We start from the raw sequence: 62,704 nt of genomic DNA, 5'->3' as shown, positions 1-62,704 counted from the left end.
AACCCCTCAGGCCCCAATTTCCATTTTAGAGATACGTTCTAGGATTTGTTTGTTTGTTTGTTTGTTTGTTTGTTTTTCAAGACAGAATTTGTCTGTTTAGCCCTGGCTGTCCTGGAACTCACCCAGTAGACCAGGCTGGCCTACTCAGTGATCTGCCTGCCTCTGCCTCCTGAATGGTGAATTAAAGGTGTGTGCTATCACAGCCTGGCTGTATTGTAGGATTTCAAGAGAAATATAAGGAGTGAATACATGCAGTTGGGATAAAACCAAGACATCTGACTCCTCATAAAAGAATATCCCAGAGGTAAGGTGAAGAGAAGCCCTGGCCCCTGGGAAACTTAAAAAAAAACAACAAAATCATCAACAACAACAACCAGACTCAAGAGCTTAGATTCATTGTATCCAGAAGGAAAAGAAACAACTCCTTCCTATTACTCATAAGCCACTTCTGTGGGCCAACCACGTATCAGGCATTCACAGGGGAATAGCATGAAGAAGAGACTGTCATACCAGCACCAGTCCTACAACCAACGTATCTACCTAACAAAGTCAGCTGACTCCGCCTCCTACCTGAGATGACATCACAGGAATCCTCTCAGGCAAGAGTGGGCATGGATGAGTGTTTGCTTTCACTGTACCCACATTTTGGGGGAAATGGGCCTACTGAGCTTAAGAATTTCCAGTTTCCCATATACATATGATGGGCTCCAGCTCACCAGGAAACGTCTACCGAGGAGAGTGGCTCTCCTCCCTTGTTGCTCTTTGGCTGAGAGTCTTGACCATCAGGCATGCTGAAAGAAACAGGCTTTTAGTCACCTATGGTCAGTGTAGGACCAGTGATTCTGAAATTACTTGAGCTGTGGCTTCCTTTGATGGTTTGTGTTTTGTTTCATTTTGTTTTACTGAAAATCAAGGATCATTCTATCAGAAAAATGCACATTTTCCTTGCAGGTCTAATCTTGTATAAAATTTCTAGAACGTTTCAGGACTAGAATGTTCTTGGCCATAGTAAACCCAATTCCCCTCACTCCAGAGCCGCTTCTGGGGCTGGTGATTAGCTGCTACCTTAGATGTCCAACAGGCAAATTAATATTCAGTGTTGACCTCTAGTCAGCCCACACCTTGGCAGATGGCAGAGCTACTGCCTGAATCCAGAATGAAGCCAAGTCCCTAGACCAAGGCCACACTCTGCTCATGCACTTTCCTCTACTCCAGCCAGGAACACGGACACAAAGTGGAAAGCTCCAAAGAAATGGGATCCAGTATCGAGCTGTATCTATGTCAGGGTCAGAGACAGGGTCCTCTTTGCACAGTAGAAAGAGTAGAGAGGACCGAAGCTGCAAGGGGGAGGGCTCAGGGTGGGTTTCCCTCCAGCTGGATGGAGGCTGGCTGTTACCTGTAGACATGCTTGCCATTCTTCTACGTCATTCTGCCTGAAACATGGCTGCTGCTAAAGACTTTAACCCATTGACTGCCCTACTTTATTGTCACCCCTCCCAAGAAGGAGTTATTTGTATTTGGCATGTGTGCTTGTATATGCCATATATGTAGTGTCCACAGAGACCAGACGAGGACACTAGATTCTTGGAATTAGAAGCACAGGTGGCTGGTGTGAGCCACTAGACGTGGGTGCTGAGAACCGACCTCAGGTCCATTAGAGGAGCAGTAATCACACTTAACTGCCGAGCTCTCCAGCCCCTGGCTTCTCTTATTTTTTTTTTTTTCATGTGAATTGGTATTTTGCCAGGATGTATGCCTGTGTGAGGGTGTTGGTGAGGGTGTTGGATCCCCCTGAAACTTGAGTTACAGACAGCTGTGAGACATGTGGGTGCTGGGAATTGAACTTGGAACCTCTGGAAGAGCAGCCAGTGCTTTTAACCACTGAGCCATCTCCTGCCCCATGACTTTGCTTTTTGAGTCTAACTAAAGACCCTACATTTATTTTAAATGTAGCCGAGCCTCATTTTTGTTTGTTTGTTTGTTTGTTTGTTTGTTTTCCGAGACAGGGTTTCTCTGTATAGCCCTGGCTGTCCTGGAACTCACTCTGTAGACCAGGCTGGCCTCGGACTCAGAAATCCACCTGCTTCTGCCTCCCAAGTGCTAGGATTAAAGGCGTGCGCCACCACAGCCCAGTGTACTTCAAATATCTGATCCTCCTTCCTCTACCTAGGTGTTGGGATTGCAGGCACGTACCACACAACCTGCTAAAGGAAGAGAAGTCTTTCCTACTTTATTCCTGGACAGTTGTTGGCAGGTTGGTTGGTGTCATTTCCACTTTAAATACTCGGGAAAGGAGAGGAGCTAGCACTTGGAAATAGGGCAAACTGTACCTTCAATAGCTGATCTCTTTTCCTCTTAGCTCAGTTAGTAGATCTCATGGAAAGTGGGCACCCAACTCCCAAAGAAAAAGGCCAGGAAATATATGTGCCATGGAACTGGAGAGATGGCTCAGAGGTTAAGAGCACTGACTGCTCTTCCAGAGGTCCTGAGTTCAATTCTCAGCAACCACATGGTGGCTCACAATCATCTGTAATAGGATCTGATGCTCTCGTCTGGTGTGTCTGAAAACAACAACTATGTATTCATATATATATATATATATATATATATATATATATATATCTTTTAAAAAAAAGAAAGAAATATGTGCCAGCCATGACTGGGCACTAGATATATCACAGGAACCATACCCTCACCATTACACCATCAATATAAAGATAAAAATGTTTAAGCACGGAAATTTGAACAGTGGTAAGCACTAGGCAGCGCCTTGAGGAGAATGACAGAAATTTTTCAGTTTGGGTTGTCACAAGAGACCTCTGAGGAGCCAGCACAGGAGCTGAGGCCTGACTGTGAAAGGGGGACAATCAAGTGAGGGTGTGGGGGAGGTGCATTCCAGGAAGAGCAAAGCAAGGGCCCTGTGGTAGTTTGAATATGCTTGGCCCAGGGAGTGGCACTATTAGGAGGTGTGGCCTTATTGGGGCAAGTGTGTCACTTCGGGGGGTGGGCTTTGAGACCCTCCTACTAGCCATGTGGGAGCCAGTCTCCTCCTGTTTGACTTTGGAACAAGATAGAATTCTCAGTTCCTCCCGTATGTTGACTTCCTACATACTGTCAGGCTTCCTGCCTTGGTGATATGGTCTGAACCTCTGAACCTGTAAGCCAGTCCCAATTGGACATTGTCCTTTATAAGAGTTGCCTTGGTCATTGCGTCTCTTAACAGCAATGGAAACTCTGACAAAGACAAGCCCTTAGCTGGCCCTGGGCTCCAAGTGCTTGAGGAACTGAAGGCAACCAGTACAGCTAAAGAGAAATTAATAAGGGGCTTTAAAAGGAAAGAGAAAAAGCCAGAGTTAGCTAGAGCCAGGTCATAGTGGCCATGTAACTACAGTAGAATTAGACTTTATCCCAAGTGGATGGGAAGCAGAGATGGAGGTGAGGAGACTTACCTACACACTGAGTTCCAGGACAGCCAAGGCTACATAGTGAGACTGTCTCAAAAACCAAACAGCCTCCTTAGACTGTAATGCCTGAGAATGGACTTCAGGAGGCAAGAATAGCCCCGGGAGCCCAACAGGGATGATATGGGGGCAGCAGGAGCCCAGTAGAGATAACTAAGTTAGGAAAACAGATAAACAGTTTGTCACCCAAACTAGGTACATGTCCATGTGAACAGGAGTGCTACAAATAGTGAAGTGTGAATGACAGGCATACCAGACAGTCTCAGGCCAAATAGGACGCAGTTAGTAACAGGCCAGAGCAGAGTTTCTTAACAAGTTTTCCTAGACCATTAGCAGGAGAATTACCTGAGAACTTGCTAGAAATGAAAATTCTCAGGGTCCACCTCAGACTTGCTGAATTAGAAACCCAGGATAGGCCCAGCAGAACCTGTGTGCTTGTGTGTGTGTGTCTGTGATATACAGGTGTGGCATGTGTACATAGGGATATGTCTGTGGTGCTAGGGATCAAAGCCCAGACCTCATGTGTGATAAGCAAGCACTTTCCTTCTGAGCTACAGTCATTATAGCACGTGCTTTAACAAGTCCTTCAGGAGACTGAGACAGTGTGGAGCTTGAGGGTCACTGGGCTATAGTGACAGTGGCATGGTTCAGCAGATGTGGCCAGTGGAGAGGGAGAGTAGAGTCTAGAACAAGTTTTGGTTTTGATTTTTAAAATGTGTATATAGTAAAGCTATTTATTCCAACAGAGAGAACTAAGATGGGAAAAGATATAGGCTTGTGGGGGAATTGAAGCTTCTACTTCAGATATGTGAAGTCGGCAAGTTCAAAAATAAGCCTTTCTGTTGGGCCTGATGGTACATACTTTAGTCCTAGCACTTGGGAGGCAGAGGCAGGTAGATCTCTGAGTTTCAGGCCAGCTGGGTCTACACTTTGAGTTCTAGGGCAGCCAAGGCTACATAGTGATACCCTGTTTAGTGACTGATATTGATGTGGTGGTGGTGGTGGTGGTGACGATAAATACATATAAAGCCTGGGTCATGTCTTAGCACCAGCCACAGGGAGAGACTTATAGGATAACTAACCTGAAAGCGGTACATCCACCCCTTTCAATCAGCCTCCTTAGGAGGCCCCAGTTATAAAGTTAAGAACTTCCCCCAGTGAGGCTGCTCTGAGTACCAGCATGAGTCAGGGCCCGAGGACTTTACAGAAACAGGGGCTGGATTAAGAGTGCTTACTTACTGTTCTTCCAAAGGACCCAGGTTTGAATCCCAGCACCTATATAGTGGTTCACAACCAGATGTAAATCCGGTTCTAGGGGATCTCATGTCCACATCAGGCACACATGTGATACACAGACATACATGCAGGCAAAACATTCATATACATAAAACAAAAATAGGGAAGAAAGCAAAGGAAAGAAGGAAGGAAGGAAGGAAGCAGAGTGTGCCTGCCAGTTAGGTCACTGAGCACTTGGGGAAAAGCAGCGTGGAGGAATCAAACCAGGGACCCTTGTCTTGGGAGCGCTAGTTCCAAACCTTGCCCCTTGCCCCAGCCAGCCTGCTGCAGTGAGTTACGCAGATCTACTCCAGCACTGAGTTCCCAGCTCCAGAAGTAATTAGTCACTTTATCTGGTCCCAGACGCCTGGACTGTTGGTCCATTTTTGTTTTGTTTTCGTCTTTGTTTCTTCCTTTTCTTTCATTTTTTTTTTTTAAAGACAGCACCTACATAGCTCTCTGTGTAGCACAGGTTGCCCCAAAGTTATGAGGAGTCCTGCCTCACTCAGCTAGCTCCCATGCTAGGATTATAGGAACGTGCCACTATACCCAACTTTTCTGTGTAAGGATGCCTCTGTGCGTGTCTGTACATCATGAATGTGCCTGGTCTCCATGGAGGTAAATGAAGCGTGTTGTATCCCTTGGAAGCTCAGTGAACCACCATGTAGATAAAGGAATCAAACCTGGGGCCTCTGGAAGAGCAGTCAGTGCTCTTAACTGCTGAGCAATCTCTTCAGCCTCATTTTTTGGTTGTTGTAGTTTACTATCAATGGATTATAATTATTGCACATAGACAGATCAGCAAGCCTGACCCCCTGTGCTGTCTGGGGGGGGGGGTGAGATACCCTTGGTGATACCTGACTGGATGAGCAAACAAGGAGTGTGTGGTCACCCCATTTCATGGTGGTACTGACAGCAGAGGTGGGGTGGGTAAGCTCAAAGTCACAGAGCAGGATGGAGATATATTTATCATTTCATGTGCATTGGTGTTTTGCCTGCACGTATGTCTGTGTGAGGGTGTTAGAGCCCCTGAAGTTGGAGTTACAGAGAGTTGTGAGCAGCCATGTGGGTACTGGGAAATTGAACCTGGGTCTTCTGCAAGAGCTGCAAGCATTCTTTTTTTTTTTTTGGTTTTTCGAGACAGGGTTTCTCTGTGTAGCCCTGGCTGTCCTGGCACTCACTTTGTAGACCAGGCTGGCCTCGAACTCAGAAATCCGCCTGCCTCTGCCTCCCGAGTGCTGGGATTAAAGGCGTGCGCCACCACACCCGGCCCAGCTGCAAGCATTCTTAACTACTGAGCCATCTCTCCAGACCTGAGTAGGGTTTCTTAACTTGGATCTGGGAGTAGGTTCTATGAAGCAGCTGAGAAAGCCTCCTTTTTCATTGGATTCTATCTCTCTTTTTTTTTTTTTTTCGAGACAGGGTTTCTCTGTATATCCCTGGCTGTCCTGGAACTCACTTTGTAGACCAGGCTGGCCTCAAACTCAGAAATCTGCCTGCCTCTGCCTCCCAAGTGCTGGGATGAAAGGTGTGCGCCACCATGCCCAGCTTCATCAGATTCTTAAACTTAAGGCTTCAAAACAAAACTCACACCTACACGTCTTAGTGTGCTTCACATCACCTGAAGGATTCTGGTGCCAGAGACTCTCATTTGGTAGGTTTCAGGTGGGGCTCAAGAATTTGTATTGCCAACAGCTTCTGAGGGGACACTAATGCTCTTGATTTAGGTTCACAATTTAAGAATCACTTGTTCACATGATACAAAACCCATATCTGTCTTGTTTAAATTATGATCTTCCTTCTTAGACAAGATTCTAACAGACACCACAGCCCTCTGAACTACCCCTAAGTCCCAAAGTAACTTGAGATTTTATTTTTGGAAGAAGCCCCTGGAGACAGACAGACAGACAGACAGACAGACACACCACTGGACCTTCTCTTGGAGGTCAGGAAACATCTAGGAAATAGCATTTTAGAGGGTATAGGAAAATGTCTTCTGGAATTTAAAAACTCAAGCAAAACTCTTGAGTGGGAGATGATGGGGCTGAGTGGCTGATCCAATTACTGGACCAACTGCTGGTGAACAAGGGGTTCTGGGGCTCTGGGCAGACCAGAGCCTCTTTGGAGACTTACTGATACTATTGTTGGGTTTCTATATGAATCCACATGGGCCCAGACAGGAGGTTTGCTCTACAGAAAAATGGGTGCTTGCTGGGGGCTGAGGGTGGTTAGAATCTGGGGAAATGGAGAGCGAACACATTCAACATGACAGAGTTCAAGAGCTTAATTCACAGACTCTGTGGTTGAGGTCATTGTGGTGAGAGTGCTAAGTAGAGGAATAGTGCTCAGTTCAGGTTGTCCTCACTTTAAGCATTAGCAGTAGAAAGAGGCCTGGACTAGCCAGCGTGGTGGCACACGCCTTTAATCCTAGCACTCGGGAGGCAGAGGCAGGTGGATTTCTGAATTCGAGGCCAGCCTGGTCTACAGAGTGAGTTCCAGGACAGCCAGGGCTACACAGAGAAACCCTGTCTCAACACCTCCCCCCAAAAAAAAGAAAGAAAGAAAGAAAGAAAGAAAGAAAGAAAGAGAGAGAGAGAGAGAGAGAGAGAGAGAGAGAGAGAGAGAGAGAAAGAAAGAAAGAAAGGAAGGAAGGAAGGGAGAGAAAGAAAGAAAGAAAGGAAGGAAGGAAGGAAGGAAGGAAGGAAGGGAGAGAAAGAAAGAAAGAAAGAAAGAAAGAAAGAAAGAAAGAAAGAAAGAAAGAAAGAAAGAAAGAAAGAAAGAAAGAAAGAAAGGAAGGAAGGACGGATCCTGGAAAGCCCATGTGCTAGCTCCTTTTAGACCTGCTTCAAGTTAAATCTCTCCCCCAGGAAAGGGAGGGAGAAGTGAAACTGCATTCATTCATGAATTAAGCTGAGTCTAGAACAGGAAGTGTGGATCTGAAGTAGACAGAGGAAACTCTTTTGTAAGGAGCACGCTGGCTTTCCCACCTAGCTAAATAGGTGAGGTGAGGTAATGTCAAAGTCAGAGTGGTGCAGACAGAATGGCGATGGGAAGGCACTACAGTGGAGTCCTGAGACCACAGATGTTCTCTGAATTCAAACTACCTGTGCTTGGGATTCTGCCGGTGGAACCCTGGTGAGGTTAATCATCCCATGCCATAGGAAACCTCATCTGTAAATTGGAGGTAGTAAGAGAGTTTGCACCTTAACGGCACTGTAATTAGAATGAAATAAAATAACCTAGGTAAAACAGTTTAGTACCTAATTTTAAACATTCAATACTTAAAATGTAATAGGTAGTGGGTGGGACTTGGGAAAATACAGGAACGTGATTACATTCCCTATTACCAGAGACAAAAAGGACAGCTAGGTTGGTATTGCTGCCAATCTCCTGTGGAGACTGGCAGATTTGAGGTATGTGTTGAACAGGACGGAGGAGTCAGGCAGCCTAAGACAAAAGCTTTAACAGGACAACTCTGCCAGCTCTAACATGGGGATATCCTGCTTGTACACGCTGAAACATTCAGAGCCTCTTTTGTGACATTCCCACTGACAACCTAAGTACAAACAGTCTGATGTGAACACATCAAAGCAAGTAAAATCAGCATTGGTAGAAAGGCTGTAATAATGCTAGCAAAAACACTCTGGAGATTTGCAATATTAAAGTGGAATCCTATTTTCAGGGGAAATGTACAGCTCCCGAGGTTCTCAGAGTGTGGAGGAGGTCTGACACACTAGCACTGGAGGTGTGTGGACCCAGGCAGAACTGGAGTTCGTTGCTACAGGTGGATTTCCAAGTGAGCAGGACTCCTCTAAAACATAGGACGCCAGATCAGCAAGTACTGTCAGATCTCAGGTACTCAAAGATGAGTGTGGCTGTCTGTATGTTCCTCTGTGCTTGTGTATGTGTGTGTACATCATGTGTGTCTGTGTGCACATGTGCAGGTGTGTATTTGTGTGTTCTATCTGCTTAGACAGCAACTGTTACTGAAACAAAATAATTTCTAAAAACCAAACCAAAGAGACAAAGTAAGCTATATGCTGCACAGTTAAATAACAATTCACAGCCTCTGAAAGGTGGAGCATGGGAAAAGACTGTCAATTTTATTGTGTTATTCTGTATTCCTTTTTTAAGAGGTCTCCAGGCCACTCAGGCCTTGACTTGCAGTTCATACCTATCCCAAGTCTGGGAGACTAACCCTGCAGGGCCTTATTAGGTTACTGCTCTTCAAACTGATCACTGGACATATTTATCACGGTTCCATGAGAGTCTTTAGAAGATCACAGGGCAGTAAGGAAGGGGCATGACTTCTGGTTTTCGCTCCCTGCGCTTACAGGGTGCAGGTTCTGCCTACAGTCTTCACTAGAACTTTCTGATCCAGGGATTTTTACCTGATCCATGCTTATTGAGGAGGGAGGAACACCTATTCTTCAAAAAATACCCACCTGTTTTCCTTGTGTCTCCTAAAACCATTGCCAACTACAGAAACTAGGTTTTTAGCCAGGTCCGGTGACTCAGAACTAGACTAAGTACTCCACACTGAAGGTCTATCTGGGCTACAGTGTGAGCGCAAGATTAGTCTGGATAATTTAGTGGGACCTTCCTTACCTCAAAACAATTTTTTGTTTTGTTTTTAAGAGCTGGGATATAGCTTAGTGGTGGAATGTTTGCCTAGCATATGAAAGGTCTAGGTTTAGTTCCTAATACTACACACACACACACACACACACACACACACACACACACACACACAAACTTATTAGGGCCCCAACCTATCCTTCCCAAATAGTGGCACCCTCAGCTTTAGATTTTGATAAAGTTTCATTATTTTTATCAGAGTTGTGGTTGTCACTTGTGTAACTTACTCCAACTCTTATTCTCTACAAAGGAGGTGAAGTAAACAGAAAATAGCAAAATTTTTACTTTTGGGGGACTCACCCAGAACAGCATGGAGCTGTGAACTGGAACATTCTATGGTCATGCATAAGTTTTTGAGACGTGGTCCTCACTGAGAGGATCTCACCAAGGGTGGTTTCTACCTGGAACAACCTAGAGAACTGCTGTTCCAGCTCATCCTCTGATCTTGTTTGAAGGTATGTGAAAATATTAATGGTAAAAAGCAGAATGGCACAAATAAAACTTTAAATTCCACTTCCTAAAGCCAAGGAAATAAATCCGTAGGCTCCTGAGGCCTTTGTTTAATTTTACTCAGAGGTCAAATCTGAAGTGATTCTCCTGGGTTAGATTATCTAATCTAGAATATCCCAATGAAGTGCCTGAAGATTCATCCATTCCTGTACTGTGTGGGTTTTGTTTTTTCTCTCTCTTTGCCATTCTATAAACAGCAGTCTGAAAAGGCCCTTACTCCAAGGCACAACTCTTCATCTTATATCATGGACTCTGGTAACTCATCCATCACCCCAAACCAACTTCGGACGCAAGGTCTGAAATAAGAAGGGTTCCCACAGGAAACGAGCATTTCTCCCCGCTTTCCAGTGCATCAGCTTGGTTAACTATCACACCACCAGATAATTTATTCAAAGTTGACCCAAGAAGCCACAAAGGGATTTTATTCACACAAAAAATATTATAAGGAAATAAATTTGTTTTAAGATAAAATAGAAAATGGGGTTTTCCTGTAAGAACACATTTAATGCCTGCAGCCAACTGATGATGAGTAGCAGGCAAACAGTCTACCTGCTATGAGGTCCTGGAGATGTCCCCACTGACCAAAAATCAAACCAAACCAAACCAAATGGGCCAACCAGATCCCTCCCCCACAAAAACACTGAAACAAAGACTGATGATCTGTTTATGTAGTCACATGAAAAATAAACATCTTTATTTTTTGCCTACTTTATTTCATTTTTTCAAATAAAATTTAAATCTGTACAAAGTATACTGTTACAGTATATATTTTGTAAGAACCAATGCCTAAAAGAATCACAATACTTCAATAAGCAGTACAGCAGACCTCGCTAGCTTCAGCTTTGATATTGAACAAACTCAAGCCGGCTGATGCACAACACGGTTGCTTGGTTTCCACATGGTGAGTTCCCAGCACTGAGATGGGAGAACATGACAGCAAATATGGTTATATTACAGCCCAACACACTGCGCTTCTTCATATGATAATAACTGCACATATTTAACACAGAATGCTCAAATTTACTTTTTAAATTGCATTTGCTTACTTTTTAGTTGGCAAAAATTCAGCATTCTTAAATGGGGTCCCCAAACAGTGCAAATTAATGATATTCTATTGTATATTGGCACAACTCCAATAAGGATTAACTTGTAAACTCAAAGAATATCAAGAACTTAGCCCTAGACTTTAACTAATATACACCTGGTCCATTTAACCAACATCATTTGGAAAGACAATAAAGAGCAGCTCTATTTCTGAAAGGACATTGTTTTGACCATTCTTTAGAGAAGATAATTTTTAAATTGTCATTAAAATGTTTTACTATAAAAATTTTACAAACTTGATTAGAAATTTCAAGGTGATTCACAGCAGACAAATACAAACTGTTTATATTCCAACAATACCAAGGCTTAGACTTTCAAGTGGAGCACAACCGTGTCAGCTGTGTTAACTGAAACTGGAGAGTATACTAAGTTTATAAGTGGTGCTGGGTCTAGCAAGTGTAAATACACAGTATATTTCAATAAAAAGAATTGTCTTCTTTATACTTTATTTGTTTTCCCATAAGGAAACATTAATGTTTACATTCTTTAATAAAGTTAATCTTACATCAGAATATAACTTAATACTGTCAGCAACAGGGACCACACACAGTAAATAAGAAGCACATTTAAAATAAGTCTGATTTCACATAGATTAACATTTGTTGGTTAATAAAATATTGACAGTATTACAATCTTACAATATTTACAGTAAGAAAAATCTAGAGTAATATATACCTTTCACAGCAGGATTCCTTTTTAAGTTTTCCAGTTTGGGATTGTGTGTACACAAAAAGCTCAAAATAAAGCAACTCTGCATGTAATCTTACAGTAATGGCTACAGGGGACTCCATCACGGCCACTAAAAATAATGCTGACTTCTCACGGAGTCTGTGGCATCTGAGAACCCAGTTAATTTACCAAAGTCTTGCTCAAACCAGCCTTAGTTACCCAGATTAAACCAGCCTTAGTTACCCAGATTAAAGCTGCAGAACTCCGGCCTTCCCCAACTGCCGAAAACCCAAAAGACTTTCTCATCATGCTATAAGAAAAGAGGGGAAATTGGTTTCATCTCACACCTTATGGTTGGAAGCTCCCAACCAGTGCACGCTCCCTAACATATGTGGAAAGAGGGCAAGTTCCATCCCCAAGCCTCACAAGAGTCTACCCTCCGAGTATAAGGCATCCTGATGCCAAGCTCCCATTCTCCAACTCTTGTGTATCAAGATAAGGCATGAACCTGGCCCGTGTGATACCAGTATCTTGGAGACTTGGGATTGGGGCAAAGGAACAGACTTGGTGTAGTTTGCACTGAGAGCAACAGGAAAAATGGAAAGTGATGCACATTTCCAACTAGAATGACAAGAAGACCCACATCCCTAAACTGGAATTTGGCCAGGGCATCAGAGTTAGCACCCCCTCTCTGAGTACCACAAGCAATTCGGATGTGTGCTCTGGGCCTCCTCTTGGAGAGCATCTACAGTAAGTAACGCAGTGTGGGACATTAGTTCAGTGACTCCCAAGAAAGCAGATACAAATCTTGAATCTGGGGCTCTGCTCTGAGGTCAATACTCAAAGCGGTGGCCTGTCCCAACTCTGCTTACTTCATGTTATCTGATGGGCACAGAGCACTCAGGGATACGGCTGCTGGCTACTTTGAACTCTAGATCTTACAGGTAATCAACAGGTATCTGGGATTGAATTAGCAAACTGTACCATGGCTCCTTAAACAGACACTGTCAGGTTTGAAATCATGTCAAACATGAATCTTCGCTGTCAGGTCAGAAATCAAAGTGGGAATGTTCCCACATCAGCCAAGGTTATTTTGTCAAAACCTTAGAGGAGTTGGACAGTTTTTCAGTTTGCAAGTGATTGGTTACTTATTTCAATCAGGCTGGATTGGCAAACCAGACTGAGTTTTGTGTTTTGATTCTTACATTGTGCTAGCCCAAAGCTGTTGCATTTGGGCTAAATACACTGACAGAGAAAATTCAAACAAAAGTTTCAGCAAACTTCTGTGGCATTTTCATTTTGGAAGTCAATGCAAGATCGAAAGGTATTTCTACCCAACATAGTCTGTTTAAGTGTTTTATGTTACTTCCTTTTGGTCCTATACAGAATTTTTATGACTTCTATATAGGTCTGAATGCTGCCCCGTGTAGATTCCTTCTGTATATCTAAAAATATATACTTTTCAGTAGTTCAATACATGGTTAATCTTCCCACAGAGGAAGATTTTTGTAATCACATGTTGCAAAGTAGAAAAACATCTCCTTTCTATGAAAGGAAATACACTTTTCTATTGTACACTTTTGAATAAGCCCAAAGGCATGCACCAAAAATCATTATTAAACTAAAACATGCACTAAAATGGCGTGGAATTAGACTTAAAGTGCTGCTTCTTGATTTTTAAATTTGAAGACATTTGTCAGTTGTTGAGTCAAAGTCCTCCCCACCCCCACCCCATGGTATCAAGAGAGAAAAGTAAAAAGTATGCATAAATCTTTTAGACAATTCTTTACATGGGGAAAAGATGGATATATCAACTATCCTATATGTAAACTGGACTCCCAGTTTTAAATAAAATCAGTATTTACTGGTAAAAATCGTCAAAGCTAACACACCCAAACAAATGTTACTTGTAAATAATGTTCTACATAGAGAATAATTTACTTTGGTTTTATGCACCTTCTCAAAAATAATACTAGTGTCCCACACTTCACCAAACTGATGTGTTCCAGCAAAGTTGTAAGGCAACTTATTTTTCCCTAGTGCCATCTTTTTTTCCCAACAGACAAAACTAAAATCTTTTGGTGAGGAAGGGGTTAAGATAATGGCTAACCCCTTGGCATCCTGAGCATGGTTTATCAAACTTTACCCTGCTAAACTTGTCAGGCACCTTGACCCCTATCTTGAACCAGGACTGGCTCCCACACCTGGAGATGACCTGACTCCCTATAAACAGCTCTCAGAACTTTACTTCTCTTTCCCTTCTATCTGGATGTTATAGAGTCTAACAAAGCTAGCTGCAATGTCACATTTCACTAGTAGGGGCCACCATGTGATAATAATCCCAATCTGAAATGTTTTAAGCCAATAGCTCTTAATTTTATCAATTATTTGTACTACAGGTTTCTATAGTTTGCTCAGAGCAAAAATGTTTCTAACTTGGGTTTCAGAAGGTAAGTGATGACCCTGAGGTTGTAGCAAAATTATCTGTATTATGTGCATTTTTCCCCTGGGGAGAGGGTCCATCACTTTCATCAGATTTTTCAAAGGTATTTGTGAGCTTCCCCCTCCCCCCAAAGCGCTACAGGGACTTAAGAGGGATACCCGTAATTCATTGTATAATAGGATTGGGAAATGGAGGCAGACAACAAAAATCGCCTGGGGGTAGGGGGTGCTGATCTTTCCCTTTATTTATACATGGGAAATAAGTGATTCAAAGTAGGAAAAGGAATTAATTAAGCTGGTTAAACTCCATTAAAAAAATAAAGCCACTTGCTACAATTTTCTTACTTCCATATGTGGTAAATTTAGCCTCCAAGAAAAGGTATAAAGGCTGAACCTTTCTTTTCCTAAGGAAATTCACAGATATAATGCTGAATGCCATCCACATTTAAAGAGCTAAGGCCATCAAATGTAGGTAACTCTAATGATGTGAGCCTTTAACTTGTAGTTTTGAGTATAGAATTATCTAGAGTCAAATCCACATTCATTAACTTTCATTTCCAAAAATGGTCCACATTTAGACAAGTACCTGGCACAATTCCTGTACATAAACCTAAAATCTGGACTATGGTTAAACTTTCTATTTAAATTAAATCAAAGCTATGGCTCCACAACTATGTCACATCATGGAATCTAGCCACACACATCCATACCATGTTGTAAAAGATATTCTCATTTCAAATACACCACTGAATTTTCAACAGAATTTGTAAATTCTATGAGCCATAGTGACCAGCAGAACACGATGGGAAGAACACGTCACGATCAACAACACCCCATCCAGAACACATTCAGACCTTCCAAAATAATCTGGAAAAAGACCTCTTGCTGGTTTTAAGTATGAAGTGTGTAAAAAAAAAAAAAACTACAAGAAAAGAATAGAGAATAAGATCATTAACTTATAAAAAACAATTCTAGCCAAAAATACATCTCTCTGTTCCATTGAGAAAACTCAGTTTGTTTCCTTTCCTTTTTTTTTTTTTTTTTTCCTTTTTGCAATTCTGAGTACAGCATCACACATTCACAAGAATACTCTCTGTTCTCTGAGTAGAGTGTATCAAGGAAGCTATAACACTGCCAATGGTTAAGTCACAGTCCTGGATCCTTAGCTATAACCATCCCTCAGAAAGCATCCATCTTAAATTTTCAAAAAGAACACTCACTTCACAAAACACCAATATGTGACATAAACCAAGGAGAAGTGATATGACCCTTATAGAAAGCTACACAGAAGAGGGAACTGCCACCTACTTACTTCCAGTTTCTTAAGCACTTGCCCAGTAAGACTCAGATATCATTGCTAAATGGAAACTTACTAACCCCCAAAGCCAGGCCATAGTAGGCTGGAAGTTGGATCTCAAAGACATAATTTTATACACACAAGACATATTTCCTATCCTAAGCTTTTACTTTACTTAAACAGTTTAATAAAGCTCATATTTATAAAGAATTTTATGGGCAAATAAAGATCTATATTAAAAATTTATCAAAACAAAATTTATTGTTATATAGATAACAATAAATATTTTCTTGGCCTTATAAAGCACATGTAGTTGCATATGAGTTTAACTTTGGGTGGGATATTGAAAACAATTTTGCAAGAAATTAGAAAAGACTAGAAACAAAAGTGAAAGTGACTAGTCTTTAATTTCCAAAAACCCAAGTGCAAAGATAAATAGTGCAATAATGAAAACTATAAATTTATAGGCCACTTACACAGTCTTTTCTGCTTTTGCACTTTCCTACATTATTATTAAACCCTAACAACTGTATGCAGCATAAAAATGGGCTATCATTTATCTCCATTGCCTAGACTCAAGGAAACTGTTCAGACTCATCTCAGTCATTTAAAGCACTGTTCTTCATTTCTTTTAAATAATTTCTAAGGGAAGAGCTCTTTAAGAAGGCTCTGAACAGAATTAAACTATAGTATGCTAACTATAATTTAAAATCAGTCACATGATAAAATGTGAAAATTATACTAAGTGTCAACTCTGTAAAATAAGATATGTAAAAAATAACCCCACTAATGTTAATGAACTTGGCACATGACAAAAGAAAAAAACACCTCCCAAGTACAGGCCAAGAATTCCTTTTGGCTATTTTAAAACAACAGGAATATGTAAGTATCTGATTAAAATGAAACTTGAAAGCAATATGTCAAAATTATTGGAAATAAACCTGTTGTTGTAAATTTAAAGTCAATGTGATTTTGAGTTATGTAACTTTGAAAACAAAGATTTACCTTAAATAATTTAAAACACCCTTGGGATTCTAGAACAGATTACTAATAAACTCATCTTGCAAACAACACACGAACCCGGGAGATGCATTAAATCATAATCCACTTCTGTCTACACTCACTACAGGGAAGTCTACAATTTTGCAGTAGGAAAACAAACAAAAACATGAGTTCAGGGGATATGTTGTCTAATTCTGGAAATATATTATCTTAAGATCTACAATGTTAGATGGCTACAAATGTAAAGGAAATAGAAAAGATACTTCAAACAGCAAGTCAGTGATTATATCTGGTTTACTGTCTTCTAAAAAAACTCATGTCGACCAAAGGTATCTATAAAGGAAGGATCTTTGGGTGTAGATCTTTGTGGATTATATAGATAATTTTGAAATGCAAACATAACCTACACTGTGACAAGAGCCCAAGAAAACTATATGATAAATGTCACTAACAGTTTTAAAAGGGTAAATAAAAAGGGTAAACTGTTATCTTTTTTCCCCCAAAATAGTAAGTTCCCAACACCAATGTGCCTTGACCAGAAAAGCTGCCATTTCACAACTGTGCTACTTAAATTTGTTCAGAGGAGCAGACACACAAACCCTCAAACCATCATATATACACATCAGAACTGATCTGTATAATCAATCCATCATCACCTTTACTAGCTACAGACCAAGTTATCTCTTAGCCAACAAGGGACCCCTTGACACTTCTTTAGTGAAGCTCAACCTCCTTGCTCTTAGTCAACACCTCTCATGCAGAGTTCATCTTAATGCTTTTTTCTACTGCCAATAAAAATTCCTACTTTACTTCCAATCATTCTCTTCTGCATCTCTCACACCCCAATTCACAAACAGCTTTATTCTTTCTGCTCTCCAATTTCCAAACCAGTAAGTCTCAGTTCTCAGTAACTTAAACACATGCTTCTTACACTCTTCATTTCCCAGATTTCCTAACAAGTACTCATTTAGATGCTCTTCAAATTGCCAAGTTAAGACTATGGGGGAAAATAGCCATAAGACTATGGGGGAAGGGAGGCCAAATTACATCGAAATACAGAAATCTTCCTGGATCATCAAAGCTATGTTCAAAGGAAAGGGTCATTATTTCACTTCTTTCTGAAGGAGGAACACTCAGATGCCATGAACAGGATCATAAAGGAGAATGAAGGAGCCAAGTTGTCAGACATACTTGCCATGGAGGTCAAGAGCTACCAACAACTAACTGCACTGCATATTGTCAGTCCATTTCAGAAGAGTTTGACTTAATGTCAACCAGTGTAAATTATTACCTGATTATTATTACTGTTTGAGCTACTCAAGTGAGTGTCACCTGTCCTGGAACTTTTAACTACCACTTAAATCCTCCTAGAAGTCTTTTGTATTAATACATCTCCGACCAAAATATATACCAGCAAGAATATTTCCACAATTCCAAAACACAAGTGTGATTTTTCACCTTATAGGCCTTCGGAATTACTAAAGTGAATCCAAAACCAAAAAAATTAAAACTCATTAGTTTAACTCCACCCCCCCATGAAATGCTAAAAAATTAATTAATATGCAAATTAATAATAAAAACAAAGTATGTACTCATGGAAGCACAAAATATGATTCCAAGAACAATAAAATATTTCTGGTCTGTAAAAAGTCGCCTTGTTTTACACAAAAGATCACTACATTTCTACATCAACAAGACAGTTTACCACAAAAGCTAGACAACAGAAGAAAGGGAAGAAAAAGGAGGAGGGGGAAGAGAGCAAATGTGATAGATGGAAGGAAGGAGACATGACATGAAGGCAAAATGGAAGAATATAAATTCCTTACAAGAAAAACATCAATAAGAGGCTATTTTTCATATCCAACTTTTCTGAAGACACAAGTTGCCTAGACCCTTTAACATCAAAATTGGTAGTCAGTTTGTAGATGGAGGAAAACAAACTGCTTAGAACCAGCTGCATCTCATTTTTCATCTGCTTCTCTTTAATCTTGAAACTCTAATGCTAATTTAGACTATGCTAATGCTACTTTAGATCATCATTACATGGCCCATAATAATGAAATTTCTGCTCAAAAAGAGCAAGTCAAATGGCCTAGGCCTTAAATTTAGGTTTGACTTTAGAATCAAACAGCTTCATAAATCTTTAAATCAGCTTTTCTTAAAAAATGTACTGCAAACTCTGTAGAGCTATGGTAATTAACGCTGTTGGATTGTCACTTTAAGTAGTGATCACTTTAGTTTTATAGAATATGTTACTATCAATGTCCTAATTTTGGCTTACAATGAAGAAAACAATGTTTTAATATGTTTAATGTTTAAAATTTTTGATAAAGTTTAAAATAAACTTGCAAAACTGGTAAATTTGCTTAGGCAATTAGATCTCTCCCTTATTCCATTCTCATGACAAATCATGAGCTCTCTCTGAATGTTATACTCAGAGTTCTCACCCACTGTTTTGAATTTAAAGTGCTGAAGATCTCCTTGTCTTAGCTTTCTTTCACACAATAAACAAAATTTCATCCTCTTATCCAAGAAAGGACAAAAGAGGAAAAATAGACTTTCTATCTCAGTTTTTATGGACAAGAAAATATTAAAAGTACACTTACGTGTTTAAAAAAGGGTGGAGCTATGAAAGCTACCCAAGTAATTTAGGGAAGCCCCATTCTAAAATCATCTGAAAATGTGTATGGTGTATTACATTAAAAAAGAAAAAAACTAATGGAAATACTGGAAAAGAGAGGGCAAGTCATGTAAAGATAAAAATAATTCTATGCCCATGGTGTGTTCCCCATGGCTGTCAGATTAACCCAAAATGTTAACAGAGAAAACTATTGTTAGTTTTAAAAGTTTCAACATTGCCAAAACACAAAAAAGTTAAAAGTGCGAAACCAAAACTGAGACGATTTCTCCAAACATCAAGTTCCATTAAAAAAAAAAAAAAAAAAAAAAGGAATAAAAATATTGCATCTTTTCCAACACTCTAAATCTTAATCCACATAAGGATGCTTTGAAGTGCTTGGGCCACCAAACCCACCCAGATTCTTCCCTCCCTCCCACCCAAATTTAGCTCCATTTTCCTGCAGAAAAAGGTACAAATCCCTACATTGATAAGAACAAGAAATGAAAACAGTGAGTACAACTGATAGAGATCCATTGACTTTTATTACAAATGTACTTGATCACTTGGCTTCAAAAATTTTAAAATCAATATACCCTAATATCTGTATGCCAGTACAAAGCAAACTGTTTTACAAATTAAATACCTAAAAACTTGACAAAAATATTAAAATTTGATGAAAAGCAATTATAAAAATTCTTAATCTCTCTCTTCAAAAAAAGGAGGCAGTCTTCCCAGACCTATCATACAATGTTAATAGTATTCAGCATTTTAGAACAGGTAGCTAAATTATATTTTTTATGTCAGCATTAAAAAAACCTCTTAAACTAATAGATTTTATTTGTATATGCTCCAGTTAAGTTTGTGAATGCCATCTGATTGCAATATAATCAACTCTCTTTAATTCAATTCTAATTTATACCTATTTAATAATTTGCATAGCTTGAAAGGGATAAAGGTTATTCTATGACTAATTAACATAAACTATTACAGTGCTATTTCTCAAGGCAATAAGTATTTGCTCCCAAATGAAATTATCTGTCTCCTTTCAGCAGGGGTTAAAATCACTAGCAGCTTTCTCCATTACCTAAAACAAAACAAAACAAAAAACTGGAATAGTTAACCATCTCTAGATGTAAGGGTCTAAAACCAAAAATTGATAGACTTTTCATTTTGAGTCAAATTTTAACCCCTGCATGGGACTAGAAAGTGAGACTTTCAAGGTCTTTTAAATTTTCCATTGGTTTTGGTTTCTACTTTCCATGGCTTTTGAGAAGCTGGAAAACCGTTTGTCTTTCCTGACTACTTTGTCTTTTTTTCCCCTCATTTGGCAAATATTCATCTACCTCCAACATGTGTCTAGTAGAGGAAAAGCCAACATGGCTTTCCTATAAACTTCCTTTGTTGTCAAAGGCATGTATGATTTCTACAGTTCTGGTTAGTTAACTTTAGCTCCCTCTGTGGCTGGATGACTGCTGCTTCTAACATCAGCATGATAAATACGAGGCACAAATAAAAGGTAGCTTTAAAATAAGATTTGGTAATTTAAAAGGGGGGAAAAGCCACAAATACCATCATCACTACCACCACTACAACCAATAAACACACATACACACACCACACACTCTCTCTCTCTCACTCACTCACTCACTCACTCACTCACTCTCCAAATCTGGTGGCTGATCTCTGAATCAAATTACTTGACAGTGTCTCTCATTTTAAAAAACATCAATATTTCAATGCATTTCAAGTTTTCTTTTTTACTTAGGCATATAACATAGTTTAACCAAGCTCTTGGACCTTAATTGTAAGACAAAGCAGATCAATAAAAATAAGGCATACTTGTCATGAATTAAGTTCTGTTTGCTTGTTTTTGGCACATTTGATCATACTGTCTTCAATGAGTAACACATATGGTCAAATATACCCCCCCCCCTTTTTTTCAGCACAAACTGGGGCTACCCACTAGTAAAATAAAAACAAGAAGAGACTCTTAACATAATACACTGAAATATAGAACCTTGGTAAAGTACCGAGCACCTGGGAGGGGAAATGTAGGGGGAAGGATGAAACAGGAGAAGGGCAAGGGGAGGTTAGGAGGTCAATGGGAGAGAAAGTGAGATGCTTTAAACAAAAAGAGCATCTTTACAGTCACTCAGTCTTCTCTATGACCACTTTTTAAGTCTTAAAGATCTGCATGTGGATTTCTTTTTAAACCCACTGACCATAAATCAGACAATGGATTCAAAGTCCTAGTAAGATTGTGTTTAACTGTTAATAGTGTAAAGACAACTGCACAATACATGTGCTTCTTGATCCGGTAGGATTCCAAGCAGAATCTGAAGTCTACAGGTAAGAAAGGTTTTACTTTAGGTAAACTGACCCTAAAGAAAACCTTACGAAAGAACTTGCATCTCAAAGAAAGGACACTTTGCCTAAGTTTGCTGTGTTTTTGTTGACTTGCACTACTGACTGCTGGCTACTACAAAACACTGATCTAGGAGTACTCCAACAACTCGTAGCACAAGGCTTAACTTTAAGAAGCTATAGTAAACAAGAGACAAAATCAAAGCAATTCTCTTTCCTAATTAGAAACAGCACAGAGAATGCAATCTTTTTCCATATCACAGTTAAAGTACAGTGAACAAAACAGCTCAACAAACCTTAAGACAAAAAGTGCAGGTTATTAATGTTTACATGCAGTTGATAAGCATTCCAAATGTCACATTATGCACTGTAAAAGCTCAACTTTACTATATGAAAATAATAAAAAATGCACCTTGGGGGGAGGGGAAAGCAATTTAATAATTTCCAGTGATTTTGTAAGTAAAGAAACTCCTATTTTACGGTCACCTCATATTTAACATTGTATGAATATGAAAAGCAAACAATGGGAAAATGCACAGTACAATGAAAATAGCTTGCTATTCAACACATACAGTAGATCTCAAAAACAAAGACAACACACTCAACCAGAAAGCTTAAAACTATCAAATCAAAACCTAAAGAGCCAGCAGGAAAAAAAAAAAAAAATCCTTCAAAAAAGACAACTGTTCTGCCTTCCTAGGCCGATGCTCTCCAACTGGGAGAGGTGCTGACACCTTCCCAGTCCTACAGGTGGTTTCTTCTACATACAGCAGGTAGAGCTAGATGGCTGGCTTTGCCAAGAAACAATTGCATGTCCAGAACTCTCTCTGTCAGACAAGATCCAAGATCCTCTTTTTTTCTTTTTTCTTTTTTTACCAAAATACTTTCTACAGAATTCCAAACCAAAATGTACTGTATTTAAGGCATCTTTTTTATAACATTTTCTCTTCACTCAAAGATGATAGTCATGCAGCAGTTTAATGATAAAAAATATATTAATATTTTACTATACAGCAGCAAGAAGTTAGTTGTCAATTAAAAGCACATAAACATCTTTAAATGAAAACCTGTAAAAGACTATCGTTACAAACAATTTCAGTGGAGGACACCGGCTTGGTAAAGTGCTCTCCTAAGCTTGCGTTTTCATACCCTACACTGTGAATATGAGTGATAATAGAACATACTTTTGACAGAAGGCGTGTACACTTGGGAACACAAATACACTTAGCATATAATGTAGCCAGTAATAACTAGCACCACAGCTACATGGAAATCCTTTACATACACCAACTTGGCTTTCACTTTTGAAATGAAACTCAGAATCCATGGCTCAGTAGGATAACTATAATGGTGTTGCTTTGCTTTTAAACAGGTCTACATAAGTTAATAGCACTGGCAAAAATCAAAGGATAGCTTCAGACCTCTCACAAGTTTAGGAGACAGTGCTAGTGACCACAAATAGACTCACTACCTGATATCCAAGTACAGGTTCACTGGAAATTGCTGCACGTTAGTTAGGTTTTTAAAATCTTTCTACACATAATAAAAAATATATATTATGAACAATACAAGTACATCTCATATACACAATAATAACAAAACACCTACTCAGTCAAAGCAAACAGATGCAGAAAAATATTATGGGAAATTTCCTTTTTCTTTCTCTTTTTTCTTTTACTATTTGAATAACTTTGGTTCCAACCATAAAAATCACAACTTAGCAAATTTCATTTAAATGCCTTTTTTAATAATTTCTTCATGTTCACAGAAGTTTCACTGACCATTTTATATGTTTAAGGTCCAGATGCAATGCATATTGTATAAAAGAGAGCACTTATTGTTTACCTTGCATGAATTAAACCTACGTACCTTGAACTCTACAAACTTCTGCATAACATTTAGACAAAGCTCAGACACACAGCATGCCTAGCCCTCATATATATACACATCTCTAATCACAGGTATATAGGATGTCAAATATACTATAATAACCTCCATGTAAGGTTTGAAATTTGGTAACAAAATGAGAAAAACTAAAAATATTATTTTACGTGTTCTAAAATATCTCTTTTTTTTGTGCTAAAGTCAAATGTTAGCTCAACATGAAAAGGACTTTTTATATAATTCAGCAATATTATAATCTTGACCATTTTGCAAACACTTTTAATAATAATAGCTTAAACGTGTACAAAAGTTCTTGGTTAATTAGGGAAATAAACACTCAGTTCTTTATATTTTTTAATCAAGTAGGAAACACAGTTCATATAATGTTATTACTTTTTGTATATTTTTTTTGTTTTTTGTTTTAGCAGCTGCTTACTGTTTTATATGGTGGATAAAGTGGACAACATCCAGCGATGGGTGGCAAGTCAAGAAGAGAAACTGTCAGTTGGTGGAGGTTCTGTGGGTGGTGCTCCCTTGGAGTTTTTTTTTTTTTTAACTTTTTATTTTCTCTCTTTACAGTATATTTTCTCTGTGTGTGGCTGTGTGTGTGTGTGTGTACACGTATGTGTATGCGTGTGTGTGTGTGTGTGTGTGTTTCATTCAGTTTGATCAATCTTCTTCCCCTTCTTCCTCGCCCTGCAGTAGCAGGGTGGCAGCGGTGGTCTCCTCTTGCTGCTGCTGTTGCTGCTGGTGGAGCTGCTCACAGGCGGCCCGCTTCTCCCTCTGCTTCTCTTGAATCTTCTTCATCTCCTCGGAGTACTTGCAGAAGGTGTGTCCGAACTTGGCCCACACCTTGTAGGGCACGGTGATGGAGTTGCGGTAGGTGGGCTTCACCTCACTCACTCGCATAAACACGCCGTACTTGTTGGAACCCACGTCGAAGAAGAAGCGCTTGTTGTCCACAGTCAAGGAGGTGCCCTCGGGCAGCTCGGCCGGCTCCTCCTCCACTCCATAGTCGTCGATGAGCTTGGCCAGAGCGTCACGGAACTCGATGAGCCCCTGTGCGGGCAGCGCAATGGTCTGGCCCTGCGTGGAGCCCAGGCCGGGCCCCCGGTTGACTGTCTGGCGGATGCGCAGGAAGCGGCCGCGCTGGTTCTCCTTGAGATCCATGTAGTACTTGCGGTTTTCGCGCACCAGGAACTCGCTCTTGAGCGCCCGGCGTGGCTCGTCCTGTGCCTGGGCCAGGTCGGGCGGCTGGCTGGGGCCCAGCTGCGCGTAGTGCTCGATGAAGTCGCCCAGGTAGTCGCGGAACTCCACGGCCACAGACATGGAGAGGGTGAGGCGGCTCTTGTTGCCACCAGCGCCCACCTCTGCGATCTTCAGGAAACGGCCCTTAGCGTTCTGCTTCACGTCCAGGTAGAAACGCTTGTTCTGGATGTCCACCCGCTTGGAGGCCAGCTCCTGCGTCTCGTGCTGCAGCCCCCCCGGGGCCCCGCCGCCGCCGCCACTGCCGCCGCCGCCCCCGCCGCCACCACCGCCCCCGCCGGAGCCTGAGCCCGAGCCCGGGTGCCCTAGGGAGCCGCCCGAGCCCAGCGCCGCACCACCCTGCTCGCTGCCGCTGTCTCGGTCCGCCATGATGCTGCGCTCCGCCGCCGCCTGCCGCTCCGCCCGCCGCCTCAGTCGCCTCAGCCGCCGCTGCTTTCCCTCCCCGGCTCCGCCTGCTGCCGCCGCAACCCCCACAGCCAGTCAGCCACTCTCGCGAGATCTGCGGGAGAGACGAGACAGACGAGACCCGGTAACAGGGCACTGACTCCCCAGTACAGTAGCGGGGCGCCCTACTGTACGCGCCCACCCGCCCGCCGGCACGTGACTGCGCCCCTTCCCCAGGCCAGCCACCCTGCCCGCCTGCCCGCCAGGCGGCGCCCACCCGCCGGCCCTCGCCCTACACCCCTCTCTGGAGGGGGGGGAGCGGGAGCGCCGCGTCGCAGTTCTGGTGCCACCGCAGCCTCTGCCACCGCCGTAACTACCCGTTGGCCAGACCCTCAGCAGCCTCGACTTGAGAAGTCGGGGGACGGGGGGGGGGGGGTTAGGGGGGAGGATATGCCGTATTGAGCACAGAGATCAGGCCTGGCTCTGCTTTCCAATGACCCCAAAGAGAGGATGTGGGGGAGGGGCCTTCGCAGCACAGCAGAGTAGGGTGCAGAGGGGACACCGAGTCACGGCCTCCCTTTTCCCTGTGGGCCTGACCCACACCCAAACACAGACAGTGTCACCCACCCCCCAGCAGAGCTGTCTCCTACCGCAGAGCCGAAGAGGCAGGCGAAGCAAAAGAGGTGCTGCGGTGGTAAGCCCTTAGCCGCAGAGGGGGCTGCTGGGGATGAGGACCGAGCGCCAGCAGCAGTGGCGCGGAGCAGCAGACACCTAGCCCGTCCCTCCCCTCTCCCTCCCCTCGCTCCCGCCGCTCCCCCTCCCCGCGCACGGCAGCGGCTCTGGCCTCAGATGATCCCGCTCCCCCTCCCCCCAACCGCAGCCCCGCACAGTCGGGCGGGCGCACTCACCAGAGGGGGGAGCTGGGCAGAGGACAGTAGCCGCACCAGGGCCGGGGTGCCCGCAGTGCCTATTCCCGTAGGCTATGCCCTTACTCTCAAACAATAATAAAAAAGAAACCTACATTCACCCAAAAACCTGCGACCAGCCCCCTCTGGGACCACGACTGCCTAGTAGCCCCCCCTTCTGAGATTTGGGAAGGGGGGCACGCCGCTTAGGGCTCAGCCCAGCCTGGGTTGTCAGCCAGCTCTGCAGATGAACCAGGCCCTGCTGAGCATTCAGACCCCGGCCCACTCTTCTTTAGAAGGACCCAGAATGGAAGAGAAAACCCAATCAGGCTTTCGTAAATTCATGAACTAAAAATGTCAGGAATTTCCTGGGAAACGCAGTTCCTTACTCGATTCATTAAACCAGGTTCACTTACCCCTTTACTCTTCACCCAGAAAATTAGCAAGTATCAATGAGAAACCCCCACCCCCAGTAAAATATTAGATCTCTTGCATTTTGTGCAGACAGGTTGATAACCATTAATTAACCTACCAGTCTTTGGATGGCGATTAGCTAAAGGGGATCTTCTATAGCCATAGAAAGGGGCCCAAGAATAAAGATGGGGATCAAAAACAAAAATATTCTTCTTAAACTATGATCCACAATCTAGGACTTATTTTCCACCACCCAGACAGTGAATGCTCATACCCCCTTCACTGCAGTGTGCAGCCCTGAGAGCTGTGACAAAGCTAAGGCCTGTTTCCAGAGGACCCTTGCTAATGACCCCGAAATCCATATCACTGGAGAGGATACAGATCATGCCGCCTCCCCCCTGGCTTTTCCACACAGACTGCTGCCTCCACCCTAGTAATGTCCCTATACATCTGTGGGTTCCACTCCTGCTGAACTTCTCCCTTCCTTCTACAATACGGAGAAGCCTTCCCCATTTAGCTGCAGAAACCAGTAACTAGATGGCTGCCCAAATGGGGAAAAATTCAAGTAAGAACAGTCTAGGGGCAGATACCTTTCCGGAAAGTCCTGAGGTGGCAAAGCCCCTTAATGTAGCTTTTCACCTTTGGGGCAAACCTGCCTGCTGGTATTCATATCTTCTGCACCTCCGTTTCCTCCCATCCTGTCCCCAGCAAGAGCTTCATTTTACTTTCCATTAGCCCCATTCACTACTTCCCATTAAAGAGGAAGAAACGGAGAAGAACCCTGGCCACCAAAGAGCAAACCGGAGGAATTCTGTGAGCCAGCCTGAGAAACATGCACCTGCAAATAGTGATATCTGAAGGAGCTCAGAGGGAGGAAGCTCACTCTGAAACAGAATCCTTTGCTTTGGGCCTCACAAAGAATTTCTCCTTAATTTAGAAGCAATCTCTAGAACCACATAGGGCCTTTTCAGTGCTGAGTTTTCTGCACTCTCTACGCCCAAGTCTGTTGGGTTAAGGGAAGCGGGAACTTTTAGAAGATTTCCTAAAACAGAAACAAATTCCTGAAGACAACAGAGGTGGGCAGGCTCCCTACATGCATCCTCTGACAGTCAGGACCCTGGATAGACCCCGGCAATTCCAGTAACTTAAATGCTGAGTGACAGGGTATCTGCACAGAATAGATCGGTATTATGCTCCTACACGTCCTACACGTAAACCTGAGGAAAGATTTGGTTAAGTCCCGCTCTAGAGCGGAGGCTGCTCTTCTGCAAGAGTTTACAATGAACCAAACCCTGCCCCCTAAAGAGAGCTCAAGACAAAAAGGCCAATGAGATTTTGATGAGGCTACCCGCAGCCAGTCCCTACATTCTTCAGGCTTGGGGCTCCAAATTGCCTTCCCGGACTAAAACTTCGCTGTTTAAATTTCTTGCTGTTCCAAACATTTATTTCCAGGGGTTCTGAAGCAGTTTGAATTTGGGAGTGCCCTGGTTTTCTGGGGAAAAGGGGGCTTATCACCAGGAATTGACTTCTTCCCCGTAGCAGAGGCAACTGATGATGTTTCTAGATAAAATACAAGTTTAAATATCATTTGCAGACTTAAAATGGAGATTTTAAGTGAAAACCAGCAAACAACTGAGGCTTTATATCTAAAAAGTAAACTAGACTGGAAGAGTCTCCCTCTAATAATTCAACAATAAATTAGGTAGTACATTTTTACTACTTCACCAAGAGCGTCAATTTCAACATAAACCCTTAAGTGTGGGATTTTTCTCAGACTAAAAGGTAAATGCGGCTTTCCTTAGGTTACAGGTATGACGTTAGTCTTCAAAGACAGCCAGGAAGGAATGAATAGTAACTTATAGGAAAGTCTAAAGATGTTTAGAACTTTAAGTAGAATTTAAAAGTTTTATCTGCATCCTGGCTTTGAAGATCTATCAGAAAATTGTGGACTTAAAGAGACTTTTAGCGATTTGCTTACTACCTAAATATACTAACTTGATAAATGAAAAAAACTGTTCTGGTATTTAGCTCTTTGAATCTATTGCTTCAATACACATAGCTGTAAGACTAATTTTACAATTTCACTACAATGTAGGGAAAACTAAAAAGAAACGAAATATAATAAGGAGCAAAATATCCACATTAATGAAAAATATCATCAAAAAGAAACATTCCCCTTTGCTCAGATTTTGCTTACATTTACCTAGTAAAGATTTCTAGGGCAGTTGAGCCTTTTTATTAACACTATACACTCACATTCTTCTTTAAAGAGAACCAATATTAAAAAAAAGATTAATCACTACATATTCAACAAACTTATCAACAATCTTTTTTTTTTTTCTCACAAGGACACATTCTAAGATAGACCAAGAAGGAAAATAAAACCTCAATTTCCCCCTGCTTAAACAACAGGTGATTCTGAAATAATGTAATTCATCTTTTAAAGAAAAAAAAAAACCACATAGTTAATAAAACAAACTTGAGGAGAGGCTATTTACTTCTGGATAGTAAACTCTTGATTGTATAGTTCCCAACAGAAGCAACATGTTAGTACTTACAAAGCACAAATTTCATCCCCACCCCACATCCTTTAAAGAGAGCACTGGAACTTAATTCAAGTGCTCATTGAGTAAAAGTAGACAATTATCTCCAAGACTTAAATCATTAAAAAACCACGAAAATGTTAGACTGCAAATATTCAAAGCAGAGGAATTCCCCACTTGTATGGCTAAGAGGACATTTTCAAATAACCCGAACATTAGCAGTAGCATCTCACAGAACTAGCATTTCATAAATCCTTTAAAGGAACTTTCAATAGCCTCCCTATTCTTGACAATTAGCTTTCTTTGACACTAAAGATATAGAACTAAATATTTAAATTCAGAAAAGAACTATTTAGTGATCTATAATCTTCCCATTTCCCAAATGTTTTCATTTTAAACATTTGAGGAAGAGTTAAATTCAGCACACATTCTAAAGTCCATAAAAAAAAAAAATCAGAGAATCCGACATTTTATGTACCCCAAAGGTCCAAATAAAAACATTTGAATCAAATGTCAAAAGCTCTCTTTTCGTCTGATACTTAAATGGTTTTACTAGTACTATACTCAAAGAACTGAAATCAGCAACTTTTTCCATACTCTAGTTAACACTCCGATTTTCAAAGCCACAATTCCCTTAAGTCTTTTGGGCGGGGGAGGGGGGCGGGGGGAGGACGGGGAAAGGGGGTCTTACAGTAAATAAAAATTTTCCTTTTTCCTCTTAAAATCTACCAAAAGACGCCAAAACAAATCCAGCCTATTGTAAATCTCCCTTCCAAGGGCATGGGACGGAAACATAGACACCGCTGTTAAAAGATCCCTTAAAGCTCCTAGCTGGACAAACACGTAAGAGGCCCTGATCAGAACGAAACAGAGCCTCCAAGAGTCCCTTTAGAGACAGGAAAAGAAGGTGGGGTTTTTTTCGGGAGAGGGGGGATGAAGGCCGACAGCTCCTTTACACCTTGCTGGTCTATCTCGGGCCTCTACCAAAGTTCAAGCTTATGGTAGATTTGTTTGTACGGTCCCTTCTCTTACACCACGAACCGTCTCTGGTCTTACTGTCGACCTCGGAGAAGACCCTCTAGCTTCACATCCTTTCCTTTTGACCCCCACCTCTGACAAAAATGGAGGTGGCTTCTGAGCACACAGACCTGGAGCTCCGGCTATTGCTCGGGCCACCCATCCTTAGGCCTGGCTACATCTGCGATGTCAGCTCCGATTTGTTTGTTTTGTCTTTTTTTTTTTTCAAACAACGCACCCTGGGCGTGTGTATGTAATTTGGGGGAGGGGGCGGCGGAGCAGGAGATTGGGTTGGTAGTGGAATCTAAATTATAGATCCCTCCTTCCTCTCCCCACCTTCAAGGATTGCTGTACTGGAGTGTCGGCCACGTCTAGAGCACTGTCCCAGGCCTTGGGGCCACGGTGGTCTGGGGAAATGGGGGATAAAGGATGGTTTAAAAAAAATCCGCATCATTGATGGTCACCACTGCCTGCGGAGGGAGAATTGTTTTGTTTTCTTTTTAATTAATTAATTAATTAATTTAGGGAGAAATGTTATGATGTTCCTTCTCGGAAGTGGGAGGGGGTTCATTCGTTCGTCTCCGCCAGGCCTGGGTGGGGAGGGGGGGCGTTGCTGCACTGCCTGGGTCTGCAATGGCACTCTAATTATTCCCGGGGCTGAGAGGACAACAGTTGCAGGGTGGCAAGGTGGGCGGCACCTCGAGTGTGGCAGTGACAGCAAGCAAGGTCGCGAGGGGCTTACCGGGGCGGGCGGGCTGGCGGGCGCTGTCCTGCCGCAGGTGAGGGAGGGCGCAGGCTGGAGGGAGGCCGGCGCGCGCGAGGCGGGCGCGAGGAGGAGAAGGGAGGGAGGGAGGGAGGGGGGAGGCGCGCGCACACCTGTTCTGGACGGCGCGCGAGCCGAACGGCGCCTCGCTCGGGCTCTGCGGGCTGAGCCGCGAGGAGGGCGGGCTGCGGGCGGGGGCGGGGGCGGGCCGCGCGCGAGGGGAGGGGAGGAGGCGGAGGCGGCGGCCGCGCGGCGGGCTCGGGGCCTCGTTCGCTCTGGCTTTCGCTCCCGCGGGCCGGCCGGGCTGACACCCCGCTCCTCCCGCTCACTCACAGCCCCCGTCAGCTCTCTCTCTCCCTCTCTCTCCTCCTGCCCTAGCGGGATCCGCTCGCCGCCGCCGCCGCCACGGCGAGTCGTGGCAGCCAGACGTCGGCGCGTAACCCGGCGCTCCGTGCGTGACTCCCGGCGACGTCAGCGCGCGCCCCGCGCTGCCCACCCCCTCCGTGGCTCGCGCTCGCGGCTCCGTGGCGGCCGCGGTAGCGGAGCGCGCTCCTCGTTGCTGCCTCACACGCGGGAACGCGCCCTCGCTGCCGTTTGGCGCGTCAACACCGCAGCCCAGGCCCCGGGGCGCGTCCGAGGACTGGGCCCCGGTGGCCCTCTCTCCCCACCCCGCTCCCGGGTCGCCCCTAGGGGGCTCATCCCTTGCCGCCGTTCGCGAGGCCCAGGCTGGGCTGCGGCCCGGGTGGGAGCATGAAGGGCCTGCGCCAGCTCTGCGTTAAGGGCCTCCGCGTCACTGCGGCTGCCGCTGCCACCTCGTCACACGCCCCCTCCCTCCGCCTGGCTCAGTGGCAGCGAGCCTTTCATCTCCCGGGAGGGTCTCACCTTGGCCTTGAGACGCTCGCCGAGGGGGGATTGAGGGGAGAAATTAGCATAAAGCAGAGAGGCTAGATGAGCAGGCTTTTGCTCCAGGAACCATTGACAGGAAGTGCGGGGTTTCTGCCCAGCCTCCCACGCAGTGTAGGTGAAGCTGGGCCCCTTTGAGGGAATGTGACTAAGGACAAAAACCCTGATAAATATTATTTATGCGTCCTTGGGCAGAGAGAGGGAAGAAAAAGGGACGAATTAATTTTTACAAATGGCTATGCAAGGGTGAAGGCTAGGACTGTACGATGTCCTTTGAGAGTGTTTGTGAAATCTTACTAACTTTAACATTTTTGGTGCACAGTTACTGTCATGCATGCTGTAACATCTCAGTGGACACTACACTGAATTAACATAGATAAACTAGTGACCTGCAGAATAAGTAACTGCTTTCACCTTTATTTAAATAGATTTCCAAGAGAAGTCACCCTATTTAGGCAAATAAAGAGGAGAATAGAAAAGCAATTCAAAGGAATGACCCAGCTCTCTTCAAACCATCACAAACATTTTCTCACCCCCTAAGGGTTAAATAAACTCTTTGTTGCCTTTTTTAAGTATGGGAATTCAGCTGTTTGCAAATGTCCTAACTGACCAGATTTTAAAGTAATTTTGAACATACATGAAAAGATGCCCTGTTCTTTGACAGTAGAACTTTAAATTTCAGTACTCTTCAAGAATTCATCTAGTGAAACCTGTGAGAAAAGAATACAGGATACATATCATTTTATAGATAAGAACTTTTAAGTTGGAAAAGTTAGTTGCTCAGAATTTTAAAGACTGTTTCACCCGTGAAGGAGAAAGTTTTAAGTCATTCTGTCCACTATCTTCCACTGTTGTCCTCAAACTATCTTTCGATGACCTTTTTATATATTGTAGATAGTGGTTAATGGCTGAAAGACATCAAAGGGAACTCTTAAAAGGTTTGAATTTGAGATTTGTGCCAACAGAAAATGATAGTAATACATTATAAAACAATTGAAATCACGTACTTAAAAAAACAAAATGTTTACTAATCTCTCCTTAGAGGTCAGAAAATGAGTTGGGCTGAGGTGGTGGCTTTTTCACCTCATCTTTAGGTGGCAGCACTACTATACACATGTCTGTAGAACTATTGTCTCTGTGCCTGACATCCTGGAGTGTTTTGTTCTAAATGTTTCCATTGTGGAAATTAGAAGCTGGTGAAAATATGAAATAGGAGCTAAGAATTAAGAGCTCTTGGGGAGGTATGAGAGAAGGCTGTCAGAAACTAATAAAGTGCATGGAAACTAAACTAAACTGAAGGAAAAGCCTAGAAAAAAATTTTTTATAGTATGAAAAGCAAGTAGTGTTTTTGACTGTGGCTTTTTAATAGAAAACAAGCTGCAGTTTCACAGCAATTCATATTTATCAAGTATAGTTTAAAATCACTATAAGTGTAGATGTTGGTTTTCTAACTGCATTTTTCCTCTCAGTAAAGTCAGGCTTGGCTAAACTGGAACTCACTATGTAGACAAGGCTAACCTTGAATTCAAAGGTCCTCCTGTCTCCTTGAGTGCTGGGAGGTACTAAACACTATATCTGGCTTCTAGCTGTAATTTTAACATTTAAGTACATTTTCTTTTCAGCTATCCACTGTCAGACTTGTGAAGATCCCCTAACTGTACTTTATTGTTGACCCTTGTTGAAGAAACTTCCTGGCTGCTTTTCTGTCTTTCTATATCATTCATGTACAAAGTAAACATCCATCACTCAAACTTGGAGATGTAAGAAGACTGAAGTAGCTATGAAGTGGTAGTGACTTAGAAGTAATTCTATATCTTAACTGCTCTCACATTTTTTTGTTTATTTTTTGTGATAGAATCTCATGTAGCCGAGACTGGTCTCAAACCCACTACCCCCCACCCCCATCCCCCAACCAACATGTTTTGAAGATAATAAATTGTGATGTGTAGAAAATTGTTTGGATCAAGTATCTCTACGTTGAAATTTGTCATAATTTTGTTTATGTATAGTAGTTCTCTCATTACCCCCTACCAAAGCAATCCAATAAAATTGAATTTATGTCCATTTCAAAATAGCCTGCATTCTATTTGCTGTGTAAACACCAAGGTATATAGAAGCATAACAACTAAGAGTTGGAAATCCAATTCTTTCTGGAGAGAGGATAACGTGTTAACAGAGTCCTTTCTGATGATCACTTCCATCTTTCTCAAGTGAAACTTGGAGGAGGAGTCTTAAGTGAATTAGTAATTCTCAAACTCAGCGGTATTATGTTAAGATCTGCAAGCACTCCAGTGCCAGCAAACCATGCAGCCTGGGGCTTTTGTTCCAAACTTCTGCCAACACTATCTTGGCAGTAGAATGTTCTGTTGAACAAACTTTGCACGTGTTTAGGGTGTGAAGTGGTTCCTCGAGCTTTTATCTAGTTTCATTGCAGTCTAGAGACTTGAAGACATGGGTCAGAAGCATGAGACAGAGTTCACATGCATCCTGAAAGAAACCAAGCAAGCAATTTTGAATTTTCACTTACACAATGAACAGCTTTTTTGTTGTTGGTGGTGGTATGAGAGTTACTGAATGGTACTTTTTAGTTTACTTCTTAAATATTAACATGATATTGAACAGATCTCATCAGCAGATGAGTTCCTCCCTGTGAAGTGTTGGATAATAACTCATCCTCCTACCTATTACAAGTCTTGATCCCAGCATTCAGAAGCAGAGACAGGTGGATCTCTATGAGTTCATGGCAATCCTGGTCTAGCAAGATCCAGGTTAGCTAATGCTACTGATGAATGAGTCTTTGTCTCAAAAAAACCGAACAAACAAAACAAAACAAAACAAGAAAACAGTAACTGTTACCTTTAATTCTCTACTATGTAGCCTTTGGGTTTTTTTTTTTTGGGGGGGGGCGAGTTCGAGACAGGATTTCTCTGTATAGTCCTGGCTGTCCTGGAACTCACTCTGTAAACCAGGTTGGCCTTGAACTCCGAAATCCGCCTGCCTCTGCCTCCCGAGTGCTGGGATTAAAGGCGTGGGATACCACACCCGGCTTAGTATGTAGCCTTTGATAGCTAAAAGTATCATACCTAGATTCAGCAAAGTTTTTGTTGTTGTTGTTGTTGTTTTGTTTGTTTTTTAACGTGAATGTGTCTTGAGTGTATGTATGTGCACTACATACATACAGGAGTCTGAGGAGGTCAGAAGCAGCAACAGATACCTTGTAACTGGCATTACAGGTGGTTGTGAGCCACCATATTAGTGTTGATCCACTGCAAGAGCAATAAGTGCGCTTAACCACTGAGATCACTCCAGCCCCAGGAGTTTTTATTTTTTCGTCTTGAAAAAATAATAAAAATACCCAGGCATGGTGGTGCATGTCTTTAATCCCACATTGGGAGGCAGAGGTAAGTGGATCTCTGAATTCGAGGCCACCCTGGTCTGCATATTTAATTTTGGGGCAGTCAGGGTTGCATAGTGAGACCTTGCCTAAAAAAAGAAGAAAGTAGAAATAATGAAAATAGATAGACTGTATGCTTCCAAGAAGAGAGACCCCTTAACAAATTAACACATGCATTTGTGCCACCTTGCACTAAGCAATGATTCCAGCCTGGGAGGAAGTAGGATTTGCTACAAGTAACAAGATGCTAAAATAATACAATTGCCTCGCTTTAAAAAAAGGATTACTGGGCTGGAGAGATGGCTCAGTGGTTAAGAGCACTGACTGCTATTCCGAAGGTACTGAGTTCAAATCCCAGCAACCACATGGTGGCTCACACCCATCCAAAATGAGATCTGATGCCCTCTTCTGGGGTGTTCTGAAGACAGCTACAGTGTACTTACACATAATAAATAATTAAATTTAAAAAAATAAAAGAGGATTATTATTTTATGTATGTCAGTATACTGTTACTCTCTTCAGACACTAGATCCCATTACAGATGGTTGCAAGCTACCATGTGGTTGCTGAGAATTGAACTCAGGACCTCTGGAAGAGCAGTGAGCCATCTCCCTAGCCCCCCAATTGTCTAATTTTTAATCAATAGAACTGCAATTTCTAGGCTACAAGTAGAGTAATTTGAAAGTGTTGGGTATCCTAGATACTTTTCCCAAAGGTTTAAACTTTGTTTTTGTTTTTTGAGACAGGGTTTCTCTGTGTAACAGCCCTAGCTGTCCTAGAACTCTCTTTGTAGACCAGGTAGGCCTCAAACACACAGAGATCTGCCTGCCTCTGCCTCCTGAGTGCTGGAATTAAAGGCGAAGTTATAATATATATGTGTGTGTATGTGTGTGTGTGTGTGCACCTATGGTACATTTGGATGCTAGAGAACAACTTGTGGGAACTGGCTCTCTCTGTCTTCTTTGTGAGTCCTAGGGATTAAAAACAAGTTGTCAGGCTTGGGGCAGTAAATGTCTTTACCCGCTGAGCCATCTCAGTAACACCAAGTAGATGTAATTTCTCATTTATAACTTTTCCTTTCCTTCTCTTTTAAATTGAATTAAATTTTGTTTTGGAGGGTTTTGTTGTTGATTTGTTTGTTTGTTGAGACATGTTCTTGCCATAGACCTGGCTGGCCTCCAACTCAAACCACCTGCCTCTGCTTCACCAATACAGTCAAAGGTATGTGTTATGTACACCCTGAAAATAGTTTTAAAAATAGACAAACAAAAGCATTCATATATTAAGACACTATATAGATGAGATGAGATACCAGGCCTTTCCAAAGTTGTGAATCTGTATATTGAAAGTTGCTGGCATTTTTCAGTGACTTCCAAATGTCTCTGCTGCTTCCTTCCTTTAGGACATCAGTATATTGTCACTATACTGCCTGGATCAAAACTAAATACATGTGGCTCACCTTTGATACTACCCCAGGCCAGTGTTACAATCTAATCTACTAATATGTTTTTACTAGGTGGAATGGAGGTCAGCAAACTTTGTATGTTGAGTAAAATATTTCCAGGAGAAAAAAAAAAGAGGCACAATTCCAAATGGAAAATACAAAGTAAGTTTAACATTTTTTGTGTGTTGTAATAATTGTTTCTTTTTGTTGTTGTTGTTGTTGTTGTTGTTAGGTTGTGGAGGTTGAACATTCATGTGCTGCATGTGTGTTTTACTACCACTCTTCCCCCCACCCCCCACCCCCTGGAGCTGAAGACCAAACCATGAGCCTTGTGCTTGCAAGGCAAGTGCTCTACCACTGCGCTGAGTCTCCAATTCCGAGTGTTTTACTACCAAGCGTGCCCCCAGACTATTATTTTTTATTTGTACACGAGTACACTTTAATTCATGCTTGTGTATGTAGAGGACAGCTTTTGATGTCATCCTTAGGAACAACATCTACCTCCTTGGAGTCAGTGTCTCTTGCTTGGAGCTTCCCAACTAGGCTAAACTAGGCCCAGGATCTTCCTGTCTCTGCCCACTCCCGGCATAGGATGAGGACTATGTACTATACACTCATCAATTTTATCTAGGTTCTGTGAGGAGTGGATGAAGTCCTAAGTGAGTATGTTTTGTTGACACCATGGTTATGTTAAAGAAATCAACGCAGGAGACGCGTGGGAACAGGCAAAACTTTTCCTTAGTCCCCATGCAGACCAGTGCTGACAATAGTGTGCATGAAAAGTAGCCAAGTAGAGCTACTTCCTCCCAACTGTAACCTGAGACCGCCCACTGAGTCTCAGGTTACAGAGACCTCCCACCATTAGAGACCTCCCACTGAGTCTCAGGTTACAGAGACCTCCCACCATTAGAGACAGCCCACTGAGTCTCAGGTTACAGAGACCTCCCACCATTAGAGACCTCCCACTGAGTCTCAGGTTACAGAGACCTCCCACCATTACAGAGACCACCCATTGAGTCTCAGGTTACAGCTGATTCCAGCTTTGATGTGTGTGTGTCTGCTCTTCCTTCATTCTTGCATCACCCCTGTCAGGCCTCCAGAACTAAGCTGTTCTGGGGACTGCAACCTTCCTCATCTTATTTTTTTTTTTTTAATTTTCATAATTTCATACGGATACACAATGTGCTTTGATAGAATTCTCATTATCATCTTATCACCTCCTTCTCACTGAATCTCTTCTTCCCAACAAATGTCATTCTTTGTTTTTTGTTTTTTCAGTAAAGTCACTTGAACATGAACAACTTACTAGTGGCTATACCACTCAGGAATATGACTCTCCTCCCCTAGCAACCATTAGCTGCCCACAGCTCCTCTCAGGGAGAAATGGGCCTTATGAGTCCTGAGCCGACAGGCCACCTTGCACAAGTAAGCACTGCTGCTGTGAGTTCATGAGTTCAGGGTCTCTCTGTGTAGCCTTGGCAATCTTGGAACTCACTATATAGACCAGACCAGGCTGGCTTTGTACTCATGGAGACTGCCTGTTTCGGCCTCCTGATTGCTGGGATTAAAGATGCCTTTTTTTTTTTTTTTTTTGTCTGTTTCACTAAATTGCTCAGGTTGGCCCTAAGCTCACTCTGTAGCCCAGGCTGGCATTGAACTTGTTTTGATCTACCTGCCTCAGCTTCTCGCCTAGCTGGAATTATAGATCTGCAATATGAGACTTGACTCTTTTTAAATCTTTTGCTTTGTTTAGTTTTGCTTTGAGACAGAGTCTCAAAACCCAAGCTGGTGTTGTAGTCAAAGATGACCTTGAACTCCTCCTGGCCCTCCTATATCTATCTCTATCTCTGGCATGCTGGGATTACTGACAAACAATTCCATGTATGGTTTGTTTTTATCTTTCGAACACACCTTTTCTTCTTGTCTACTGAAATACTGAAACAAAATGAATTATTAAGTACAAATAGAGTGATTAATTTTTACTTCCTATATGTAAATCAATATTACTTAAGTGTGTGTAGGATGATGAAATGTTTTTAATTACTATTTTGGAATTCTATTACTAGACATGTTACAATACAGCTAGTGTCTAGATTACACACATATATATATATGTGTGTGTGTGTGTATACATATTTAATAATTTAAATTTTTTGTTTTATGTGTATAGGTATTTTGCCTGTGTGTTTGCATTCCTGGTGCTATCAGAGGGCAGAAGACAGGAAGGGATCCCCTGGAACTGGAGTTACAGACAGCTACTCACCATGTGAGTGTGGGGAATTGAACCCTGGTCCTCCAGAAAAGCAGCCAGTTTTCTTAACCACTGAGCCATATCTCCACACCCCATTCCTCTTTTTAAAAACCACCTCGAGGGCTGGTGAGATGGCTCAGTGGGTAAGAGCACCCGACTGCTCTTCCGAAGGTCAAGAGTTCAAATCCCAGCAACCACATGGTGGCTCACAACCATCCGCAACGAGATCTGGCGCCCTCTTCTGGAATGTCTGAAGACAGCTACAGTGTACTTACATATAATAAATAAATCTTTAAAAAAAAAACAAAAACCACCTTGAACTTCATTGTGGAAAGTTAAGTATGGCCTTCAAGATCAGGTCTAGTTCTTGGAAACCTTTGGTGTTTATCAGTCAGGCTAGTTGCCTTGGTTTGTATTAAACAGTATTTATCATATGCCCACTAATAAGACCACTCTAGGTTCTCAAACGAAACAAAATCTCTAATATCATGGAGTTTTAAGTGTATGGAAGATAGATAATAATCTAACAGATATTATCATATAATGCTAGTCAATGCTAAGTACTGAAAAGAAAAAGAAAACAGGCGGGGCTGGAGAGATGGCTCAGTGGTTAAGAGCACTGACTGCTCTTCCGAAGGTCCTGAGTTCAAGTCCCAGCAACCACATGGTGGCTCACAACCATCCATAATGAGATCTGATGCCCCCTCCTGGTGTGTCTGAAGACAGCTACAGTGTACTTACATATAATAAATAAATCTTTAAGAAAAAAAAAAACAAAAAAAAACAGGCAAGGGAAGAGGGTGTTCATGTGATATGTGTCTGCGCACCTTCCACCTTGGGTTTTTTTTTTTTTTTTGTGGTTTTTCGAGACAGGGTTTCTCTGTGTAGCTCTGGCTGTCCTGGAACTCACTCTGTAGACCAGGCTGGCCTCGAACTCAGAAATCCGCCTGCCTCTGCCTCCCAAGTGCTGGGATTAAAGGCGTGCGCCACCATGCCCGGCCCACCTTGGGTTTTAAATCAAGGACGTTTCTCTAAGGAGGTAGCATTTGATTAGAAATCAAAATAGTCATTGGAGCACGTAGGAGATGGTCTGGGCCTTATGGACAATTTACATCACTCACAGGCATAACACCCCACCCCCTTTATTTCTGAGACAGGATTTCTCTGTGGAATAAACCCAAGCTGTCCTAGACTCAACTTGTAGGCCAGTTTGACCTCCAACTCACAGAGCTCCACCTGCCTCTGACTCCGAGCTAGCGCTGGGATTAAAGGTGTGCACCACCACATCCAACAACATCCTTTGTTCTAATGATACATAGACTAGTTTCCCCTCTAGAGACAAAGGTCTTTAGGAGCGTTTGAATCCTTATGTTTACCAAAGCCCTTCATGTAATACTATTATTACTCTGTATAACTCATGATGATTCTATTGTTCAGTATATTGTTCAGATTCATGATGTGCTACAACTACAGACTCACAGTCATTTCTCTGTGTTCTCAAAATCCATGAAAAAAAAATTAATTCATTTGGTGACAAAATCAGATTGGAATTGATATAGTCTCTTTTAAGTCTTTATTTCTTGCATTTTTGTGTGTCTACTGATAGAAATATTAATGTATGATTAAGGACTGCTGCTCAGAACACCATGTTCAGTAAGATGTAGATGATATTACATTCTTAAATATGAGGAAAATTAAAGTTCAAAAAGACATCTAATCCCAAGGATTTGGGATAAAAGATTGTAGATCAGCACCAGATTTCTTCTTGATTACCGGCTAAACATGATCATCAGTGTTACCCCCTTTTATTCTTCTTTCTCCTTTTTTTCAGTTTTGAATGGGTTTTGCTATATAATCCAGGTTGGCCTGGAACTCACTATGTAATTTAGATTGACCTTAAATTCTTGATCCTCCTCACCCAGCACCCTGAGTGCTGACCTTCTATGCCCGTGCCACCATATCAATCCTTAGACATCTTTATTTAAGTATAGTAACATTTGTATTGGTTACCGCTTCGTCGCTGTAAGGAAAGACCTGACAAGCATGCCTTAGGAACAGAGGGTTATTATAGCTCACTGTTAGGCATAGGCCAGCACGGCGAGGCAGGCATGGTGACAAGAGCAGTTCTACTTGTGCCAAAGGATCATGAGGTGGCTGGTGGCACTGCACCCACGGTCAGAGGACAAGGTGAGATGTGGGTTGCATTTTATTCTACCTGTGACACCAGCCATGAGTGGTGTCTTCCCACCTCAGTTAAAGTTCTCCAGAAATGTCCTCACAGACATACCTAGAGGCTCATCTCCTTGCCGTGTCTAAATCCTGTTAAACTCACAATCTTCATTAATCATCACAACTCCACTCCACTCGTCAGTTTGGCAGCCACAAACACATAACTTCATTTTTTTTCTTTCATTTGTGACTTTTGTTCTGCAACTTGCTTTATAGTCTCACTTAATAAATTGTTTGTTTGTTTGTTTGTTTGTTTGTTTTTTTGTTTTTCGAGACAGGGTTTCTCTGTGTATCCCTGGCTGTCCTGGAACTCACTCTGTAGACCAGGCTGGCCTCGAACTCAGAAATCCGCCTGCCTCTGCCTCCCAAGTGCTGGGATTAAAGGCGTGCGCCACCATGCCCGGCTTTTAAAATGTGTAGCCCAGGCTGGCCTCGAACTCGTGATCCTCCTGCCTCTGCCTCCTTCAGCAAATCCTACTGGTGTGCGCCACCACTACCGGCAATAAATTGTATAATTTGCTTCAGATCACTTTATTTTATATATTAAATATACGTATTTGAGTTGTAATTGAGTTTGTTTTCAGGTAAAAGTTTTTACATATGTAATCAGAAGTTCAAGTATTTGTCATCTTATTAATTTATTTTTGGCTATATATAAGAAAGATAAGTTGATTGGATTCCAGGTCATGAAGTTGAACACAGACTAACACAACACAGGTTAGGGCAATTTAGGTAAGTACAATATATCAAACTTTTCTCCATTTTTCTTTTCTTTTTCCTTTTTGGTGTTTTGTTTTGTTTTTTAAGACAGGGTTTCTCTATTATCTTAGAACTCACTATAGAGACCAAGCTGGTCTCAAATTCACAGAGATCAGCCTGCCTCTGCCTTCTGAGAGCTGGGGTTAAAGGTGTGTGCCAACATGCCTGGCATCCATTTTTCTTTCTTTTTTTTTTGTTTTTGTTTGAAAAATGTATTTTACATGTATAGATTATTTGTCTGTGCATGTATGTTTGTATACTACTTGCATATCTGGTGCCTGTGGAAACCAGAAGAAGGCAACAGATCTGTAAGAACTCCAATTACAGACAGTCTGAGCCTCTATGTAGATGTTGAGACTTGAACCCAGGTCCTCTGCAAGAGTAGTGAACCACAGCTATCTCTCTAGTACCTGTAAGTTACTATGTTTCATAATCTCAGAGATCTACTGTGAGACATTTAAGCAAATCACCCTACCTGTTCTCTGTGAAAAATAATGTACGATCTTTTTTTTAACAATTTATTTATTTTCTGTATATTTATTTGTGTATGTGAGTACATATGTACATTTATTTATCTTATGTATATGAGTATTTATATATGTTTATATGTATATTAATACATATATTTTATGTATATGAGTATGCTGTCTTCAAGCATACCAGAAGAGGGGGCATCAGATCCCATTACAGAAGGTTGTGAAGCACTTTGTGGTTGCTGAGAATTGAACACAGGACCTCTGGAAGAGCAGCTACTACTCTTAAACAGTGAGCCGTCTCTCCAGCCCCTAATGTATTTTTCTTAAATACAAAGGCAAAGGTTCTAGCACATACTCTGTAAAACAATACCTTCTGTGTAACTTACTGTATGTCAACCACAGTTTCTCTGTTGCTCTGTTACTAAATTTAGAGTACAGTTCATGGCATGACTACAAGAGCTATACAGCAAGCAGTTAAACCTATACATTTAACATCCTCAGCACATGCTAACCCATGTGGATAGCAAGTCAGTTATTGTTGGGAAGGAAACAAAAGAGAAATTGAATGGATATGTATTAAGATTAAATACAAAAACCTATCTGTTTATTGTAGCACAAACTAAGGGCCTTGCTGAGACTTGTTTTGGGTAATTTCCTGCCTCTGTATTAGGAGGGATTTAAAAGAACAACAACAACAACAAAACCAAAAACCTTAAAAAGGAATTTTGTCCTAATACCAAGTCCTATAGACCCAGGTCCGTACCATTTCCTCTAGAATATTCTATCCTCGACATTTTTGTGGCACACCTTTGGTGTATTTGCCAATGTATAGTAATGTGTTCAGTCAGAGTACAATTTTAATATTTAATATTAATGAATTAAATTTCACCTACTAGTGATGAAATCTCAGCCTGCATCCAGGAGGTAAGAGAATCTGTGCACTGCCTTAGCATGCTGTGGGGTGGGAATCCCATGTAATTGGCCTGTTTGTCATTATACATATATTCTCCCGGCTTCTGCTGGATTCATGATTCCCTTAAAATAAGCTTTGAGAGGGTCTCGCTTTCCAGAATGTTTTCTCTCATTTCTATTTGAGGAAGGGACTTTTTTTTTTTTAACATACCCTGCAAGAACCAGCATTTGTATTTCTTCCTTGAAAGATCTGAGGATGGATTAGATTGAGTGATTACAATTTCCCTTGGCATAGATAAGAGATACATAGGTGCTGTTACCTATAAAGCTTACTATTCTAATGGACATCCCCAAACCTCCACCCAGCTTAAGAACACTGTCTAGTCGCTTGCACTGTCTTGTGCTTTCCTCCTCTCTCTCAGCTTCCTGCCACAGGGGGTTAACCACAAGCAAGCATCCTAAAGTGTGTGCTTAGTATCAAGGACTGGTTTAGTTTTATCTCTTTCTTTCCCTCCCTCTCTCCCTGCTTCCCTTCCTTCCATCCTTCCTCCCTCTCTCCCTCCCCTCCCCTCCCCTCCCCTCCCCTCCCCTCCCCTCCCCTCCCCTCCCCTCCCCTCCCCTCCCCTCCCCTCCCCTCCCCTCCCCTCCCCTCCCCTCCCCTCCCCTCCCCTCCCCTTTTTCTTCCTTTATTTCTTTCCTCCATTTCTTTCTTTTTAAAGATAAAGTCTTGCTATGTAACTCAAGCCATCCCTGCCGCTCCCCTTGCTGTGACTTCCTCCGCAGGCGCTGGGATTGCGGGCATGCATCAGCACACCCGGGGCGCTGCTTCGCGTTGTTTTTTAAGTTTAACAAATTATTTTATTTTGAGCATAGGAACATTTTGCCCCCATGTTCGTCTACATGCCACTGTGGGTGTGCTTGGTAAATTCAGAGTCAAGGAGCTCCACTGGGGCTTGGGTTACAGGTGGGTGTGAGCCGCCATTGTAGGTACTGGGAATTGAACCTGGGTCCTCTGAAAGAGCAACCAGGGCGCTTAACCTCTGAGCCATCTTGCCAGGCTTCTGCTTTGTTTTAAAATTTTAATTCAATAAAGAGTGTATATACTCTAAAAGAATATATTGTTTAATTTACGTGTTTATTGAGGGTTTTTTGGGGGAGGCGTTTGATTTTTATTTTGTTTTGTTTTTGCCCTGGCCATCCTGGAACTCACTCTGTAGACCAGGCTGGCCTCCAACTCAGAGATCTGCAGTCTCTGCCTCCTGAGTACTGGGATTATAGGCATGTGCCACCACTACCCAGTTTACTATCTTCCAATATTCTTTTAAAATTATATATATTTTTAAAGTTTATCCATGTTTAGTATAATAACAATTTACTCATTTTTATTTCTAACTAACATCCTGTTGTGTGAATGTTATACAATTTATTCTTCTCTTGAGACACAGCAGGGTTGTTTTCAACACAACGCAGGGTTGTGTTCATCCCTGTCCCCCCATTCATGACATTTCAAATATTGCTGCTAAATATAGTCTCTGATTCAAGCATTTCTCCCTATAAGTAGGGTTGCTGGGCTGTTGCATGTATACATTTTCAATTATGTGAGATAATTAATGCCAAACATTTCTCACTCTTTCATAGTTCATGAGAATTCTATGTATTATTAATGATCGGTATTGTTATACTTCTTAATTTTTGGTAGTCTAAGAGACTAAAATGCTGTGTAACTAATTTTTTTATGTACAATGAGAAAGTCAGTTTTACCTAAAGCTTTAAAAATATCTCCTTCCTTTCTATAATAAGAGCGTGTACCTCATTTGACATTACTGTGTTTGGGAGTTCTCTTTTGGAGAAAACCATTGATTCCTATGATGGTCTGAGCAAAAGAATCTAACAATTTAGATGAGGAAGAGGTTGCTGACTAAATGGTCTGAATGTTGCTTCTAAGTTGATGTTGCATAATAACAAACTATATGCAAAACATTTTTGCTAATAAACTACAGAAATAGAAATATGTAAAATTACATCCTTTACTATTCTTTACTATCACAAATTAATGTGATCTGAAGCTTACACCAATCTGCAAAACTATTTTAAGAAAAGGCTCCTCCAGTCTGTTGATCTGGAACAGTTCCACTGAACCAAGTTTAGTGCAGATATATTTGTGCATTTCTCCGTATCTTAATTGTACAAAAGAGCTCCAACTCACCCTCTTTTGACATGGCTACATGATAAAAACACATACCAATCTCTCAGTCAAATTTCAAAATTCTAGAGGCTCATCACTGAATTAACCATATGAATTAACCATAAGGATAATTTCTGCTAGATGCTTCTGTTACACTGTGCCCCAAAATGTTCTCTAATTGAAAAAGCAATTTTGTATATAATTATCTGTATCAATAACTAAAACCATATATATAGAAAAATATGCATGAGAAATAATGATATATATATTGATACAGTCACACACACACAGACACATACACAAGTTTAAAAGTGTATGCATGTGTATGGTTCCAAAGATCAAGCTGAAATATATAAATATATATTATATATAATATACATGTATATTGAGATACAGATACATATGTTATATGCCAAGTATTGTTCATTTGAGGTAGAATTTCTTTTTTTTTTTTTTTTTTAAGAGGTAGAATTTCTATGTAGTCCTCACTGGAAGTGGCCTACTCAACACCCTCTTGTTTTGAGCTTCCAACTGCTAAGGACAGAACTGTATCACTATACATGATATACTTTTTTTTGTTTTGTTTTGTTTTTTGTTTTTTGTTTTTTTGAGACAGGGTTTCTCTGTATATCCCTGGCTGTCCTGGAACTCACTTTGTAGACCAGGCTGGCCTCGAACTCAGAAATCTGCCTGCCTCTGCCTCCCGAGTGCTGGGATTAAAGGCGTGCGCCACCACGCCCGTCATGATATACTTTTTTAAAAGGTTTATTTTTGTTGTTGTTGTTGTTGTTTGATTATGTGTAGGTGTGAGTGACTACATGTGGGTGTGTGCACATGGGTGCAGATGAATCAGGAAGTCAGAGTCATGAGACCTCCTGGAGCTGGAGTTACAGGTGGTTGTGGGCCTCCTGATGTGGGTGGGTGCTTGGAACTGAACATAGGTCCTCTGGAAGAATAGCAAGTGCTCTTAACCACTGACCCGTCTCCCCACCACCCAACCCCTGCCAGTTTTCTTTTCAGACAGGGTTTCCTGTACCCCAGGCTGACTTGGAACTCTCTCTATAAACTCTGGTAGTGCTGTTTCCACTCCCCAGTAGCTGAGATTCAGGTAGGTGCCATGCCTGGTTTAGGTGCTGCAGGGGTTTGAACCCAAGGCTTCCTGCACACAGCAAGCAAGGTTGCAACATCAGCCCCATTTTTTGTCTTTTTGAAACAGGGTTGTTATGTAGCTCTGGTTGACCTAGAACTCACAGCAAAACTGTTTCAACCTCCTAAGTGTTGGGATTACTCCCATTGGCAACCACATCTGGCTGTGCGCGTGCGTGTGTGCGTGCACGTGCATGCCCGTGTGTGTGTTACATGTGTGAGGGTCAGAAGACAACTTTTGGTAGTCAGATCTCTCATTTTATTATGTGAGTCCCAGGGGTAGAACTTGGGCCATCAGGCTTGGCAGCAAAATCTTGATTCACTGACTCATCTCACAGGTCCCCTACCACATATTACTTTTTGTTGCTGTTTGTTTGTTTGTTTTTCCAGATAGGGTTTCTCTGTGTAGACCTGGACGTCATGGAACTCCCTCTATAGACCACGCTGGCCTCAAACTCAGAGATTTGCTTGCCTCTGCTTACCAAATGCTGAGATTAAAGGCGTATACCACCACCATCCAGCTTAATTTTTTAAAAAAAACTTATTTATGTTTATGTATGTGAGTCTACACCAGTTGAAGTGCACTATGTGTACCCATTAAGGCCAGAACTGAGTATCAGATTCCTCGGAACTGCAGTTGTAAGCTACGATGGGGGTGCTTGGAACCAAACCTTGGTCCTCTTCAAAAGAACTAAGCAGTCCTAACTGTTGAGCCATCTCTCTAGTCCCCCAGTCATACACTTTAAAACACATTTTTTAAACTGTTATTCACCAAGCATAATGTGTATAAGGGTATTTTGCCTGCATGTATGTCTGTATACTTCATGCCCATGGAAGTCAGAAGAGGGCATCAGATCTCCTAGAACTGGAGTTACATAGCTGTGAGTCCACATGTGGGTGCTGGGCATCTCTAGAAGAGCAGCTCATAACTGCTGAGCCATCGCTCTGGCTCAGAATGGGTAGCCCAAGGCTGCTCCTCCTGCCTTGCCTCTTCAGCATAGTCTATAAGGGTTTACCACCACAACCAACTAGTCATCCATTTTTAGGAACTTGTATAGAAGTTTGTGTTTATTGTCCTTAAAAACAAAGAAATAATGACCTCTTAGTTGTGTTTCCTGCCATTATTTTAATTAATTAATAATTAATTAATTAATTTTTGAGACAGCTCTGGCTGCCTTGGACTTTAATCTCTAGACCAGGCTGGCCTTAAACTCAGAAATCAGCTTTCTGTCTCTTGGGTGCTGTGATTAAAGGTGTGTACTACCGTGTCCAGCCTTGTTTCCTCCTTTAAATTAAAGACTGAGGGCTAGGGAGATAGCAGTTAAGAGCACCTGCTGCTCGTCCAGGGCACCTGACTCTGGTTCCCAGCACTCACGTGACTCATGACTGTCCTCAACTCCATCTCCAGGGCATCCCATTCCCTCCTCTGGTGTCCATCATCACTGCACATATTTGGTATGTACTTTCACAGGCAGAAACACATAAGTAGAACTAAAATCTTTACGTGAAAGATTTTTCAGAGTATGTGCATTTATTTTGTGTTTCTTTACTATATTGGTAAGTATAGTGTCATATAGAAAAAGGGCATTCAGCCGGGCGTGGTGGCGCACGCCTTTAATCCCAGCACTTGGGAGGCAGAGGCAGGCGGATTTCTGAGTTCGAGGCCAGCCTGGTCTACAGAGTGAGTTCCAGAACAGCCAGGACTACACAGAGAAACCCTGTCTCGAAAAACCAAAAAAAAAAAAAAAAAAAAAAAAAAAAAAAAAGGGGGGCATTCATTCAGAGATATTAATTGAATGTAAAAGTTCTCTCTGTGCCAGTACTTGTTGGCTGACAAAAGTTCAAGTGAATATCTATCAGCAAAACATTAAAACATATATTTACTTTCTTCTCTTTACAATTTGTGTCTATTTTTCATTGCTATAAGTAAAACATAGCTAGACAGAACAATCAGGGTGAGGGGGGCTTATTTGGATCATGGCTTCATAAGGTTTCAGTCTGTCATACTGGAAAGGTGCAGCAAAGCAGGGTAGCTCACATCATGGGGGCCAGGAGGGAGGGAGAGGAAGAGAGGGAATAGGGAGAGGAGAAGTAGGGGAAGAAGAAGCCATGCTCTAATGGCCTTTGCCCAAATTTCCTTTTACCCCATCCATGTTCTCTGCCTACTGCATGGAGCCTCCAACACTCAGGACAATTCCTTCTTGCCTTGGATAATCCTCCTATAGACATCCAGAAGTGTATTTTATTTACTGATGAACTAGCTAGGCCTTTTCTCAACACAATCACGTTCAGAATGAAGAGGAACAATCATTGTATGGAAGCTAATGGTTGTCAGCAATGGTTCTTCCAGTGAATATATTTTAGACTAGGTAAACAAAAATTTCAGCTTCATACAAGTAATGTCACGTTGCTACCAAACCTTAAAACTTCATTTCTCTAATCCTATATAGCTAGATACTCACTTCTATAACTGATCAAAGAGCACCAAATGGAGCCTAATTAAGACTGACTCCTTTCGAGCAGGCCTGTACCTTGCCTGGACAGCACAGTAGAGCTGACCCTGGTAATGGGGATGGGGTGAATAATGGGGGTTAGGGAAGGTGTAGGGGGTGTTCAGTTCCTGTGAACCAGCCCCAAGGGTGTGAGCAGAGGAGAGCTGGCCCCAGCCCTTGCCTGGGCAGCATGGGAGAACTAGCCCTGAAGGCATGAGAGTGAGAGATTTCACTCCTTCCCCAACCCCACCCCACCCCCACCACTGCAGCACTCAAAAGAAAAGCTCCACACCTCTTCCTAGCAGCACAGTAGAGCTGGCCTTGGTGGAGGGGGCTTGGCTCTTAGGGCATGGGAGAGCTGGCCCTGCCCCTGACCTGGGCAAAGCAGGAGAGCTGGCCAGGGTAGAGTGGATGTGGGAAATCTGGTGGGCTGACCAACTCAGCACGGAGCCAGGCCAGGACTTTGAGATGGTCCACCCTATCATCTACCTCATTCATCTGTGAACTGCTGGAGTGTGAGACAGGGCCAGTCCAGCAGAGCTAAAGCTTCAGGATCTCCATGGCACAGGGCAACAATAGAGACCTGAGGCCAGACCATTGAATCAATGCAGTGAACATTTGCAAGGGATCCATTTGGCCAGGAGGGTGTACTGTGGGACACACTGTGATACACTGCGACACACTGCAGCTTCCACAGAGCCGAGATGGCTTTTGTTTGTTTGTTTTCTTTTCTTTAGGTGGGGAGGTTGCAAGGGCAGATAGAGAGAGACAGGGAGATGAGTGGGATTGGGGTGCACAATGTGAAATTCACAAAGAATCAATAAGAAAAAGCTTTTAAAAAAAGACTAACTCCTTTCAAAACGTCAAATGAGGGCTTTTCATTGGTAATAGACAGTAAAAATAGCTATTTATTATCATTCTATTCTATTCATTTATTTTTGGTTTTTCAAGACAGGGTTTCTCTGTATAGCTCTTGCTGTGCTGGAACTCACTTTGTGGACCAGGCTGTCCTCGAACTCAGAAAACCACCTGCCTCTGCCTCCCAAGTGCTAGGATTAAAGGCGTGCGCCACCACGCCTTGCTCTAGCTATTTATTTTATTTTCTGGGGAGTTATCTAAAAGCAAAATGCTCAGTCTTTAATTACAACACCAGTACATGTTTGCTCCTGTGGCTTCCAAGATGGCTTGCAGTGATTTCTGTCTGTGGCATTCACATTCTCTCCCACGTCACATGAATCGTGGTCTGCGTAAACCGATAAAACACCAATAGTGCTAAGTCACCTTCAAGACTAGACTATAAGAGGCTACAAAGACTTAGGGACTGAAAGCTAAATTAGAACCTTGGCTAATTGCAAAGGAAATTGTTTCTGAGGGTAGGAGTACTATCCAGGTAGCTGAGCCAAAGAAGCCGCAGACTAAGAGAAAGAAGAAGCTGGGTATTAGCCGGGGGGGGGGGGGGGGGGGGGGGGGAGTTGCAGGCCTGAAAACCCAGCTTGTGAGAGGCAGAGGTAAGAGGATGAGGACTTGATGGTCATCCTCAACAACATAGCAAGTTTAAGACCAGCCTGGAGTCCATGAGACCTTGTCTCTAAAGATGAGAGGCAGAGAAAGAGAAGCAAAGAGACAGAGATAGAGAGTCCGAGAAAGACAGAGAAGCAAAGACAGACACACACACACACAGAGTGAGGGGGAGAGGAGCAAAACCAAGGAATTTCACTGACAATAAAAAGCAAACAGCAAAATAAAAGAGCACTCAATGAAAAGATGCTATAACACAGCCAAGCTTTAAAACCACACTAACTGAAGCAAGCCAGTCACAACAGATCAAATGTTGCACAATTCCATTTGTGTGCAATATTCAGAATAGGTTAAATTACACCCATAGTAGATTGCCTCATGCTGGATTAGGAGGAGGATCAGGGTGATGGATTATGTAGGGTTTCTATAAGAAGTAACCACAGTCAGGGGCTGGAGAGGTGGCTCAGTGGGCAAGAGCACTGACTGCTCTTCCAGAGGTCCTGAGTTCAAATCCCAGCAACCACATGGTGGCTCACAACCATCTGTAATGGGGTCTGGCACCCTCTTCTGGTGTGTCTGAAGACAGTCACAGTGTATTCATTACATAAAATAAATAAATCTTTTTTTTTTCTTTTTTTAAAAGAAGTTACAGAAGTCTTTCAAAAATGATCATGGGGGTGGATGCAAAGTTCCCAATATGTAATGACATCATTGTCTTACAAACTTCAAATAGGTATCTGAGTCATATCTTAATAACTGCAGCTTTTGCCTGATACTGTATTATTAATTCTGAGGGAAATCTTGAAGACCCTCTATGTAAGCATAGACTGACATTTGAAGGTCCTTCTTTGTTTAAAGCTAGTTTTATAGTGTACAGGAACTCATAGCATATCTAGGATGTAGCTACTTCCCCAAAACATTTCTGACATCCTGACTCTAGTCACCACGGCCCCTTACTTAGGCTATTCTAGAATTTTCCTACCTTTTACCATTTCCCCCTCTGGTACTAGGGAATAAGCCAGGGCCTCCTGGATGATAGGCAAGCACTCTTGCTACAGTTGCACATCTGGTTCCTGGGTTTAGAATAAACTCAGCCAGATGTGATGCAAACATCTGCAGTCCAGCACTGGAGAGGCAGAGAAGGGAGGAATGGCCGCAAGGAAAGGGGAAGGAAGAAGAAACATTTTCTTATATTGTCATCTGTTTCCACCTTTATTTCTGAAATCAAGAGTCAAATCCTTCCTTTCTTTCTTTTTTTTTTTTTTTGAGTTAGGGTTTCTCTGAGTAGCCCTGGCTGGGACTCACTTGGTAGACCAGGCTGGCTTGGAACTCAGAAATCTGCCGGTCTCTGCCTCCTGAGTGCTGGAATTAAAGATGTGTGCCACCACACACACCATGCCTGGCCCTTCCTTTTTTTTTTTTTTTTTTTTTTTAAAGATTTATTTATTTATTATACATAAGTACACTGTAGCTGTCTTCAGACACACCAGAAGAGGGTGTCGGATCTCATTATGGATGGTTGTGAGCCACCATGTGGTTGCTGGGATTTGAACTCAGGACCTTTGTAACAGCAGTCAGTGCTCTTACCCGCTGAGCCATCTCTCCAGCCCAACCCCCCCTTCCCTTTTTAGGAGATAGGATCTTACTATGTATCCCAGCCTAGACTTGAATACCTAGTTCTATTTGTAATTCATGAGAACCTCTGCCTCTCAAGTGTTGACAGTATGACCATCAGAACTGACTGAGTCTATTCCTTTTGTTAGTTTGTTGGATTTCTGAGACAAGGTCTCTCTATGTAGTCCTGGCTGTCCTAGAACTCTATGTGTAGACTAGGCTGGCCTTGTACTCTGAGTCTACTTATCTTTTTCTCCTGAGTGCTGGGTTAAAAGTCTGCATACCATGACTGGTTGTATTTTTGTTCTTTTGTTTTTTAAATTTTATTTATGGTGTATGTGTCTTTTGAGAGCCAAGGTTCTCCAGGATTAAATTCAGGTCCCCAGGTTTGGCAGCAATACTTACACTGAGCCATCTTGCCTGAGTTTATTCTTTTCTTTTTCTTTTTTGTTTTGTTTTGGTTTTGGTTTTGTTTCCCTTTTTCTTTCTTTTTGTTTTGTTTTGTTTTTGTTGTTGAGACAGGGTTTCTCTGTTTTAGAACTCACTTTGTAGACCAGGCTGGCCTGGAACTCACAGATACCCACCTGCCACTGCCTCCCAAATGCTGGGATTAAAGGTATGTACCACCACTGCTGTCCTTAACAGCAACCAGAGAAGTTGTTGATGATGAAATCCAGATAATGTCAATCATTTATTCAAAACCGTCTAGTTACAATACTTGGGGAGTTAGAAGTAGGAAGACCCAGAGTTCAAAGTAATCTTCTGCTACATTGCAAGTTCAAAGCTAGTCTACGGTAGACCTTGCTTCAAGAAAAAAGAAAAAGATAGAAAGAAAGAAAGAAAGAAAGAAACAAACAAACAAAGTAACAAACAGAGACAGAAACAAAGAAACAAACAAAATAAGCCCTTCTAGGTGCTGTCAGCCTCAATCAGAACAAAAGTCAATGTCCTGACTGTGAACCACTAGTCTTACTCACCTGTCACTCTGCATTCCACATCTCTGATGTAGAGTTTGAATTGTTTGAATTGGTTTAGCCATAAGTGTGGTCTTTAAACACTCTCCCACATCCAGGCCTTTACATTTGTTGTTCTCTCTCCCTTTGTCTCCAAATATTCTTTTGGTTATCCCCTACCCATTTCCTTTAATTTAATCTCATCAGTGAGGCCTGCTCTGGACACACACATACACCACACACACACACACACACACACACACACACACACACACACACATTTTTTTCAGGTGGTTTGGGGAATCCTGAAACTCACTCTGTAGACCAGGCTGACCTTGAACTCCGAGATCTACCTGCTTTTGCCTTCCAAGTGCTGGGATTAAAGGCACAAGCCACCACTGTCTGCCCTGACCACTTAGGTTGAATAGCATTCTTCTATCATTCTCTCTCTTGTAGCCAATTTTACTTTTACCATAGCATTTACTACTGTCAAATATTACTATAGTAGCTATAATTTATACTTATTAATTACTGATTTGATATTTTTCTCACTGTCATAACCCTAGGACTTAACAAAGTACCTAGCAATAGTGGGTTCTCAATAAATATTTATTGGCCAAATGAGTCAATAAACCATTCAGAAAAGATGACAATATCCTTTTCCCTTTTGATAACAAGGTTAGTCATTGCACTACATTTGCTATTGTTGAACTATCCTGGTACGTACTCCTTATCTGATTGCATTTGGCTTAATCATTTTGAGATGTGGGATTTTGTTTGCTTTCAACTCAGTTCACGTTTTGTGTACTACAAAGTTTTCTTAGTAGCTCTTATTTACTGTGGTGCCTTTATCAGCTCCTGTGCTTAATCTATTTTGGAATAAAATAAAGGATCATCTAAGGCTTTCGTTGTTTCTGCTGTAGCTGTTTTTCTCCCCAGGCAACCTAGTCTTCTCTTGCTAACAGAAGAGAGCAATTGGCTGTAACATAGTAACTTTTTTTTAACCTAAGATATTGTCATCTTAACCTGGTCAAGGTAGGTCATTTCTATGATCTCAGCATTTGGGAGTAGAGGCAGGAGAATGATGAGTTTGAGTTATCCCCAGCCACAAAAAGAATTTGAAGCCAACCCATGCTTACACAAGACCCCATCTAGGCCACCCATTTGCTCCTAAGCACAAAGAACCAAGGTTACTTTGTTTCAGCCTTTTCTTCTCTTTCTGAGCCTGGGGACTTTCTTAGCTCAAGTCTCTTTATCTGGTCTTAAAAAATTAATGTCGACTTTATTTTATGTGTGTAGTTGTCTTGCCTGCATGTATGGCTGTGTACCGTTTTTTGTCCCCAGTTCCCACACAGACCAAAAGAGGCCCCAGAACTGGAGTTACAGATATTTGTGAGCCACTACTTGGTACTTAGAATTGTTCTTTGGTCCATTGCCAGAGCAGTCCATGCTCTTACCCAACAAGCCATCTCTCCAGCCCCCTTAGATGATTTTATCATCAGTTATAGAGAAAGATTCTTTCACATAGGGTTCTGAAGTTGTTACTCGCTTGGTTACTTCTTCCTTCCTGTCTCTCTCTCTCTCTCTCTCTCTCTCTCTCTCTCTCTCTCTCTCTCTCTCTCTTTCTTGATAGGGTCTCACTATGTAGCCCAGGTTGACCTTGAACTTGTGATCCTCTGACATCACACAGTGGTAAACATCATTATATCCATCTTGAAAACATTCTTTCTGGGGGCTTCAGCTTTCATTTTTCTTTTTCTTTTTCTTTCCTTTCCTTTCCCTTTCTTTCTTTCTTTCTTTCTTTCTTTCTTTCTTTCTTTCTTTCTTTCTTTCTTTCTTTCTCTCTCTCTCTCTCTCTCTCTCTCTCTCTCTCTCTCTCTCTCTCTTTCTCTCTCTCTCTCTCTCTCTCCCTCCCTCCCTTCCTTCCTTCCTTCCTTCCTTTCTTTCTTTTTTTTGTTTGTTTGTTTTCGAGACAGGGTTTCTCTGTGTAGCCTTGGCTGTCCTGGAACTAACTCTGTAGACCAGGCTGGCCTGGAACTCAGAAATCCGCCCATCTCTGCCCCCCAAGTGCTGGGATTAAAGGCATGTGCCACCACTGCCCGGCAGCTTTCATTTTTCATTTTCCTGTCTGTCTTAATTTATCTTTGATCATTTCTGTTGGGCTTATCAAAACATTGGCATACTTGCTAAAATTACACCTAATGTCAAAGTGACTTGTGCCCCCAGTGGTGGCTTTGCCAGCTAATCTCTTCTCACCATTACATGTCGCATGCATGCATTCTAGTGTCATACGATAACACATAAACATTGACAGACACAATTTATTTTCATTTTGTGTTCTCCTGGAACAGACTAAAGCCTCAAGTATGCTGTATGTAAGGCAAGTGCTGTACCACTGGGCCACACACCACATCCAACACTGAAAACTCTTGAAAAGTCTCTTGGATTTTTCCTTTATTTCCTGTTCTAATTTGGATTGCTCTCTGTTCCTGGTATTGTTAGGAAAGCAAGAAAGAGCTCCCTGGCTTCAAATTACTATTCACTATATGACTTGCTTTGGGCAAGAGTCATAACTTCTGGACCTCATCAAAATGGGACTAATATGTTTACTTTGTAGGGTCATTGTGAGACATTTGTGGTTTAATGCAGGCAGGCCGGATTCTGCTTCTGCCCTCAGGGTATCCAGGCATCTGAGCACAGCAGCTGGAATGGGAGGAAGGGACCTTATCTGGGTGGGTGGGTTTGCAGGATCTCCGCTGGCTTGAATAAGGGGAGAAGCAGCCTTCAGGTTTCCCTAAAACAGCTCTCTTTTACTGGGAGTAATCGGGACTCTATAAACCTTGGGGAGAGGGTAGGAGATTTTGAGGTGGGGGTGAGTGTACATTATTGGCTGGGGCAGGGGCACTAGGAATGCTTCATTTGCATGAAGAGGAATTCCAGGTGCTTGCTAGACAAGTCCTTATAAGGAGAGAGGAAGTTAAACCTGTAATTTGGCTACCCGGCTACGTGACTACCTCAAGGGTGGTGGGGGTGGGAGTCTTTCAGGCTACAGGCACCGGAGAATGTAGACACAGAGCTAGGAGGGAACAGCCCTGACTCCTGAAGATCTCAGGACTAGACGAGTGTTTGGACACATCTTGACCTCACTCTTGCTCCAGACTGGCTCCCCGAGCTGCTTGGCTTTCCAGCCCCACAGTTGAAAGCCAGGAAAACATTTAAAATGGTACCGAAGACATTGTGAGGCATCAATCAGTTTTAGCTTTTGTCATTATTACTATATTCCTGCAGTGTATTTCCGAGATGCTCTCCAAATTTCAAATGAAGAAAGACTAGGATAAGTGTAGCCACTTTATTTTATTTTAAGATTTAGAATTTTAAAAGCCACATTTAAATTTTTAGATGTATTTTATATGTATAACTGTTCTGACTGGATGACTGTATGTGCACTACATGCATGCCTGGTGCCCTCAGAGACCAGACAAGTGTCAGATCCCCTAGAACTAGATTTGTAACTGATTTAGAGCCACTCTGTGGGTGCCAGGAGCCAAAGCCAGGTCCTTTGCAAGCTATCAGCATCAGATCTCATGCTTGCCCCCACACTATTTAAATAATCTCTGATCAGGGTTAATTATATCAGTGAAACTTTGTGTTGGGAACCAGGGCCTTCATCTACCTGTGCTACTAGTTTTTGTTGTTGGTTTTTCGATACACCGTTTCTCTGCATAGCCCTTGCTGTCTTGGAGCTTACTCCGTAGACCAGGCTGGCCTCTTCCTGCCTCTGCCTGCCCCTGCCTCCCAAGCACTGGGATTAAGGAGGTATGCTACCACCAGCCGACCTCTCCCTGCTTTTATCTTGAAGAATTCTGACTTCTGGATATAGCCATCTGTGATGCTGGCCTTCTCCAGCCTCCATGTTGAAGTATGATTTTGCTCTATGCCAAAACTCTGGAGAAGTGTCAGGGAGCCCTGACCCTTGACTGGGCCTTTGCTGTCAGCACCTCAGTTGTTAAGCATAAGCCCACAGTGCCCACCACCTATGCACGGGCTTTTAGATACACTAATTATGTAGTGTCTCAGGTACTCTTCCTGTTGCTATGATAATTACCCAGACAAAAGCAATATAAAGGGAGAAAACGTTTGTTCTGGTTTACAGTTCCGAGTTTGCAGGCCATTGTGGTGAGGATTAGGAATTTAAAGCAGAGAGTAAGGAATCCTTATGTTTGGCTCACTTTCTCCAATATCTCAATTGAGGGAATTGTGACCCCACAGTGGGGGAAGTCTTCCCACCCTAACCTATCAAGATAATCCCTTATAGGCACTGTAAGACTCCGGGGTGCCTTAGCTTACCAGGGGCCCTCTGAGTGAACCACGTGCCACCTGGAGCCAGAATTGATGCAAAAAGCAAGAGGCACATGCCTTTAATCCCAGCACTCAGGAGGTAGAGGCAGGCAGGTTTCTGAGTTCAAGGTCAGCCTGGTCTACAAAGTGAGTTCCAGAACAGCCAGGACTATACAGAGAAACCCTGTCTCGAGAAAAAAAAAAAAAAAAAGCAAGAGGAATTTATTGTTCTAGTGCACCGGGGTCATTCCAGACCTGAAGGAGAGGTGGCAACCACCAGCACCAGTTGGCCTGAGTGTTTATATGGTTTCCAGGGGAATGAGGTGACAAGGACTTTCTTTGTCTGAAGGTGAGCAACAGTCCAGCCTTGGAATGTGTCCCCACCCACAGGTCCATTCCCACCCTGTGGTCTGAGAAATGCTAATTAGCCTCTCCCTTCCGGAGGGGCGGGTGTTTCACGACCTTCCCAAAGTTTCTGAGATGACCTTTCCAGCACACCCAGGTGATTCTAGGTCTCCTCAAGTTGACAGTTGGTGAGACCATCACATGTGACATATTTTTCTGCCATTTGGTTGGCTATTGAAATGAACACTATTAACAGCATTATATTTATGAAGTATCTATATATATTTTTTAAATATATTATATAGATGACCCATACTCTAAGAATACTATTTGATCAAAGCCTAATAATTTCAGTGTCTAACTTTGGCTGTTAAAAAGTAGACCATATATATGAGAGGAACTGAGTTTGGGTAAAGTGCTTGCCATGCAAGTGTGGGGATCTGAGTTCAAATCCCCAGAACCCAGGTAAACCAGGCATGGAAAGTATACCAGTAGTGCACATCTCCTGTGCTTGCCAGTGCTTCCACAGCTCCTGGTAAGCACACAGAAGCTACAAGCAAATCTTACATCAAATAAGGCAGAAAGAAAAGACCAGCACCTAAGCTTGTCCTGATTTCTATCAGTACAAAAAAAATATGTCTGCTTATTTGCTTTGTTTTCAAGACAGGGTTTCTCTGTACAACAGAGACCTGGCTATTCTGGAACTCACTTTGTCGACCAGGCTGGCCTCGAACTCACAGAGATCCACCTGCCAATGCCTCTGGAGTACTGGGATTAAAGGCATGTGCCAACATATCTGGCACAAATAATTTTCTTCAATTTGATTCATTTTTAAATGTATACCACCTGTGTGCCTGGGGTCCAGGGAGAGCAGAGGAGGAAGCTGATGCCTTTGGAACTAGAGTTACAGTTTGGTATCCACCTTGTGGTTGCTGGGAACTGAACCTGGGTCCTCTGCAGGAGCAGCAAGTGCTCCTAACCATGGAGCCATCTCTCCAGCCTCCAGCTTCCAAAACAATATTTTTTTAAATTTCGAAACAGTGTTTCATTATGTAGCTTTGGCTTGCCTGGATTCCTGGAGATTCACTGAGTACAGGGATTAAAAGCTTGTGCCACTATACCCAGCTTGTGCCACTATACCCAGCTCAAACCCCCCCCCCAATAAAAGCCATCTTGGAGGGTGAGTGCCCTAGAAACCCATCAAGACTGAGATTTAACCTCATTTTGACACCTGTTTCCAATCCAATCTTGGTAGTAATTTATTCCTTGATAGTGAAAACAGCTATGCCCACCAAGGAACTTTCATTTGCATTGTTTAGGGTTTTTTTTTTGTTTGTTTGTTTGTCTTAAATGTACAATTTTGTTGTATACAACAGAAAAATCTAACAAGAGGAACTAAACGCCCATGAGTATCAATCCACTGGTGTAACTGAGAAATGTAATCTCAGTCAGGACTCCACCAAAGAAAGGGCTGGACCCTGTACCTGGGATTCACTCCCCACATTAACTCTCAGTTGTGCCTTCTGAGGTTCAGCATCATCTCCAGCTTCTAGCATCCTTCATATGAGCAATTCTGAAGACAGGGCCACTAGGGAAGATGCTCATTGCATCTTGTGGCCCATTCCTGGGTGTGTGGTGGCTCACCAGATCTGAGTGGCACCTTCACTCCTGCTTTGGGGTACAGTCAGCTCTACCAGAAGTTTCTTTAGTCAGAGGAAAGGGAAGATGGTGGTTTAAAAGAAGAAACTAGAAAGTTAATAGGCATTGAACAATAAAATGAGTGTCCACCAATAAGACTTTGCAGTTCATTCATTTGCAGTTCATTCATTTTCAGTCTACTCTGCTCACCCCGACTCTCTGTTATCCCACATTGGGCACATTCCCGTCTGTCCTGCACAGGGATCTATCTTCCATTGTACCTGCTTCCTGGAGGGTGCCCATCCTTTGAGCTTGTTGTAGATTCTTTTCTGAATACTCTGATGTTTTGGCCTCACTAGCCAAAGCATCCAAGTCAGGATGTAAGTAAAGGAAAGTGGCATGAGTTAGCCTCCATTCTCTGTAATGTGTGCACGGAAAAAAATGTGCAAACTCCACTTTAACGGTGATGGAGGGACATTGTTGTAACTTGCCGAGCTACCCCAAGCACTATGGAGGCACCACGGATGGTCTGTACTTGTCTCTCAGCTTTCAGCTCTTGCCATAAGGCCATTGCTTTGATGTGTGTGTGTGTGTGTGTGTGTGTGTGTGTGATGAGCACTAAAGTACATTTATGGAAGCCAAAGGATAATACTGTGTAGTCACTTCTCTCCTTCTTGCACATGGCTTCTAGGATTACACTCAAGTCAGCAGACTTTCACAGCAGGTGACTCTACCCACTGAGCTATCTTGTCAACCTCCAGTTTCCAGTTTTACATATTTTAAACAACATATCAGCACATTGGGAAATGTCCCATAAAACTTCACAGCTAGCCGGGCGTGGTGGCGCACGCCTTTAATCCCAGCACTCAGGAGGCAGAAGCAGGCGGATTTCTGAGTTCGAGGCCAGCCTGGTCTACAAAGTGAGTTCCAGGACAGCCAGGGCTACACAGAGAAACCCTGTCTCGAAAAACCAAAAAAAAAAAAAAAAAAAAAAAAAAAAAAAAAAAAAAAAACTTCACAGCTATATGACTTCCTAGCCTACTCCTGTGCCACAGTCCAATTCCAATGAGCTTAGAATTTGTTTTATTCTTTTGTTGGGATTAAGCAGATGAGTAATGCATATTTGTAAATGAATGAATCCAAGGATAAATTGGTGATGGGAAGAGGGATGGTGCTAGATAATAATAGTGGCAATTTAACAGACCTGTTAAGTAAGAAGGGAATTTTAATAAGACTTCACTTTGCCGTCCCCGCAGCATTGCATTCACACTTTTATTAGATATTTTTAAAACATTCTCCTAAATGATAACTAGAGTGCAGTATCCAGACCATTGCTTCTCATAATACTAGTATGCAGTAGGTGTCCATCTAACATCTGTGCAAAGAATAAATGAAAGTTGATCTTTGGATCAAAAACTTTTTTTTTAACCTCTGTTCAAAAAGGATCTGTTTCCATCTACCTTGAATTAATAATTTGTTACAGCTTTTCTTCCAACCTACCTATTGTAGAGACAGTAGGTAAGTCTGGCTGGCTAGTTTAGACTTACAAGTACAGATTATCACAGTCTGATAACATAACTACATTTCAAGGGCAGTCTTTAGTTAATAGGTTAGATAGTAGCAGTCTTTCTTCTCTTTACCCATTCTTGAGCAAAGAAACAAGGTGGTGGAAGTAAATAGATACTATTTTGCCCATGATAGGCAAGCTACATAGAAAGCTGCCAGTTAAGGTGATAAGAAGGAACAAGTTGGCTAATGATGGTGACAGAGAAAAAAAGATAGTGTTCTGAATAGTTGTGTTTCTACACCAACTTGACACAAACTATAGTCATCTGGGAATAGGAGCCTTAACTGAGATGATGACACCATCAGATTGGCCTGTAGGCAAGCCCGTGATGTATTTTCTTGATTGATGATTGGTGTAAGAGGGTCCAGACCACTGTGGATGGTGCCACCCCTGGGCAGTAAGCCTGGTTGTATAAAAAGCAAGCTGGGTGAGCTGTGGAGAACAAGCCAGTAAGCAGTGTTCTTTTATAGTCTGTGCTGTAGTTCCTGCCTCTAGGTTCCTGCGTTGAGTTCTTGCCCTGACTTCTCTTCATGATTGACTGTTACCTGCAAGATGAAATAAACCCCTTCTTCCTCGTGGTGCATATCATAGCAATAGAAAGTCAATTAGAACAGAAGGGAACATGATTCAGGTGAGATAGTATACATTTGTAATCTCAATCCTTGGGAGGCTGAGGCAGAAGGATCTAAGTTTGAGTTCAGTTTGCACTACATGGCAAATTCCAGGATTCCTTGAGCTATGACGTGGCAAGGCCCTAGTTTTTGGTCTTATTTTGTTTTAATATTATAGAGGCTGGAGAGATGGCACAGCAGTTATGAGCACTGGCTGCTCTTCCAGAAGACCCAGATTTGATTTACAGCACATGGGTCATACTTACAGCTATCTGTAACTCCAGCTTCAGGGTATCTGATGCCTTTTTTGGTCTTTGAGCCCCAGGCATGTGCACTATGCACAGACACACATGCAGGTGAAACATCCGTTCATATAAAAATAAAACGAAATTTAAATATTATAAAGTAGGCCTCAAATATAATAAAAACATAGTTAGTTACTTCAGAACATCCATGTCAGTATTGTACCAGAGGGCACACCCTTCCAGGCCAGCTGTTGCTGTCCCTTGCAAGGACCACAGCTGGGTAAGACTTGATTCCTTTTCTCCCTGAGTATCAAGCAGAGGACCTCCCAGCACTCTAGGAAAGGTAGCCAATCCCGATGAGATGTCTTGGTATGAACTTTATTTTTCCACATCCTAGGACTCAGTCAAGCATGTGATATCTTCAGCAGTAGGTTCTTACCCTCACATTCTTGTAGATAGCCTTAGCAATGGCAATAAATCTATAATGCTGGGGAGCGCCCATGGATCATACTAACCAGCAATTTGAGAAGAGGTAACCCAAACATGACACTAGAACCTTTTATAGACCATAGTGTAGAGCTTCTACAGTAGTAGGCTTCCACATGACTTTTTTTTTTTTTTTTTTTTTTTTTTTTTTTTTTTTTTGGTTTTTTCAAGACAGGGTTTCTCTGTGTAACCCTGGCTGTCCTGGCACTCACTTTGTAGACCAGGCTGGCCTCAAACTCAGAAATCCGCCTGCCTCTGCCTCCTGAGTGCTGGGATTAAAGGCGTGCGCCACCACGCCTGGCTTCCACATGACTTTTTAAAAGGCCTTTAGAGTTAGTTACCCCACTCCCTACTCTCCTCTCTCCCCTGCCTCCCCATCCCCACCCCATTTAACCCTTCCTGGTCAGTTATGTTTCCTTCCTCCTTTATATCTCCTGCATTCCATTCTTTCCCCAGTGAAACCCCTGCAATGTTCCTTTCTAGTTTCCTGACTTTTATGGGTGTTCCAATTTAAACAAATGTACGGAAAGCGATAAGCAAGCATCCACATGTGAGAGAACATCTGGCATTTGTCTTTCTGTGTCTGAGTTACCTCACTCAGAGTAATAATTGTGAGCTCCATCCATTTATCTGAAAATTC

The 62,704-nt window shown here is 42.2% G+C and overlaps 2 protein-coding genes across 4 annotated transcripts; both read right to left on the bottom strand.

The window, feature by feature from the left end:
* Nucleotides 1–10,556: 10,556 nt before the first annotated feature.
* Igip (IgA inducing protein) lies at nt 10,557–19,422 on the bottom strand. Its single transcript, XM_021150821.3, has one exon. It carries the CDS (start codon nt 10,880–10,882, stop codon nt 10,721–10,723), a length of 162 nt encoding a protein of 53 aa, XP_021006480.1. The 5' UTR covers nt 10,883–19,422; the 3' UTR covers nt 10,557–10,720.
* A 3,672-nt stretch (nt 19,423–23,094) lies between these two features.
* Pura (purine rich element binding protein A) lies at nt 23,095–31,542 on the bottom strand. Of its 3 annotated transcripts, none has more exons than XM_029471829.2 (2): nt 31,441–31,542; nt 23,095–25,031 (listed from the first exon to the last, which is right to left on the bottom strand). In XM_029471829.2, the coding sequence occupies exon 2, from the start codon at nt 24,899–24,901 to the stop codon at nt 23,936–23,938; it is 966 nt and encodes a 321-aa protein (XP_029327689.1). In that variant the 5' UTR covers nt 24,902–25,031; nt 31,441–31,542; the 3' UTR covers nt 23,095–23,935. The 3 variants fall into 3 exon arrangements, with proteins under 3 accessions (XP_029327689.1, XP_021006658.1, XP_021006657.1); XM_021150999.3 differs by lacking the exon at nt 31,441–31,542 and adding an exon at nt 30,538–31,012; XM_021150998.3 differs by lacking the exon at nt 31,441–31,542 and adding an exon at nt 25,567–25,696.
* Between the last annotated feature and the right edge of the window lie 31,162 nt (nt 31,543–62,704).

Source organism: Mus caroli, unplaced genomic scaffold, assembly GCF_978045245.1.
Source record: "Mus caroli unplaced genomic scaffold, Mus_caroli_1 scaffold_19, whole genome shotgun sequence".
NCBI lineage: Eukaryota > Metazoa > Chordata > Mammalia > Rodentia > Muridae > Mus > Mus caroli.
Note: the sequence above shows the minus strand (reverse complement) of the source record. Positions and strands in the feature narration are given on the sequence as shown.

Coding starts and splice junctions, on each gene's coding strand:
- Pura (XM_029471829.2), bottom strand. CDS start 24,901: ATGGCGGACCGAGACAGCGGCAGCGAGCAGGGTGGTGCGGCGCTGGGC.
- Igip (XM_021150821.3), bottom strand. CDS start 10,882: ATGTGCAGTTATTATCATATGAAGAAGCGCAGTGTGTTGGGCTGTAAT.